This window comes from Haliotis cracherodii, unplaced genomic scaffold (genome assembly GCF_022045235.1).
Source record: "Haliotis cracherodii isolate W230 unplaced genomic scaffold, xgHalCrac1.p SCAF_5, whole genome shotgun sequence".
In the NCBI taxonomy this organism is placed as follows: Eukaryota; Metazoa; Mollusca; class Gastropoda; order Lepetellida; family Haliotidae; genus Haliotis; species Haliotis cracherodii.
In genome coordinates, this window is record NW_027266308.1 from 13,026,479 (window position 1) to 13,082,843 (window position 56,365).

Sequence of the window (56,365 nt, forward strand, 5' to 3'; positions counted from 1 at the left end):
GATTCAAAAACACATGCCCATGATATGAGTGAGTGAGTGAGTATGGTTTTACGCTGCTTTTAGCAATGTTCCAGCAATATCACGGAGGGGGACAACAGATATGTACCCATGTCGGACACACACACACACACACACACACACACACACACACACACACACACACACACACACACACATACATGATATGACCGGAATGTGGTAAGGGTTTGTCACTTTTATCTTACGTGTTCAGAAGAAGCCCAAACCAGACTCACGTGGAGACAAGATCACGGCTCTCGACACAGAAACATCCAACACTTTGGTCTCGCAGAGGCGTTTACTCAAATAACGCATAACGCATGTAGTTTGATTGCGACCTGTACCGATGACGTTAGGCGTTAACATTTGGCTATTTTCTAGTTATGTATTAATTTTAGGTGAGAGGTGAATAGTTTTGATAAATAATGTCATACAACGGCTTGTTGTTACCAGCTGTTTTGTTAACAAAATGAATAAAAGATTTGAAATCATGCACGTATTTGTTTGAAATCATGTCTACGTCACAACTAGCCACATGAGCAATCGGTTCGGTACCCTGTCCCCAAGGTCGTTTGTCCAGAACACCTCAGAAGGCACATTTGTTCGTTTTTCGTCCGCCGGACGAAGCAGACGACCATTCGGGTTACAATCTGCGCATGCGTCAAACCAAAATCCGCTTTCGTATTGGATGGCACAGCTTCCGGCATCATTGTCGTTGTCTCGGTCGTACGTGCTGAATGCTGATCCGTTGAGCGGAGTTAAACAATCTCCTAGGGTGGCACCGCTTTTACCACGTGTTTTCGCAAAATGCATACGGTAGTCATCTCCCTCGTTTGAAAGAAAAAAGTTCTCGTAGTACTGTTGCTTATAAGAATCGTCGACAAATCTCAGTTCAATTTTCAGTGAACATGTCCCCGTTTTACAAATGTGGTATATCTTCTCCAGCCCCAGCCAGTGATCGTTGTTGGTCAGCCCGAAGCCGTCGCGATAATCTGCCCAACTCCGGTTGAAATCTAACGTGGCAGTTTGTGTTTCCATGCGATAGTGGACAATCGTTCTTCCTCCAACCTTCATGACACATCTCACCGCAAACCCCGTCGATGAAGACGTTGGCTGGATGTTGTAGTAGCCGTCGGGATACCCAGCAGCATAACCCTCACTGCAATCTGAAATAACATTGGTCACATCTTATGCACAGGGCAAGGCGTGGAACATATTCTATCTAAAGTCACGAAACATAGGACACAAAACAGTCACATTGTCTGCAAGACAACATCATTGCGTTATACATACACATTAAACAATACGATCTCCGTAACAGAGGGCAATTAGCACTCCGGGCGTCTTTAATCGGTAAGAATAAGATTTATGGATGAACAACCTACAATTAATAAAGAAGTTGTTCATCCATAAATCTTATCCTTACTTAGTAGTCCGACTTCTAAATGCCTATCAAAGAAGACTTTAATCGGTTCCCATCCACATCACCATTAGAGAAATCAAAGCTCACATCACCTAAAATCTGGCATTGATTTACACTGTACGTGCTGTGTTCTAATAATGAACTCTAGACGCGTCCACATGTCCTGCCACAGAATACGAATGTTCTAATTCGGGCAGCACGTGTTCTATTGCTGAACGCCCGTGATCTGTTGTAGAACACGCGTGCTCTCTCCTGGGCCAATGGACAATAGCAGATATAATAAGCTGAATACTGATAGATAAATTTATATTCGATCATATATTTCTGTTTTCGGAATTGATCTCGAGGTTGATAGATTGATAAGTCAAACAGTTGGTTGGTTTGTTGTTTAACGCCACGCAGCAATATTCCAGCTATATGATGGCGGTCTGTAAATAATCGAGTCTGGACTAGACAATCCAGTGATTGATATCATGCGCATCGACCGACGCAATTGGGACCAATGACATGCATCAACCAAGTCAGCGAGCCTGACCACCCGATCCCGTTAGTCGCCTTTCACGACAAGCATAGTTGTTCTTGAAATTGATAGGATGTATAGATGCATAACAGAATTCATGCTTGATTCGTCGGGTTTGCAACATCCCACATTAAATCATTTTTACGTTTTTTATACCAGCCGAGTTGCAGCGGGGGAGAAAACTTTACAGAAATGTAGTTGCTTTTTCCCAGTCTACCAAAACATAAGAAATATGTGAAAATATTAAAAAAGAGTGCAGCTTTTTACGAGGGCAAGGTTTTATGCACTCTCCTTATGGCCTTGGTATCGAACCGTACACCGTCACAATTAATACTGTATTCTCTGAGGGATATGCCAACAAAGAATTTATCTTAGCGTCATGTTTATTATTTGTCAGAATTTTAAAACAAAGGAAGTTTGTTTGTCGCCATATTGCCAAGTTAGCTCCAGGCGACACGCACTCCGCAATCAGTGTTACTGTACTTTACATTAGAGCGAGTGTGTTATCATTTAAAATCAGCATTATATTACATAAGAAACAAAGACAGCTAAACCAGTCATTGATGAAACGATAAATCACCATAGCTACGATTATACACAGTTCATTGACCACTGAAACAAGATTCAACATAAAAATTCACAGAAACTGCCTATCTAAAAAGTGTTATGAGTCCAACATAATACAAATTCTTGTAAAAAAATATTTAAAAAATAGTTCCCTTTTATAGATGTCATAATTTACAATACACTGTAAACATAAAATGTCAATGTTAGAAAATATCCAGCCTCGGTTATCCGTCCAAATAGTTTCCTTTGGACGTAAAGGCAAAGTAGCGGTGAAACATATGAATGGATCACTGAAAATATATCATTAAATAATTTCATGTCACTGATGATTAATACATTCTTGCATACACAAACTTTGCTTAACATATCATTTCTGTATATTCACATCAAAGCAATATTTAGTTTGATAATGTGTTTATTGAACGTATCAATATTTGGCCAGATACCTTGACAACATAGATTTATTGGTTCGAATCCTTCTTTGAGTAATGACTATTGAAAGACCCCTGAAAGACATATTTTGTCCGCTAAACGGTTTCAAATCACAAATGGCATCCCTTATTGACTGAGTCCATATGTAACAATCGTCCAAAAATCGATTTACAGTTTCCTAAAAATTGTCATTAATGAGGAGGGAATTTTTCTATGAACCCGAATGGCTAAAGTGAAATGTTACACAATGTATTTAAGTGATAGAATGTTCATCATCCACGATAACCTGGAGACGACTGAATAACAATAAAAAAAACAGCAAGTGAAAGTAGCTTCAAAAAATCCTTTTTCAAAAGCTTATATCGAAATATCTGACTTTTGCTAGTGTTTTCCTCCAGCAAAAGGATTCGTGCTCTAACCAATGTTTAAAGCTACAGAGGGTGAAATTGTGGCATGGCGGCATTTATCTAAATTTCCAAAGCACGACTTCAAAGTCTCCCCCCGGCCCGCTGTCCAGAAGACACCAATGGCCCAACTGGTAGCGAGTCATACCATGAAAATAGAGAGTGGAGCGAAGTTTTAAGTGTAAGTAATGACAGATTACAAAATTGGCGAAGGGGCTGTTAAAGAAACCAGCTTGTATTCGGTTTCAAATAGGCTACTTCGGAGGAGGCATAGTCTTCCTCCTCTCTATGCCTACAGCTCAGCCTCACCCTGTGAGGGTAGCGTAGAAAAATCAACACGTCCACGCCAGGGAATAATATGTCTCGAAAATCCTCCGAATTGGGCGTTAAAGGAAACAAAGGTGATGAAAACTTAAACGAATGGATCACTGAGCATCAGTGATGAAAATCGTGAAAAGGGAAGGCACCGCGTGTATGGAAATCTCCATGCAAAGGTCATAGCACCCACCCATCTATAACCTCCCAAGTCGTGAAACATTTTTGTTGTTGTATAACACCGCACTCAGCAATATTCCAGGTATATGACGGCGATCTGTAAATAATCGAGTCTGGGCCAGATAATCCACTGATTGACATCATGAGCATCGCTCCACGCAATTTGGATACGATGACTTGCATCCCGTAAGTCGCTTCTTACGACAAGCATAGTCGCCTTTTACGGCAAGCATGGGTTGCTGAATACTTAAAGTATTGAACCCCGGATGTTCACGGGAAGTCGTGAAACAACGAGAGTTCTTCACGCATTTTGTTACAGTGTGTTTATGTGGGGAGCAATAGAGGTTAGGAATTGTACAAATACAAAGGTTTATGAAATTATCATTTATTCACGAGAACACGTCGTGTTTATTAGTTGACATGATATAATCCTTTGACAGAGTATTTCTATAATTCATTGCATGAAATGCATATGCTGTAACACGTTTTTAATATTTTCAGCAGACATCAGACATCATCGAGACATTTATAAATATTTAGCGTTCTGTACATATGGGGCACAAGTGGTCTTTACGAAAATGTTCTGGACATACAACGAAAATATGATATTCATTTTCAATGTCGTGTGTGGCAAAGTTGAAACACTCCCAATTCTGTAGGTACTTTTCTGCATCTTCCTAGTTCAAACTGAAGGCTATGAGAAGAACATCTTATTCGTGAAAAATATTTTCTAAATTTATGAAGTTATTTCAAAAGATACTGTTCAGTTTTAAACTGGGACTTGAACATTACTTAGTATTCGGATTAGAACTATCTCATTTCATTGCATCAAACCATTGCATTTGGAGTGTTTATTTTACATGCATATGTATGTACTCTCTCCATGATTACTAACATAATCATGCCCAATATCTCAGCATCATGTAACAGAATCGGGTGTATTTTTGTATCAAATACTTTAAACACATTGAAGTTGATATCACCAATAGTGTTCAGATATCTTAAAATACAGAAGAAGATAATTTTAGCTTGCGCTGCAGCATGTGTTAACTGAAAATTTCAAGATTCATATTTAGAGAAATAGATACCTAAATAGTTGTATTTCGTAGCTACGTCTGGAGCCTTGCCTCTATAAAACTATTACCTTTGTTTTTTCCATGTTGAAAGTTAAACATGATATGTCCCAAAACACTTCTAATACATTAATTTGACGCTGTAAACCATTACAGTACTAGAAATCATTACAATGTCATCATAAAAGAAAAAAGAAAGGGACTTAGAATACTACCCCGCCTAACTCCAATATTACATTGAAATTCATTGCTATAAATACCGCTACTTCGTACCACAGCTTTTACTGGTTCATATGTGGATGGTAGTAATTTAGACATTTCTGCATGGATTCCACGTTACCTTGGTTTAGACCACAATCTATCATGCCGTACTGTGTGGAAAGCATTGCAAAAATCAACAAAAATCGAGTACAGCTTTCCTCTCTTCCTAGATAGATACCTCTGAATTGATGAATACAATATGAAAACTTTGTCTCTCGTAGTATAACTCTCTCTCTCTCTAAAGCCAGCTTACGATTCTGTTGTTTTAGCAAACGAATCAGCACCAAAACACGAGGTTTTTTATTGATAATAAAAATCCAAATATTAATGTGACTCCTTTATCATTATCAGCATCATTTACCGGTCCATGTTTATGTACTGGCATGATTACACCAACTGACAAAACTTTGGGGAAAATTGCATTTTCAAAAATTGAATTCAATAAAATTTCTATATATGGTGCTGGAAATAAAGAAATTCCAAAAAGCTGGAATATTGCTGAGTGCGGCGTTAAACAACAAAAACAACAACAAACAAACAAATATTTGGAAGGAATATATAAAAAATCATAGAATGTTCCTTAATCTATATTTTTACCAACATTCTTACTTCCAAGAAGCGCTCTGCGTCGGAAATACAATTTCGTGTTTATTCCGATCCTTGTTATTGTACCTCTTACACTCGTTATTATACACATTCCTTGCACGAAATTATTTTTTTAATGAATTCGAACTTTTGGTTTGACGAAATATATTCAGACATATATATCTTTCCTTTTTGAGAAACTCACATTCAGAATCAAGCCATTTCTTGTCCAATAAGACTTCCTCTATGTTTTATCTTCATACACATATCAGCTAGAAAACTGCTAACATTCTCATCCATATCAGTAAGGACCGTTTCCGCAATTTTTGTTATTAAATTCTGAACCTGTTCACAGAAGAGAGCGTCCTGAAATTGTGCCAATATGTTATGATCCCACCCAATTTGAAGGTCTGACAACTTGGTATAAAATCGTGGTTATTTGTATTTGCTGCACACAAAGTGACAGTAATAGTTAAGTGTGAAGATTCTGCTCTACTGACAATAGTAACATTTCTACATTGGTGAAACAATGAAGACCAACAAATAACATAACCTATAAGACTTGCCACGCCCGAATCGGAACCATATCTACCACTCATAACATGAATGTTGAAAACCTGAGTGAGTGAGTGAGTTGGGTTTAACGCCGTTTTTGACACTGTTCCAGTCATATCGCGCTTAATGTGGGAGGAAAGCCCGAAGTGATGCAGGTCTCAGACGTTTACCACTTCGGTGAAACCCAAGAGCACGGGTATGGTGCTGACAAACCTAGAAACATAATCGGGGCGAACCAGGCTTCGAACCCAGAATCAGAGGTTTCTGGCGTGCCCAAGGGACGCAACTCTGCACAGACGACCGGGCCCCCCGTGCCCCCTGAAAACCTGAACATAGGAATAATAGTGAGTGAGTTAAAAGTTAACGTCACATGGGCAATATTTCAGCCATACCGTGTCGAGAAAAAGTACTATATTCAAAATAAATATATTTAGACTTTATAAAATGAAACCTTTTATAGATGAAACCTTAAAATATGTATCCCCTGTGATGGAAAAATCAACACAGTCAAGCTGGATATGCCTTGACGGTGATTCTCTCATCACAAGGGATGCAGAACGGGGGATCCTCACCTTGCAATAAATAACGATGTAACGATAAAGGCCAATACGACATCGTCTTAAAATGACCTCTTCAAATCTGGACTGACAGCCCAAGTAGGCCTAGGTGTACCCGATAGTTGGTTTAGTTTTTTTATAATTTATTGATACCTACTTGAGTGTCACATTTCTTTTACATAAGATCTCTGATGTAAAATCGAACGACAGGTTTGTAAGGAATGAGAAGTGGTGTCAGGGATTTTGCTTTAGCATCAACATCAGCATCAGCCATTGTGTTACCAATGATTCCAACATGGCTCGGTAACAAAAACACACAAGATGTCATACTGGCCAGGAGCAGGTTTATTATAAAATGATATAAACTACTTATGCTTAGATTGTTTACCAATATATTTTAGAGCAGTTAAAACGGCATGGGATTCGGCTGTAAAAATGGAACTATTATCTGGTAGTCGTGAAGACATAGTCCTGGATTCAGTGACCGTGGCGCTATAATGGAAGTGGGAAGTAGGGTAGTGGGGAGAAAAAGTGAAAAGGTAAGTATTAGTTTGTGTGATTGTTCCATCTTTTTCCCTGTAAAACGTTCAACGTCAGTAACTATTTGGCTTTTCAACTCAGTAGCATTTTTCTCTTCGCTCATGTCAGCCAGACAACTAGCGCGGTCCCTGATGATGCTTTTTTGAGGAATTCAGTGTCTTGTGCACTCCAACAATAACCTGAGTGTTAAGAAACTGTTGTAAAGACAACAGATTAACAGATCGTTATTTCCGTGCACATTCGACTAATAGCGAACCTGTGCGAAGACGTGTGACATTCTACTTCTCCACTTGCACCTTTCATGCCAAGGGAGATAGCAAAAGGATTGAGTCGCAATGGATTTCCGTCTGCAGAAGCAATGACGATTAACCTCGGCCAAGAATTTTCAGATGTGTCAGGAGATGTGTACTTCTTCATTAGAGGTATTAGAATCTACATGTCTACGTTTATTGTTCTTGGATGAACCAGCTTGTTTGTGAGACATATTGGAAGTAATAGTATTCAGCACCCCTGTTCCCCACCCGCCATCGAGTGTCGACAATTCAAGGACGGTTTTGCAGTGCAAGCCAGCCTGCAACACCAGGGCTACATGGGTATTATACTCCAGCAAATGTAGACTTGGATAGCTATGAGAACTAAATGAACAAGTGCCAGGATTCAGAGGTCCATATCACCAGATCTGCTGACCCCAAACCTGAGATCGAACACCTCCTTCAAGTCTTCACTCATCTCCTCTGTACTCAATCCCAGATCTGCAACCCTTAAACCCGAATCAGCGCCCTTCCGCATCGCCATCCCATTCATAGGAAAAACCTCCCACATTATCAGCCGCCTCCTCAAACAGCAAGCCAATATGGACACCTACTTCATCAGTTCAACATCCCCCAATACTCTACTAAGAGCCAACGGCAGGAACACCGCCAAACCCCTAAAGGTGTAATTTATAAAATTGACTTCACCTGTGGACAATCTTACGTAGGTGAAACATCCCGCTCCATCAAAACAAGAATCAAAGAGCACAAAACCTCAACCATCAAATCTGACAACAAATCAGCCGTCTCCGACCATATCAGCATCTGTCCTAATCACAACATAACAACAACGTCCAAATCCTCTCCAACAACCTCCATGATTTCACTAAAAGGAAACTAACAGAAGCAGTCCACATTCGGCGCCACAAGCCATCAATCAACAGATAGCAAAGCTATTTCATCCCATCCGCCTACTATGAACTCCTTAAGCAGTGATCAATACACCTATGCAAATATATCCTGTTTTATTGGCTTCATGTCCCATTGGCACCCCATGTGTTCTCTGTCCATCATGTTGTAACAGTATTATCCTTCTGTTGTCATTACTAACTCATGCTATCCCACTCATGTATGCAATTGTTGTTACTGTTAATCCTCAACCTACTATATATATTCTGTACAATTTTCCTCATTCATCAAATACTTAAAAGCTCCAACGACCTAACTAAGGCAGGCAAACAAATAACCTTCTTATGGATACCCGCCCACGTAGGAATATACGGTAATGAAAACGCCGATAAAGCAGCTAAATTATCCCTCAAAATCCCAGAAATAAGCTTAGACTTACCAATCTCAAAATCAGAAATTAAAAGCGTAAACAAGCAAAAAAACACCAAAAAATGGCATAACCTTTATCTAAACTCAAATAGCCAAATCAAAAATGTACTCAGCAAACCACTAACCAAACCAAAAATTCTCCATCCATCAAAAGAAATCGACAGAGTAATCACTAAACTCCAAACAGGACACACCAACCTAAATAACCATCTAAAATTTAAAAAAAAAAATACTACAGGTAACTGCCCACACTGCAAACAACTAGAAACCCCAGAACAGGCACTCATCCACTGCACACACTACCTAACACATCGAACCGCATTACAAACCACCCTCAATCTAAACAAGGCTCTCACTCTAGAAGCAATACTAAACCCACAAAATAAACTAGAAAACTTCAAGGCCTTAGGCGTATTCTTAATAAAAACGGAACTAATAAAACGCATCTAAAAACACTATAATCTACCAAATCAAAATTACATAAACAAACAAACATCCACCATACCCAGCTCCCCTAGTTCTCCTCCCCAATCCCATCGGCATCTATTCCAAATCTCAAAATTCCCAAATTCTATATAAGCAACCCCTAAAGCCCCCTCTTGGGTTGCACACACCACTTTCGCCCCTTTCGGAAACACATTAAATGGCCTGGCCGGGCCCGTGTGCGAAATATGCATCAGTCGGAAAGCGCACGTTAAATCTCCAAAGTAAGTAAGTAAGTAAGACCTCATTCAGTCCTGTTTGACAACGGTATAAGGATCTATACCGAAATGTTGGCTTTACAGTATTAACGAAGTTGTTATCCATAGGGAGGATCCATTTGATTTGTATGGGGTTGGTAGAAAGATTTTTTAAATTAACTTTGTTTTCAGAATTATGCCCCAAAAGAAAATGTTTTGTGGCAGTGGTGGAAAAATGAATAGCTTGTTTGAATGTTCAGTGTCAGTTGGTAGTTACTGCATTTTACTGGAGTTAAATTATTGATAACATAATACCAAAACGTAAAAAAATGTTGTGTTAATAGTGAAAATGAATAGACAAAAAAGGTTCTCCATCCCCCATCTAAACATACACACCAAAGACTCTTTGCTGAAATGACTTATTTAGAATTAGGAGTGAGTGAGTGAGTATGGTTTTACGCCGCTTTTAGCAATATTCCAGCAATATCACGGCGGGGGACACCAGAAATGGGCTTCACACATTGTACCCATGTCGGGAATCGAACCCGGGTCTTCGGCGTGACGAGCTAACGCTTTAACCATTAGGCTACCCGACCGCCCCTTAGAATTAGGAACACGAAGAGAAACGTCCTGGCCTCTTTCAGTGACTGTAACACCCACCTGTCATTAAACGTTCACACCATGTACCCACGTAGCCATTGACACACTGGCAGCTCGAGTCGAGTTGTAGAATACCGCCATTTGCACATTGTCCAGCCTGAAAAGTTAACCAAATGCAATATTTTACTGAATATACTGCCTGAACATGACACTTATCAATATAAATATTTATCATTTAGTATATACTTCAGTGTGAAAGAGTTTTGTGAAGTTTTGTGAAGTTGCGAAAAGTGATATTTTCATTGCAGTGAACATAACACATTAACGGAACGATTGCCATACAAGAGTGACCTCCCCTGAAACTGTCTCCCTTTATCGTAAGTGTTCACAAACTGTTGACTTCCTTCTAACGTCAGTTCCACACGGACAAGGCAAAATAACGACAGATGGTCATTTATAGAGTTAATATCGCTTCATGCCGTTTGTTATTCTCTTGAAAATGTTTCGTTATAAACTATAAATGTCTCATTTAACTAGTCAATTCGAGGCTGTTTGTTTCGCAAAACGCCATTTTTATCACTTGACCAACATGTATTCTTTCGCTTCCAACAGCGGAGAGAAATATTCAAGAATATTTTTAGTAAAAGTTGATTTTCTTTATAATCATATCTATATGCATTATATAGAATTTTCGGGACCCTATTTTTTTCTTTTGTTACTTTGGTTCATATTTTTCAAGATTTTGCAAACACGAAACTACTTTTTTATTCACAAATAAAGGGATGTTGAACCGTCTCTGTGTATTAGGTAGGGATAATTTACGTTTCAAGCTTTGACATTTGTAATTAAATAATTAAATTTTCCGGTAGAAAACTACACAAAACGTATATAATAACTGGGATATTTCATGTGTCTCGTGATAAATCATTTTTCTCTCATCTCGTGAAGGGGGTTAAGGAGATATTTTCACTCGTGGCTACGGTTATTTCACTCGACACATGAAATATCCTCTTTTTATTATGCCTCCAAGTAAGAATGACAAGTCAGAGAGCAGAACTACTAACACCACATGAGCCCGTATATTGTCATTATAAACCCAAGATGCTTGTTACTGGCCTAATATGAGACGGTATAGCGTTAGTAACAGCCATTTTGGATTTTCCAACACCCACCTCACATATATCGTATGGAAATTCAGGTACAGAAATTCGTTATTCGACATATTTTTGTGGTTTAATACGATTAATTTTGAAGTGCAAAGACATTTTTCTTTAAACCACGATCGTGACTTTATTAATAAAAATGATAGAGAAAACAAAGCTTACAACGGAGGTCACTGATTTACAAATAGCAACGTCATAGAACCTCAACTAGGATGACATCACAAACAAGAATCGTGACGCCAATGACGTCACATAGGAATAGAACTGAGAGCAGCCTGTCGTTAGGGAAAGGTGGACTGCTATCAAATTACATTGGCCTGGAGATTTCTGATAACATGCGGACATTTTTATGATAATGATAAGTGACCCCACGTGAATACGTATCAGAACATGATGCTCAGGTTATAGGATTGCTTTTTCGCATCTGTAATACCACATATCAAAGTAGAAGTATTGGGTCGACAAGAATCAATGTTGTTCTTCAAAGGGAAATGAGTCATATATACCTTTAATTAGTTATTAGGAATGGCATAGGTATTGACTGGACTATCGACACATCGCATTTGTCGATAATCTGATGGCGACATATATCGATCATGAATAAAATTTGCAATAGTTATATTCCATGACACGCATTACATTATCGATGAAAATAACACAATACTATTAGTTATTAACTTTTCCATTCATCTTATCCATGATACAGGCAAAATGAATGAATGTCATACATTTATACAATTTCAATCATAATTACTTTATTCCTACTTTTTCTCTCGAGAACATAATAATTCGATAGCTCTTCCGCACGTTTCAGGAATCAAAGTATTGATCGATAGAAACCTCAGATTTGTTTGACAATTCCATGCAAAATGATTTGGCTAAATTCGTCCTATGTATGACATGGATTCCTCATCCATTTTACCATGCCAACTATCTGATAACAATAAATATTATCTTATAATCACCTGGAAGATATATGGTGCCCGTTCATGAGATGAAACAGAATATATTTTCCCTTGAATCATGGTTAAGCTAGGTCTCTATATTAATGAAGGGTCTATTAGTGTTAAAATGCTACAACGCTGCCAAAGACAATGGATCACAGAGGTTCTAAATACATCAGCTCCAAGGTACACATATATATTCAACATTAAAGAAAGAAAATTCGATCATCATTTTTTCTCACAGAAATACGAATTTTATCTTAACACATTATGTTTATGTTCATTTGTTTTGACAATACAAGTTCATAACTAGAAAGTTACTGGGCTTGCAAGAACAAGTCTGATGAATTGAAAATATATGTGTAGTCACTTTTTTCAGGCCAAAAATAGTCATTTTGAAAGAAATATGGCGTCCATCTTTTAAGGTAATTATAAAACCCAAGCCCCACCCTCCATATTATAAACCAATAAGGAAACATAAACGCCTAACAATAAATTGCATGCCTAGCCATTCAAATGCCATGCAATCACTTACAATGTCCTTGGTACACGTAAGGAAACATGGCATATTAGATGTTGATTGGTTATGGTAACAAACAATGAAACCCACTAAACCCGAAACAGCTAAGAAAGTAGAGGAAACATGTATTGAAAACAAATACAGACTCCGAACTGTTGGCTGTCGAGCCTACTGCTCTGCTAAACGTGTCACGTGTAATGTGCACCATGGAACCAGACACTAACATGAATATCTCGGATCTAGATTGAGAAAATATTTTACTTTGGCTTTGAACAATGTATGCTGAGACATTTGTGGAATTATGAAATTGTAATCAGAATGGCTATCAGAATGACTAAGTTTTTAAGAAGTATGTCAGTGCATGTTTTCGAACAATGCTTTTTTCATGTTATATACATAAGAATATATAGACCATCTCTAAAGCTAATGAATCGCAAGTAAAGCACACACGCTGTGATACTTCTATAATGTTACACAACACAGAAATGCAGCAAGCTTGACGTCATTATCCGCCGGCAGCCCTAATTCTTCTTTTATCCATGTAAAGGCAGCATCTCCATTGTCTTGCTACCCGTACTCGGATTAACGCCAATTCACAGGCTTCTATTCACGACTATTTGAAGGTACATTAAGTTGTCAGATGTCGACATGGTGCAACACATTTCTAATGTTTACATTTCATTTTACAATCAAATAAATACATTTTAACGAAACTCTTCCAAATAATTGTTTTGGAAAACTAGAAGACTGACCCTGCCACACATATTCAAGACTTTTACGAAAGCCCAAAGCAACGCTGCTGAAGATGCTGTTAGAGTGAGTGAGTGAGTGAGGTTTAACGCCGCTTTAAACAGCATTCCAGTTATATTGTGGTGTGTCAGCTTAATGTAGGAGGAAAGCCCGAAGTGATGCAGGTCTCAGACGTTCACCACCTTAGGAAAACCAACGAGCGCGGGTATTGTGCTGACGAACCTAGAAACTTAATCGGAGCGAACCGGGATTCGAACCCACAATCATAGGTTTCTGGCGTGCCAAAGGGACGCAACTCTGCACAGCGAATCGCGGCGCCTTAGACAACTGGGCCATCCGTGCCCCAAGTTGCTGTTAGAGTTCAAGCGGGTTCTCCTATGGGTATGATATATCACAGATATTACAGTTTCTTGAGCTGGTAACATGAAAGAAATTTCCATGATCAATTTATTTTTGAACATAACACATGAGTTATACAATGGATCATATCTAAATCCACTTAAGTGAAACGGGTTTGAAGACAGGTGAGAATAATAACAACATTTTTGCTTGCTTAACGGCTTTTCTATGGGCTTTTGGCCACCCTGGCATCTTGTGCACACACACTTCATTCATTCCAGTTCAGTCACTTATGGAATATCTCAATACACATGAATGACTCAAGGTTATATAACGCCGCTGCCGACATTATCCCAGCTATATCATGGTGGAAAATATATAAACCAATGGTCTGGAGCCGATAAACCGATAGTTTAAGCCACGCCATGAGCCAAGTGTGCTGACTACCCGATAAGGACGTGATTACGGTACTGAGGACCTATTCTGACCTGGAATTCCCCCATGAAGAATAACAAAATCTACAATAAGAATATTGGGTCCGTTATACAAGTATAAGGACATTTACGTAGTCTTTGACTTGATTGACTTTCGACCTTAAATGTACTCATACCTTAACGTAGTAAACCATTTCCGAAGTAATGTCCATCTTCGAGCAATCCCCTTGATCAAAGTCTGTGTTGAGATGGCACATCCTGGAGAGGGAACCGTAATGAAAGGACTTGCAGGAATCACTCTCAGAACATTTTCTTCCGCAGTCCAACTTCGTCACATCACGAATAATCAAGGATATGAACCCACTCTTCATGATCTGTCCAGGACATGAGGTCAGAACCTGGTAATTGTCTGTTTTTATCGCACACATTGCGTGTGTCAGAAGAACGGCCAGAAAATGGCCCACGATAATCATTGTATGTAGAACATCCATTGTGCGTCTCCCTATCTGCCAATACCTCTTGCATAGACACGTATGTTTATCAACTGACGAGATCTGCAGCACCGACTGTCTTGTACGCGGCACAGTTTGGCTAAAACAATGTCTCTGGAATATAAACAATGTCTCAGTGTCCTGTTTTTTTCCATTGATTAACGTTACAGAGGCAGATAGGCATACAGTCCACATTTTGGTTGGAGGCGTGTCTCAACGCTCAGTAGTTTTCTATTTCTATTTATCATTTTTTATGTATCTTTGACAAGGCAAAGATATCGACCAAGCTACACCATCAATCTTGTAATTACTGATAACTTTCTGAAGAGACGAACTTTCTCTGCAGTGGATAACGAACTATTATTATAAATATTTTATGTAACTGTCTGAGTTTGTCATCTTAATACAATGCAGATGTCTTACATTAAGTCGACATTAACCCCATCAAGTTTTCACTTGTTAAACAGACTGAAAAACATTTTTTTTGTTTTCAATAAAAACGAAAAACTAAAGTTCGATGAGGTGAACCTCATCTCACCGAACCCTCTGACAGCCGAATACAATCCTTAATAATCACCGGGAGGAGAGATGTTATTGTGTTGCTTGTATTGAGGTATCGTACGTCCTTGGAAATCAATGAGAAAAGGTCGATATCTGCCATAACACAATTCCCTTGATACTGAGTTAAGAACAAACTTATCACAGTGAACAAACCCGCTCATCATGTTTACCTGAAATTTTCGATTATTTGGCAACGGTTGTGCACTTAAGATTCAAAGTTAATGTTTTTGACTGATGTTTCAATAAGACAGAGTTATATATTCTACTTGAATAATTTGAATAAGACCTTTCCAACATTGGATCAGTAAATGACATGGACAATGTTGACAAATTGTCTTCACAACCTGACTTACCAATTTTGTTTATAGCCAAATCTGAAATCTCTAATGTATATTTTATAAGTCAGGTTAATGGCACAATAGGAAAAACACAAGTTAACACATTATGGTGTCTGTTTCGTCATTTGGTCAGTCTTGTTGTTCCCTGGCGTACTTGAACTGGTCAATGTTTCTGCTGGTGGACTGAAGTCCCCGAGTTTCGTCATATGCATAGCAGCATTCATTATTTATGCTGAGTCAACTACAAAAGAAATGTTTGGGCAAAGACATTACAACTGCCCGCCACCCACTGTTGAAAACATAAACGTTGTTTCTTTACTCATAAGCAACATAATCTGCACGTGTACACAGCAGATGTGATTAAATATTAAGGTATCGTTTTTTGTTTCAACACAATCAGTGAATTATCTTGATTGTTAGGTTTGTTTACATGCCAGCGTAGCGTGGCAGGACTGTTGCTGTGCAGCTTCAGACAACACACACATACTTTTTTAAGCAAATTGTGTAAATGGTTGGTGATACAGGTAGGTCAGGGGGTGCTTATTCCTTTGGCGAAGACCTAATGTCATCACTGATATTCAGTGGTCCATTCGGACACCAGCACCGACCCCCAACTCTCACACTCAGTATCAAATGGTCAGTTCTTGACTTCTTTGCAGTGAGTGTCCAATGTGTGTATAACCTTCAACATCTAGATTAAAAAAAAGCCTGTCGAGAAATTGATATATTGATGTGGAAGCTTTTTATGAATACTTTTTTTCTTTTATCACACTGCAAATTCGAAAGCTCTTCCGCACGTCTCAGGAATCAACGTATTGATCAATAGAAACCTCGGATTTGTTTAACAATGTCATGCAAAGTGATTTTGCTAAATTCATATATTTGTCCTAGATTCCTCATCCATTTTACCATGCCAACTATCTGATAATAATACATATTACCTTTTAATAACCTGGAGGATGAGGATGGAGGTCCTCCTAAAATTAAATGATTGAACGTACAACAAACCAATCCACCCCCCCACCCCACTCCCCATTTGTAGTAATAGTCGGCTGCACATGTAAAGGAAACTCTACGTGTTATCTTTGAAGGTTTAAATACTTTAGGGTGTACTTAATCAGAAATGCTTGACCAAAATCGAATTTGATGAACGGAATAAGCATAAAACGGACGATAATTAATAACAGGCAAAATTGTCCCCGTAACGAAAGAATCCGCCAATTGGGTTAAAACTGGTTCTCCACCAATGGGATAAAAGTGATTCACTGCCGCTGGGGTTAAAACGTTCCCGGTGACTTGGTTCGCAATATTTAAATGTTCTAACGGCACCCAGTCTGTACATGTCTGCTTCATCCTCGGACTTCTTAATTGCATTACGTTATTATCTGTCTGCTTATCAAAAGAAAATAGTAAAAGAAAATTGAAATATCTGGTGATGATATGGAAACAGAAAAAGGGTGGGTGGGGGTGTATCTTTGAGCAGATGTCAGGTGGCAGCAGGTGGGCTAGTCTTGTTGGAGGATTGGCTGTTGGATTGGAGGACATTTTATGTGCTGGGACAGTTGCTTTTTTCTGTCTGGAATTGACTTGATGTTGACAAAATCGCAATCATTTTTTTTCAACTTCCTTGCACTTTAGTTATAGGTCTTGGCCAAACTTCCCGTTTTTGATTATGGCAATTCGAGAAGATTCTGAGTCGTATGAAAAATGTGTTGTGAAACTAAATTGAATTGCTCAGCAGAAAACAAATGTACATTTTGAAGACGCCCCTTCGTTTTAAAGAGTGGATCCCTTCTGAAAAAAGTGTAACTATATAGTTTCCTTGACACACAATATATTTAAACAGGAATATTAAAGTCAATTCTTATAAATAAATGTGTCAGCAGCTTCAGACACGCCACTGACACACAAAAACCTGCAGACAATACGACATCAGTGACATCGTTAAGCGGAATAATAAAACCTAAGCCCCGCCCACCATATTATAAACGAATCAGGAAACAGTTGTCTGTATTTCCTTTTGCTTGAAACTCAAACGCCAAAAATTAAACTGCATGCTTAGCTATTCAAATGCCATGGAATCGCTTACAATGTATTACTTGGTACATGTAAGGAAACATGGCATATTAGATTTTTAGTTTTTATGGTGACAAATAATAATACCCACTAAACCCGAATCAGCTAAGAAAGTGTTGGCTGTCGAGCCTATTGCTCTGCTAAACGCGTCACGTGTAATGTGCACCACGGAACCAGACACTAACATGATCTCGATTCTACTTTGAGAATAAATTTTACTTTGGCTTTGAGAATGTATGCTGTGACATTTGTTTAATTATGAAATTGTAACAGAATGGCTATCAGAATGGCTATCAGAATGACTCAGTTTTTAAGAAGGTGAGGTGAAATTGGGTTTAACGTCGCGTCCAAGATTATTGCACTTATATAGCGACGTGCATGCACATGTGTATGTTTGTGTGGCTGCTTGTACTAGTCCGGACTGATGCTGATTTATGGTGCTAGGCCACTGAGATACCATGCCGCAGTTTAACATGAATACCCCACTCAGACACAGTATACTGACTCCGAGCCGACCAGTCCTTGTTTTAGCCCCTTAATGCCGAGCGCCAGACAGGGTAACAGCAAGTACCATCTTTTAAAGTCTTTTGGTATGACGCGGTCGGGGATCGAACCCCGGACCTTCCGCTCTCCGGGCGGACGCTCTACCACTAGACCATGGAGGCGGTAATGCAGAGTAATGCAGCAAACATAACGTCATTATCCGCCGGCCCCCCTAATTCTTCTTTTATCCATGTTAAGGCAGCGTGTCCATTGTCTGGTTATACTTTCTACCCGTACTCGGATTAACGCCTATTCACGACTATTTGAAGGTACATTCAGTTGTTATATGTCGACATGGTTCAACATGATTCTAATATTTACATTTCATTTCACAATCAAATAAATACCTTTGAGTGAGTGAGTGAGTTGGGTTTAACGCCGCTTTCAGTTATTCCAGTTATATCGCAGTGTGTAAGCTAATGTAGGAGGAAAGCCCGAAGTGATGCAGGTCTCAGACGTTCACCACTTTGGGAAAACCAACGAGCACAGGTATGGTGCTGACAAACCTAGACACATAATCGTGTCGAACCGGGATTCGAACCCACAATCATAGGTTTCTGGCGTGCCCAAGAGACGCAACTCTGCACAGCGAATTGCGGCGCCTTAGACGACTGGGCCACCTGTGCCCCCGATACTATTAGAGTTGAAGAGGGTCCTCCTATGGTTATGATATATAACAGATATTACAGTTTCTTGAGCTGGTAATCGTCACGATGTGGCTGAAATATTGCCGATGTGACGTAAAGCATAAAGTCACACACTCACTTGAGCTGGTAACATGAAAAACAATTCCCTGAACAATTTATTTTTGAACATATCATATGAATTATACAATGGATATACAATATATAATCCATTTAAGTAAAACGGGTTTGAAGACAGGTGACAATATTAAAAACATTTGTGCATGCTTAACAGCTTTTCTATTGGCTCTTGGCCACCCTGGCATCTTGTGCGCCCACACACTTCATTCATTCCAGTTCAGTCACTTATGGAATATCTCAATACACATGAATGACTGAAGGTTATTTAACACTGCTGTCGACATTATTCCAGCTATATCATGGTGGAAAATATATAAACCAAGCCATGCCATGAGCCAAGTGTGCTGACTACCCGATAAGGACGTGATTACGGTACTGAGGACCCTTTTCTGACTTGGAATTCCCCCATGAAGAATAACAAAATCTACAATAAGAATATTGGGTCCGTTATACAAGTATAAGGACATTTACGTAGTCTTTGACTTGATTGACTTTCGACCTTAAATGTACTCATACCTTAACGTAGTAAACCATTTCCGAAGTAATGTCCATCTTCGAGCAATCCCCTTGATCAAAGTCTGTGTTGAGATGGCACATCCTGGAGAGGGAACCGTAATGAAAAGACTTGCATGAATCACTCTCAGAACATTTTCTTCCGCAGTCCAACTTCGTCACATCACGAATTATCAAGGCTATGTACCCGCTCTTCATGATGTGTCCAGGACATGAGGTCAGAACCTGGTAATTGTCTGTTTTTATCGCACACATTGCGTGTGTCAGAAGAACGGCCAGAAAATGGCCCACGATAAGCATTGTATGTATAACATCCATAGTGCGTCTCCCTATCTGCCAACACCTCTTGCATAGACACGTATGTTTATCAACTGACGAGGTCTGCAGCACCGATTGCCGTGTACGCGGCACAGTTTGGCTTAAGCAATGTCTCTGGTATATAAACAATGTCTCAGTGTCCTGTTTTTCTTGGAGGTTGGAGGCGTTTCTTAACGCTCAGTAGTTTTCTATTTCAACTACAGGATATTATCATTTTTAGGCAATTATCGTTTACTATGTATCTTTAACGAGGCAAAGATATCGACCAAGCTACACTAACAATCTTGTAATTACTGATGAATTTATGGACAGAAGAACTTTCTCTGCAGTCGATAACAAACTATCATTTGATCATTGACGCCCGGTTCAATGTATGTCACATTGATTGTCACTGGGTAGACACAATTGTATGGATAACAACTTCTTTAATACTGTAAAAAGCGACGTTTCGGTATAGATGCCCTTGTCAAGCAAGACTGAATTAGGGACATAGTACAGAATATATATATAGTAGGTGGAGGATTAACAGTAACAACAATTGCATACATGAGTGGGATAACATCGGTAGGTGTTGACAACGTGTTGTGACACTATTATCCCTTTGTTGTCAACACCTACCTATGTTATCCCACTCATGTATGCAATTGTTGTTACTGTTAATCCTCCACCTACTATATATATTCTGTACTATATCCCTCATTCATCAATATTCACGGCAGAACTAATGGGCATGGCCTCAGCCCTCCATAATCGAGAATTAAAAAAACACGAAAAAATCCTAATGCTTACCGACTCCCTCAGTGGACTGCAAGCCCTCCAAAACAAAAATACCAAAAACCGACCTAAATTAATAAATCAAATACTTAAAAGCTCCAACGACCTAACTAAGGCAGGCAAACAAATAACCTTCTTGTGATGAAAACGCCGATAAAGCAGCTAAACTATCCCTCAAAATCCCAGAAATAAGCTTAAACTTACCAATCTCAAAATCAGAAATTAAAAGCGTAAACAAGCAAAATATCACCAAAAAATGGCATAACCTTTGTCTAAACTCAAATAGCCAAATCAAAAAAGTACTCAGCAAACCACTAACCAAACCAAAAATTCTCCATCCATCAAAAATAATCGACAGAGTAATCACTAAACTCCAAACAGGACACACCAACCTAAATAACCATCTAAAAAAAATTAAAAAACATACTACAGGTAACTGCCCACACTGCAAACAACCAGAAACCCCAGAACAGGCACTCATCTACTGCACACACTACCCAACACATCGAACCTCATTACAAACCACCCTCTATCTAAACAAGGCTCTCACTCTAGAAGCAATACTACAACCACAAAATAAACTAGAAAACTTCAAGGCCTTAGGCGTATTCTTAATCAAAACGGAACTAATAAAACGCATCTAAAAACACTATAATCTACCAAATCAAAATTACATAAACAAACAAACATTCACCATACCCAGCTCCCCTAGTTCTCCTTCCCAACCCCATCGGCATCTATTCCAAATCTCAAAATTCCCAAATTCTATATAAGCAACCCCTAAAGCCCCCTCTCCGGTTGCACACACCACTTTCGCCCCTTTCGGAAACACATTAAATGGCCTGGCCGGGCCCTTGTGCGAAATACGCATCAGTCGGAAAGCGCACGTTAAATCTCCAAAGTAAGTAAGTACCCTCATTCAGTCTTGCTTGAAAACGGAATAAGCAGCTGTCCGAAACTTCTAAGTAATTCCTACCAAACAATTTAGATTGAACTAGCGTGAAATATTGCGTCGTCAGAACATATCGATATGTTTATTTCCCATATTATTCATATTTTTTATTTACTTTGAATCTGAATAACTCGTTGATATATAGGTATTCAACGGGAAAGAAGGTATCGATCCGATTTGTTGGAGGATTCCTTCAGTTCCACCTTGAATAAACAACATATTTCACTACTCACAACAAAATATAATTGATGCAACTGTTTTAGTTTGTCACCTTAATACAATGAAATGTCTGACATCGACATTAACCCCATCAAGTTCTCACTTGTGAAACAGACAAAACAATCTTTAATAAAAACGAAAAACTAAAGTTCGATCGAATAAACCCGATACACTTTCGACCATGAAACATCTCGCCGAACCCTCTGACGGCCGTATATATTCCTTATTGATCACCGGGAGGAGAGACTTTATTGTGTTGTTTGTATTGAGGTGCCGTGCGTCCTTGGAAATCAATGAGAAAGGTTCGATATCTGCCATAACACAATTCCCTGATACCGAGATAAGTACAAACTACTCACGGTGAACAATTCCGCCCATCCTGTTTACATGAAATTTCTGATTATTTAGTGTGTAACGGTTGCGCACTTATGATTCAAAATCAATGTTTGAACTGATGTGGAGGCAAAGGTGGCCCAGTCGTCTAAGGCGACGCGATTCGCTGTGCAGAGTTGCGTCCCTTGGGCACGCCAGAAACCTATGATTGTGGGTTCGAATCCCGGTTCGCCCCGAGTATGTTTCTAGGTTTTCAGCACCATACCCGTGCTGGTGGGTTTCACCGAAGTGGTAAACGTCTGAGACCTGCATCACTTCGGACTTTCCTCCCACATTAAGCTGACACACCGCGATATAACTGGAATACTGTTAACAGCGGCGTTAAACCCAACTCACTCACTCATTTCAACTGATGTTTCAAGAAGACAGAGGAATATATTCTACTTGAATAATTTGAATAAGACCTTTCCAACGTTGGATCAGTAAATGTTGACAAATTGTTTTTAAAATAGGACTTCCCAATTTTGTTCATAGCCAAATCTGAAATCTCTCCAATGTATATTTTATAAGTCAGGGTTATTCACTAAAGGCCTTTGGCACAATACGAAAAACACAAGTTAACACATTATGGTGTCTGTTTCGTCATTTGGTCGGACTTGTTGTTCTCTGACGTTTTACATGTACTTGAACTGGTCAATGTTTCTGCTGGTGGACTGAAGTCCCCGAGTTTCGTCACAATCGTAGTCACTTTCATCATTTATGCTGAGTCAGCTACAAAAGAAATGTTTGGGCAAAGACATTAAAACTACCCGCCACCCACTGTTGAAAACATAAACGTTGTTTCTTTACTCATAAGCAACATAATCTGCACGTGTACACAGCAGATGTGACAATTCACGTATCGTTTTTTTTATGCAACACAATCAGTGAATTATCTTGTTTGTTTGGTTTGTTTACATGCCAGCGTCGCATGGCAGGACTGTTGATGTGCAACTTCAGACAACACACACATACTTTTTTAAGCAAATTGTGTAAATGGATGGTGATACAGGTAGGAGAAGACCTGTAGTCATCACTGATTATCAGTGGTCCATTCGTGTAGTTTTCATCGTTATCTAATTTTTGCATCCAATGGTGTCTGTTTCGTCGGATCGTCAGAGGTGTTTTTTTCTCTGGCGTTTACGTTTTATGTGTACAGTTTCTGGTATCCATGTTACGGGTTACAATTGTTTTTCATCAACCCATTCTTTTTATAAGAGGCGGAACCGTGAAGATCCGGGTTAGAATAGATTTTCTGCAGCCCATGCTTGGTGTAAAATGCAACTAAAGGGATCAGGTGGTCAGCCTCGTTGACTTGGTTGATGCATGTCATCCTATCCCATTTGCGTTGATCGATGGTCATGACTTCAATCACTGGATTGTCTGGTCCAGACCCGATTAATTAACAGCTCTAATATTGCTGAGTGAGTCTTCGTCAAGCAAATAATAAACAGTTTCTGATTTTCAGAACTACACCGAAGAACTCTACTAGACGCCTGAACTGATCTACAAAATAATGTATCTGGTATATGTGTCAGTCCGATGTTGTATCTTGAGGAGCAAATAAACACGACAGGGCAGGAGTCTGGTGGTTGAGGGCAGGAGTCTGGTGGTTGAGGGCAGGAGTCTGGTGGTTGAGGGCAGGAGTCTGGTGGTTGAGGGCAGGAGTCAGGTGGTTGAGGGCAGAAGTCTGGTGGTTGAGGGCAGGAGTCAGGTGGTTGAGGGCAGAAGTCTGGTGGTTGAGGGCAGGAGTCTGGTGGTTGAGGGCAGGAGTCTGGTGGTTGAGGGCCGGAGTCTGGTGGTTGAGGGCAGGAGTCTGCTGGTTGAGGGCAGGAGTCAGGTGGTTGAGGGCAGGAGTCAGGTGGTTGAGGGCACTGGTCGAGGAAAAAACATTCCTTGACACAACAATCACTTCGACACTGATTTCAAGTGGACGGGTGGTAGAATGGGCCCAGTTCTGTCAATCGGCTGTTCACGCCAATTTGTTTCTTAACCTATCGTTTTTGGATATTGGTCAAATTACTTAACTGAACTGAACATGTTGACTTTGAACATTCAAAGGTTTAGTTTGCCTAGAGTCGTATGCCCAGAAGGCGGTGGCTCATGGGCCAATCTGGTGGATTACTTAATTTTCACTTAATCTTCTGCTTGAGTATACCATCTCATTTTCCTTGGTGCTTCTGGTTGCAGATCCACTGGCATTATACATCGTCTTTCTGACACTCTGTGGTAGGTGGGGAGCTTGGGATGTGAACCATATATGCAATAACCATGGCACAACCGAAAAAAGCAAACGTGCATTGGATGATAGTTCATCTTCTGAAGAGGAATATTCTTTTTCATCTTCAGACAGTTGAAGTGTTTTAGTTGTACGTTCTCCTGGTGGTTATCCCTTGAAGCTCAAACCTTTAGCTTCTGTAAAATCACTTCATGGTATCGCTGGCAAATTTAAGATGGTTTCCTCTTGATTGAGTTTAAAACTCGAAAACAATCTCACACTCTACAATCTTTGAACATTTTGGTCAATACCCAGAGGCAAAGGTCGCCCCATAGCACTCTTCAACTGATGTAAAAGTATTGTAAGAGACACAGAGATAAACCTTTCTCACATGACAGAAGGAGAACTAAGGAGAGCTGAAACATCAAGGGGAAACTAATGTCTTAGCGACAGACCCTAGAGCCATGACATCTTTATGCCTTGAAACACTTATTTATAAGATGCTAATCCTAATTGTTAATTGTTGTATTGTACATTGCCATCATGAACGAGATGTGCAAGAATTACTGTTGTGTATATTTATGACTTACTAAATGTGAACGCCGTGATATAACTGGAATAATGTTAAAAGCGGCGTTAAACCCAACTCACTCACTCACTTCTAAATGTGAGGTGACCTTCGCTATATAAGCCTTGGTCTAGAGAGGAAGAAAAAAAGAGAGAGAGAAAGAGAGAAAATCTTTGAGGCATATTCAAAAGATGAAACTTGGCGAAACTGATCTTCAAGGTTGAAATTAAAATGTCAAATGTTCATAAAGTGAAACACAACACAAGTCTCTGAGAAAATGGCATAACAAGTCAGTATCGCGTGTGTCCGCCATGTGCGTTGATGACTGCCGTTCAACGTCGATACAGGGAATGAGTGAGTTAATATTTAACGTCACATCGGCAATATTTCAGCAATACCGTGACGAGAAGTTATACATTAAATATACATATATTTAGACTTTATAAAAAAATGTCATCGAAGGACAGTATGATAACTAGAATATCACAGATAAGATTTAAAACAAGTTGAGGAACATCTAAAAGCAGAAAAAAATGTGAACAACACAATATTATAATGGGCTAGAGATCGCCAGTAACTAAAGGGAGATCACCATACCAGGGACCATGGGGACTTACAGTACCTTTGCTTCCTGCATAGACCCTGGCAGGATTTATATCAACCCTTCAGTCACTTGCGATAGTTTACAAGTTAAGCCTTATATTAAAATGACAAAAATATTACGTTTTAAAATTCTGACATGCATAAAAATACTTTGAATGATGTGGGACTTATATATCCTCTTAGGGGGACAATAATTATACGCTACTTCAACCCCGCCTCGAGGGTACAGCCACTAACCATCTAAGTTATGAATTTGCACCACAAATTTAAAAAAAAAATACATTAAGCACATCAAAATTTATGAACAAGTTCGATTTCTTTTTAAAAAACATAATATTAAACGAGAATTAACATCATTAAAAAGGTCCTTAATTGTTTTAACCTTGTGGTGGAAAAATCAATGCAGTTAAGCAGGACATGCTTGACCGTGATTCTTTCATCACAAGGGATACAAAATGGAGGATCCTCACCTTTCAACAAATACTCATGTGTATATCTCGAATGGCCAATACTGCATCGTCGCATAATGACCTCTTCAAATCTGGACTGACAGCCCAAGTAGGCGTAACCAATATTTGGTTTAATTTCATGTAATTTATTGTTACCTACTTGAATGTCCCACTTCTTTTGCAGCAGATCATGAATGTAATATCTAATTATAGGTTTATAATCAGTGTAGGGGATGAGAAGTTGTGTCACAGATTTGTTGAGTGCTACTTTTGCAGCAGCATCAGCCATTGTGTTACCAATGATACCAACATGGCTTGGTAACCAACAAAAGACGATGTCTTATTGGGCAGTAGCAAAATCATTAATTAATTCGAGAATTTGGTTAAAAGTGGATGTTTGGGTGACATGTTTTTAATCGCCTGAAGGCACGAAAGAGAATCTGAATTTTTTTTGAATTGTTTATGTTTAGATTGGTTACTGATATATTTTAGTGCTGCAAAAATTGCGTTTGCTTCTGCAGTGAATATGGAACTGTTATCAGGTAACCGTGAAGATATTGTTTTCTGGATGCAATGACAGTGGCACTAGCAACTGTGCAACCATCCTTGGATCCATCTGTAAATATAGATTTATAAGTGTCATAATTGTTTCATAATTGATTATATTCTTGTTGGTAAATAAATTGGTTAGTATCTGATTTCTTTAGTTTTGTTAATGTAAGGTCTACCTCTGGCTTTACCATTTGCCAGGGAGGAGATGAAAAAAATTTGAGTGGGAGCTATATCTTGGAGTTTATATAAACTGACGTCCAAAAGAAACTTTACCAGAGTTTGAAATCACTCTTGCTAAAAAACAACAAAACATACATGCATGAAGTAAAGTGTATTGAGAAGATCAATATATCAACATAATCAACACTGAAAATGACAATCATACCGCGACCGATAATTACGTCAGAGCCCCCCAAAGATGGGTGTGGTACATAAACAATCGCTCACGTTCAATAACAAGTCATTTGTAGCATGTGTGACCACCAAATGCCTCAATGCACGCAAAAACTCTTCGACGCACAGAAAAAATCACTCGTCTGATGAGGTCACGTGGGATTTGACGCCATTCTTCTTGAAGGGCCAAGATCAGTTCTTGCCGGTTGGCTGGAGAGTGTGATCCATCAAGTCCCAGAGGTGTTCTATTGAGGACATGTCGGGTGAGCGTGCAGGCCACGGCAGGACGTTGACGTTGTTGGCGAAGTTAGTGACAATTCTGGCTGTATGGGCTCTGGCGTTGCCATGCTGATAAATGACACCACGTGGCTACTGTTGGAGAAATGGTAGGACAACTGGACGAAGAATGTTATCCATGTAACACTGAGCATCGTCAACGTTGGCCAGCGGTGTCCTCTCCTGCCCACAGATCCCTCCCCACACCATGACACTCCCTCCACCATATGGTACGACCTCCTGCACGCCACACGCCGCCGTTCGTACACCCCTTCGGTGGTAAACACGTTGTCTTCCATCAGCACTAAACATACAGAATCGACTTTCGTCAGTGAAGACATCCCTCTGCCAGTCACGTCGTTGCCAATGTCGTACAGTCCAGGCCCATCTCAATCAGAGACGAAGATGTTGCGCTGTCAATAGCTGTCCTCTGTATGGTCTAAAAGCCCTGATTCTATGAGCCCTGAGTCTCCTGGCCACTGTCTGTCGACTAGCCCTGTGACCTAAAATTTTGTCGCCGATGACGTCACTGTCAGGAAGCGATTTCGGAGGTGCAAGGTACGCAAGTACCGGTCATCATGGGGCGTGGTCACCCTGGGTATGCCTGTTCTTGGCCTGTCAGCAGTCCGCCCTTTCTGTCTGTAACGTTGCATCAAGTTGGTAACGGCAACACGGGAGCGACCGAAGGTTCGTACAATATGGGCGTGGATGGCTCCCATCTGTACCATACCCAAGGCTCGTTCACGTTGTTCGACTGTGAGTCGTGGCATTTCTTCTGTGTGTTTTTTATCACTGTGTATGTCTGGCTTGCCGTTGCAATCGTTTTATACCCTTACCCACACGTGCATTTGCAGTTGTCCGTGGTGCACGTGTTTTTCGCGTGTTATCTCGCAAACATGTAACAGACGATTAACATTTTCTGCATACACTATTGTTGTATTTAGGTTATGTGTTTTAGAAAGACTTCATTGGGAAAAATTATACTTTGTCTGAAATTTATATTTTCAGTTGGTAAAGTTTCTTTTGGACATCAGTTTATTAGAAGCTGCTATGGCAGATTTTATTCTAATTCCGAGCGGTGGAGTGAGTGTTGATTTATTACTGTAAAGATCTTCGTAGAGAGGATTGAATATGCATTCAAAGGCTGGATTTGACTGATTCGAAAATAATTTAGTGATGTTTTGTAAAGATAATTTTAGATGGCGTTGTTTAAGAGAAGGCTCATCTGCTTCTATATATAGACTATAAATGGGAGACGTTCTAAAGGCTCCAAGGCAAAGCCACAGGCCTTGATGATGGATAATATCTAGTTTTTGTAAATAACTTTTGCAGGCTCCACCACAGACGATGGAGGCATAAGTGGAGGATGGAGGATCAGTGATCTATACAAGTGTAAGAGGGTTGTTTGATCCCCTCCCCACTTTGAATTAGAAACTACTTTCAACAGATCGAGTGCCTTTAGACATTTAGCTTTAAGGTATTTAATACGGGGAAGGAAAGTTAAGTGGTTATCAAAAATAAGTCCCAAGAACTTGGCCTTCTTACCAACTTTTATAGGGGTTACCATTTATAAATAGTTCAGGGTCTTTATGTGGCTTATTTTTTCTGCAGAAATATATGCAATTAGTTTTTGATTTGGAAAATTTAAACCCGTTTCTTGGACACCACTTGTGAATTTTATTTAGACATAATTGTAATTGCCTTTCTATTGTGTGCATATTTTTACCACGACAAGATATGTTAAAATCATCCACAAAAAGTGATCCATCTACTGAATCAGTTAAAACTTTTGACAAACTGTTAATTTTAATACTGACTCAAGTGGCAGACATAATACTGCCTTGTGGGACGCCCTGACCCTGATTATAATGATCAGACCCTGTTGTACCCACTCGGACTTGAAATTGCCTGCCTGTTAAAAACTGAGACATAAAATGAGACAGACGGCCCCTTAATCCAAAACCATAAAGATCTTTCAAAATGCCATATTTCCATGTTGTATCGTAAGCTTTTTCTAAATCGAAAAAGATCGATAAAGCATGTTGTCTATCTACAATGGAATTTTTAATGAACGATTCTAAACGCACTAAATGATCGATAGTACTTCTGCTTTCCAGAAACCACATTGTATATTGGTAAGAAGATAATTTGTTTCCAATTACCACACTAATCGATTATTTTCCATGCGTTCCATAGTTTTACAAACACAGCTACTGAGAGATATGGGTCGGTAATTTGATGAATCAGAATGATCCCGGCCAGGTTTTGGTATGGGGATAACAATGGCATTATGCCATGAAGGTGGAAAGGTCCCTGATGTCCAAATAACATCGAATACATTCAACATAGTTTCAAGACATGATTCTGGCAAGTGTTTAAGTAGCTGATAATGAATATTATCAGCGCCTGCTGCTGTATCACGAGCTTGCCCTAAGGCAGTATGTAGCTCATGTAGTGAAAATACCTCATTGTAATCTTCACCATTATCAGATGTAAAAAAAATATTTTTCTCTTCCTGTTGGAGCTGAAATCTTTGAAATTCAGGAACGTAATTTGATGAAGACGAATGTTGAGATAAAGTTTTCACAAGTCTATTGGCAATATCAGATTAATCAGTTAGCAAAGTATCGCCAGCTGTAGAATTTGATCCCTTGCCTTTGATCTTTTTTATCATGTTCCATACATTGGACATAGGGGTACGAGAGATTATTTTTGAGACATAATTCTTCCATGATTGACGTTTATTTTTATGAATGGACGTCTTGCCTTAGCATTTGAAATTTTGACAGTGTTCAAGTAATGGACAGTAGGATGTTTACGGAAGTATTTCTCCGCCTTCTTACGACATTTCCTAGCTTGTTTGCAAGTGTCATCAAACCATGGTTTACGAAACACGTGGGTTGACAGAGGACTTCGGAATTGATTCATCAGCAACTGAATTGGGTCAAAAACATTCTGAAAAGACGTAGGTTGCAATTTATCTTTGCATAATGATTGAAATAAAAGCCAATCAGCCTTCACAAAATTCCATCGAGGTGAAGGTGGATCATCAGTGGGATTAATGGGTTTAAGCACGGTGGGGGAAATGGTCACTTTCACATAGGTCATCGTGGACTGACCAGGAGAATTCGTTTAGCACAACTGAATCCGTCAGAGACAGATCAGTGGGTGAGTGAGTGAGTATTGTTTTACGCCGCTTTTAGCAATATTCCAGCAATATCACGGCGGGGGACACCAGAAATGGGCTTCACACATTGTACCCATGTCGGGAATCGAACCCGGGTGTTCGGCGTGACGAGCGAACGCTTTAACCACTAGGCTACCCTTTTGAGACAGATCAAATGACGAATATGTACCAGTAGCAGGGTGTAAGTAAGTGTCTGAGTCATCATTAAAGATGCATAGCTCATTATCAGAAACAAAATCACTTTTCCCTTTTGATTAATGATAGAACTTCCCCATAAAGAATTATGCCCATTTAGATCACCCATGATGATATAGGGCTTTGGGAGTTGGTCGTATAGTTTTTGAAGGTCATTCCGCTGAAGACTCGAGGAAGGAGGAAGATATATATAAGGAGCCAAGTGTGAAGGCAATATGCAGTGTAAGTCTATTTGCAACTGCTTGCAGATTCGTGTCAAGCGGAACAGGAGTGTGAACAACGCCCCGCTGCACCAAAATAGAAGCTCCTCCAGTAGCTTTATCTCCCTATCTAGCCTTAAATCCAATTTATCTGTATTTTTTAGGTACGTCTCTTGTAAACAAAATGTTGATGGACAAATATCCGTTGTCAATAACTGCAGTTCATTAAAATTGTGCCTAAGTCCTCGGCAATTCCATTTAATTAGATTCGAATGAATCATGGTGGTTCTACGGGAGAGCGTTCACGTAAACGTGAAGAGGAGTCACCACTATTGTTGTGTTGTGAAGATGGGGGTGACATCCATCTCAAGAGGTTCAAAGAAATTATGAACATTTATAAAAGTGTCAGTGAGAGTTTGGATCTTAGTTGTGATTTTTCTGTGTTTTTTTGTTGTTGTTGTTGTTTTTTGTTTTGCTATTTCAGTTCATGGTTTGTTGGTAGCTGACATAACAGTATCTGGTATTTCAGGAGTGGGTGTAGATGGGGACACAGCCTGAGTCACAATTATAGATCCTGAAGACATTTCACCTGGACTGACGGAATGAGTTGTGTGACTGTCACATGTTGTAGTCATAGGCAGCGGGTGTTCAGGATGTGTCCACGTCAAGTCAGGTCTGACATTCTATAGATCTACTGGTTGAAGGGCGAGAGACAGTAGCAGCAGCAGCAGCAGCAGCAGCAGCATAGGATTGTTTGGATGAAGGTGTTCTGCTATCATATAGTTTTTTTTGCTCCAAAGTAACTTATGTTGTTTTGACATTTGATTGTCAAAACGTCTTTTTCACGTGCCCAAAAAGGACAGGATTTAGATGAAGCTACATGTTGACCCATACAATTAGTACATTTCAGGTCTGCTGTACAGTCTGAACCATAATGATTTCTACCACAACGGTGGCAAACAGTCAGACGATCGCATGATTTGGAGCCGTGGCCAAATATCTGACATTTGTAACATCGGAGTGGATTGGGGACATATACATCCTCTCCGATGTTAAAATAGCCTGCCTTTATAGATTGGGGAATTGTTGAATGACAAAAGGAGAACAAATAAGTATTGGTGGTAACAATATTCTCTCCATCTTTTCTAGTGAAACGTTTCACTGATGTGACACTTTGTCCTTTTAGTTCTTCCAGAATGTCTTCTTCTTACATTTCTGCCAGGCAACGAGCTCTGTCGCGGATGATGCCCTGAATCGAATTTAACGTTCTGTTTTCGGAAACAACAACTTCAGTGTTTGCAAAGCTCGTACATTTTAAAAGACTGATAGCCAGCTGTCTCTGTGCACACTCCACCAAAAGAGAGCCGCTCCGGAGCCGTGAAACATTCTTCACCTCACCACAAATACCTAGGGGTTGATTTTCAAAGGTAGTTCATTTCGTGATTCCACTACGAGAAACTGAGCCCAAGAATTTGAATTTTGTGAAATAGAAACATCGTCGTCAGATGAGAAAATCTCAGCTTCCAGACGTCTCTTCTTGTCATTGCGGATTGAACTAGATATATAATAAGCCGTGATGAAATTAATTTATTCAGCACCCCTGCTCCCCACCCACCATGGAGTGCCACAAAGAGCGATGTATTCCTGCACCGGATCTCCAACATGCAAACACCAGAGGTGGTATACTCCAGTGAAAACAACATGAATAGCTATATTTGTAATAAATTTGAAATAATTTGAAATAAAATGCCAGGCTGTTCGGCCCATGACAAGAAATTGAAGACATACAGAACACAGAGGTCAAAAGTACCAGATTGGCCCATGAGCCCCAGAATCTACCCCCCTTTCCCAGAATCAAACCCCGGGGTATCTACTGCAGCCCAGTTTGATTTAAACATTTTTATTTCATGAATGTACATGAAGTTTTCTTTTGGGGTGTGCATCTAACTCAGTCTTGATCTCTCCTGGTCAATTGCTGTAACAACATTGTCATTTGATGAAGTTTACATAAATGCCTTTTTAGTACACATCAAATTAGTTTAAAAACATGCATATCCTGTTATTTAAATTGAGAAGACAAAGGTAGGAGCACCAGTTTTTCCAAACAGTAATCATAATTAAAGAAATCTCACATGTGAGATGAGAATGTGACTCATTTGAATAGGTTATACACATGAATATATAAATGCAAAGGTACAGATTTTATCCACTTTGAATTATGAATGATCAAGTTTATGACGACGTCTTGAGGTACTTGACCAAATCTGACCACAGCTATCCAGAGGAGGTCTACAAGCTCAAGGGTGATCTTCGTACCAATGCGAAGGCCAAGTTCAGACAAGTTGCCAAGCCTTAAACTGCACAGAATGGAACCTTGTTCCACTACGCCAAGGAAGTGTTGCCACAGCAAAGACTTAAGGGAGTACTGGAGGCCTGTCATGACAACCCAACCACCTGTGGTCACTTTGCTACAGAGAGGACCTATCAGAAAATTGCATCAAAGTTTTACTGGAAAGGTAATTACTTTCAGAAATGTGTCAGACCTATTTTTCAATATTTTTAAATGCATCGGAATTCCATATATCCTAAATATGATTAAGTATGATCTAAATATGATTAAGTATGATCTAAATATGATCTAGAGCTCCACCTATAATGTACCCTGAATTATGTATCAGAGAATAAAATATGTGTGCCTTTTTCAGGAATGAAGAAAGACATCGAGTCCTATTGCAAGGCCTGTGAGACATGTGTGAAGTTAAATCCTAAAATAACAACGGATGCCCCACCACTCCACTCCATGCCTGTGCCAGAAGAAAGTTTGGAGCCAGATCAGTATAGACTTGATGGGACCATTTCAGATGACACAACGAGGGAATCGCTACATTGTTGCTGTCACCGATCACTTCTCCAAATGGACTGAAGCAGATGCGTATCCTGATAAGTCTGCAGATTCTGTGGCTGACTTCCTGTACAAGACCGTGTGCAGACTTGGCTGCTTTGACATTTTGATGTGTGATCAAGGTGGAGAATTCATCGACACTATAATTGTCAATCTTATGACCAAGCTGGGAACTGAGTCAGTTCACCATACCATCCTCAGACCTATGGACAACGAGAGCGAGACAACAGGACCCTTAAGAATGTCCTCTCAAAGCTTGTCAACGACCGTGGAGACAACTGGGATGTTTTTATACCTGGAGGTCTGTTTGCCCACCATACATCTGGACATGCATCAACCAAGATGACACCATTTGAATGCATGGACATCAAAAAGGCAAAACTACCGATGGACATTAAGGACTCTCCAAAGCCAAAAGAAAATGTGATCAGTGACGATTTTCTCCAAGCCATGCAGAACCTGCGACAAAACATCACATCAAAAGTCAACAACAATATTACAAAGGCCAAGAAGATTCAGAAGGAACAACATGACAAGCTACACAACAGTCATCATGAGTTGGAGCTAGGGACAAGAGTCTACCTGAAGAATTCACGTTGAATCAACAGAATTGGAGCTAAGCTTGATCCAAGGTTCCTTGGACCATATGAAGTTCATCAAGTGCTTGGCAAGGGACGTGTTAAGTTGAAGAGTTTGAAGAGTGGCCAAGTGCTTCGCAACGCATACCATGGATCAAATTTGAAAAGACACACTCCACATGACGTCTTCCCCCACCAACCATACCAGTCCTGCTAGTCGCTCCACCTACACCAGGCCTACCACCAGATCTACCAAGACTACCAGTTCAACCAGTCCTAGCTGTTGCACCGGCCACACCAGTTCAAAACGCTCTGTCAGCCCTACTGTACCATACCACACCAGGTTTATGAGTTCTACCAGCCGTACCAGTCCCATCAAGTCCAAGAATCCCAGCACCACAACCAGCAATACCCCCATGAGGCCACATTACAGCTTCCAGTCAATGACCATTCAAAGAAGAAGAGAACTTTCCAAACAGTTACATTTACCTCCATTTAAGTCTGTTTATTTTGGAAGAGAGAAAGAATTTGAGACACCAAAACGACAACACAAGACCAAGGGTGATGGCAACTGCTTCTTCCGTGCCATTAGTTATTTCCTAACTGGCCAGGAGACGTCCCCCTTACGCCTGAGAGATGCTGTTGTACAACACATGAGTGAGAAAGGGGAAAAGCTGGAACACTACCTTCAGCAGAATGTGACGAAATACTTAAATTCGTCAAGAATGGCCAAAAATGGTGTCTGGGCAACGGATGCAGAGATTATGGCCACTGCTTCTCTTCTGCAAACTGACATTGTTGTCTATACGCATCAAGGAAAGGAGCTGAAATGGCTATGCTACCCAGCATCATTCACACTTGAGAAACTGCCCATTGGTGGACCAACCTCGATGAGCACTTTGACGTTGTAATAAATGTCCAGTGACATTGAAATAATTCAAGGAATCAATGGATACTGGTTTTCAGAATAAATTGCTCTCATATTTTATGTTAGTTTTCTCTATTTGTTATTGATAATAATATACTCTTCAAAAAAGAAACTTGACACTGACTTTCAAAATGTAATATAATGCGATTGTTGCAAAATAGGACACAGAAACCATAATTGAAACACTGTTTGAAGATCAATGTACACAATGTTCAAAACATTAATCGTGTCACCTAGACAGACACACGTACACGATACAGTTAATGTCACAGGGGTACAGAAAATGTCAGTATCGGTTGTGCTCACCACGTGCATCAATCACCGCTTGACACCGACGACCCATAGATGCAATCAAGTTGTCAATAACACGCTGTTGGATGTGTTGCCATTCATGCTGAAGTACATCAAGAAGCGCCGGAAGTGTTTGGGGCGGTGGATTCCTTCTGCGAACGCGTCGATCCAACTCGTCCCACAGATACTCCATCGGGGACAAATCTGGTGACCGGGCTGGCCAAGGTAATGTCTGGATGTAATTGTGCTGTAAGAAGTCCTGACAAACACGTGCAACATGCGGTCGAGCGTTGTCCTGCTGGAACTGTCCGCCATGAACGTTGACGTGAGGAAGAACGTAAGGCTGTAGGATCAAGTCTCTGTAACGCGCACGTGTCTACAGACGTCGGGGTGAACGTTACGCCCCCAACTGTGTGCAGCAGGTTGTCCCATTTGGCGGCGGGAGTGTCATGGTATGGGCCGGAATTCATCACGCTGGTAGGACGCCTCTCGTGCATGTGGCAGGTGCATTGACAGGTGTGTGTTACAGAGACTTGATCCTACAGCCTTACGGTCTTCCTCACGTCAACGTTCATGGCGGACAGTTCCAGCACGTGTAAGTAGGAAACAGGACTCGTCAGTAAACAGTACATTTCTCCACCTTGCACGTGCCCATCTAACCCTCTGTTGGCACCAAAGCAGACGGTCCGCCAGATGACGTGGGGTCAATACATGACGTCGAACAGGTCTTCGTGCATAAAGTCCAGCCTCCCTCAGTCTGTTGCGTACCGTTTGATCTGATATTCTGCGTACCCCAGGGATCTGTGTGGTTGTAGACGTGGCTGTGGTAGTGCGGTCTCGGAGGTGTCGCAGCCAGATGTATCGATCTTGTGCTTGGGTTGTCACCCTTGGTCTTCCTGACCTTGGTCTGTCGTCAACTCTGTTGGTCGGGTCCACAGTGCGGAGATTGTCTGTCTGGATACGCCAAAGTGCCTGGCCAATTCTTGCTGAGTTGCTCCGGCTTGTAATCTCCCAATGGCGTTGTTCCGTTGAGCTGCATTCAGTCTTGGCATTCTGTCACCGCCTATACTGCCGTTATAAGGACTGTATGAACAGCCGTTGATGTGGATTTTTATACCCATTCAGCAGGGGGGGCATGCATGCCTAAATGCAGGATCCTGTGCTGCACGTTTTTTACAGGCGGTTGCGGGGGCACGGGTGGCACAGTCGTCTAAGGCGCTGCGATTCCCTGTGCAGAGTTGCGTCCCTTGGGCACGCCAGAAACCTATGATTGTGGGTTCGAATCCCGGTTCGCCCCGAGTATGTTTCTAGGTTTGTCAGCACCATACCCGTGCTCGTGGGTTTCATCGAAGTGGTAAACGTCTGAGACCTGCATCACTTGGGGCTTTCCTCCCACACTAAGCTGACACGCCGTGATATAACTGGAATACTGTTAAAAGCGGCGTTAAACCCAACTCACTCACTACAGGCGGTTGCGTTTGGATGAAGCTGTAAAATTGATCCCCAAACGCGACGTTTATGTGCTTTGCATGTGTTTTCGCAAATTATGGACACATCATCTTTCTGTTTGACTTGTTTGGTTCTCCTTTAATGTACTGTAAACATCTTTATTTCTGCGCCGTTAAAATATTGCGAATAGCACACCAAAGACAATACTGCGACGAGATATTTTTGCGTTTTGCGAGTTGCCGTGTTGAGATGACCTCTCGATTACCAAACAATAGACAGCTTCTCTCCGAAGCTAGTTAATCTGAGTTGGCCGGAAAGTTGACTGGAAGGGATTGCGACCAATTATCAAATACGATAATTGACTAAACTCAGTGTCATGACTGTGAGTTTGAATGCAAACAAAATTGTGGACAAAATTGCAAAGGACACTGACGCAATCAAGCGAGGATTACTGTGAGGTAACAGTGACACTGATTGGTCTGTTTACACTGTCATTTGTGATGTATTGTGTGACCATTCTGCATTCGTTTGTGTTTTTAACTTATTGAGTAACTTGTGGTTCTGGTTGATGATTTCAACATTTGATGACGTGTTGCAATGAATAAAGTATGTATGTATTATTTATACTTATTTTTGCGTTTTTAATTTTTGCGATTGAGTCTCGTTCGCAAAACTCGCAATAATTAAACGGTCGCAAAAAATTCCCTGTTTACAGTAATTAGTTTAGATATTTGTCAAAAAGTGGTTTTACATCTATGCCAAGTTTCTTTTTTGAAGAGTATATAAAAACTCTGACTAAGACAATAACAATTTCTTCGTGAAATTTATTACACCCATCTGACTATATTTAGAAGAATGGACAAATAATTAGATAGTTTTAATCATGTGACGTCTTCTATGGTCAGAATATATTCTTTATACTGTGATACATGCCTCCCCAAACAAAGGTACTTACAGACACAAGTGCATACTTATAATTGGTTTCAAAATGATTTTATATGCAATCAAAAGTAGGTAGGTCTATTCACAAAGCATATTAAAGCTAAGTGTAAGACATTTCCTCACACAATTCTCACAATTTCGAACTTACAAATTGATGATGACTACATTGAGTTAAAGTCAATGTGATTTGTAAGATATTTTTATATTAGTTTAAACAATATTTATTTCTTCTTTGCATGTATAAAACAACATTTTGAATTTTTGGATTCGATAACAATTTACTACCGGTATTATCTACACCAGGTTACATTTTGGGAACTCCCAGATTTTACCCGCTGGGGGTAGATTCTGGGAAAGGGGGTTAGATTCTGGGATATGAATGTTTTAAAACTAATTAGATGTGTACTGAATAGGCATTTATGTAAACTTAATCAGATGACAATGTTGTTACAGCAATTGACCAGCAGAGATCAAGACTGAGTTAGATGCATCCATAAAAATGTTTAAATCAAACAGGGCTGCAGTAGATTCTTGGAGCTCCTAGATTATAGCTATAACCCGGGGTAGATTCTGGGAGGAGCTCCCAGATTATACCCCGTGGTAGATTCTGGGAACTCCCAGATTATACCCCCTGGGGGTAGATTCTGGGAAGTCCCCAAAATCTACCCCGGGGTAGATTCTGGGAGCTCCCAGAATCTACCCGGGTATACTCTGAAGGGGGGGAGATTTTGGCACCCTACACCGGGTCCACACAGGGGAAGAGCTATTAGCGTTACCCAGCACTCACCACGAGGTGTTTTTTCTTCACGAGTGCCGATACAGGGAATGGATGAGGCGGTTGATGAAGGTCATAGGATCTTGAGCCCACACTCTGAGGAACGCCTGACGCAGTTCAGCTGCAGTTGTCGGTCTTGGTCGGACGTCATTTAACCGCCTTTGAATCTCGTCCCACGGGTGCTCAATTGAATTCAAATCCACTCCATGGTTCTGATGCCATTGTGCTGGATAAAGTCTCTTGTTGCTATCACAGTGTAGGCACGGGCGTTATCATGCTGAAACTCGTGGTTGCGGCGACGTGCCAAATGAGGTATGGCGTGTGGTCTCAAGACTTGATCAATGTACCGAACTGCTGTGACACCATTGCCTCTCCCTGGACCGATATTCTGGAAGACCACGGGGCCGACCCTCTGTGCAAGACCAATTCCACCCCACACCATGATGCTCGGACCACCCCACGAGTCTCTCTCAACAACACAAGTATCCCAATGACGTTCTCTACGGCGTCGGCAGACTCTCTCTCTGCCTTCTGCTGTTGAGATACAGTAACGGCTCTCGTCTGAGAAGAGGACTCTTCTCCGCTGCTGGTGGCGCCAATGTTGGTGCTGTGTTACCCACTGAAAACGGTCCCGGCGATGACGTGTGTTAGAATGGGTCCTCGGTGTGGCCTGTGACAGTGGAGGTGTCTGCTCGTCAATCGTCGACGCACGGTGTCCGCACTAGTGTGTCGCTGGTGTGTCCCCATGTTCTGTCGAGCAGTTTCCGCAGCAGTAACAAAGATGCTGTCGCACAATCCGACGATCCTGACGTCGGGTGGTGACCCTTGGTCTTCCACTACGGGGTCGGTCATCTGTAGTGTTGGTGGTCTGGTACCGTTGCTGGAGCCTGTATATGGGGCCTTACGTGGACTTGAAATGCATTGACTACTTGCCGGGCGGATTGTCCAGCTTGCAATCGTCCAAGGTCTTGGTGTCGGTGATTCTTGTCAGTCTTGGCATGTGGTAGCAATTCAAAAACGGATGAATGTTATCCGATCTGGGTGGATTTTTTTAGGGCAAGAAATGGGGGAACGCATGTATATTTCAATTTGCACTCACGTGCATCGGGTTACCATGGCCGTTGCCGTGATGCGTTTCGGCGATCGTTTTTATTGTCATCTGCTTTGTTTTTGTTATCATCAAATTTCATTTTTCGGACAAGGTAAGGGTTAAATTTTCGAAACTTTGACAAAAATTACCCAGATGTTTAAATGACAAGTTTTCATGCAATGTTACTTGGGGTGACGTTTCTTTTGCGGTTCAGTATATATCTTGGTTTCAACTCACAAGACCTAATCTATTGTATGTATATGTGTTTTTAATTTTGAAGTTTTTTTATTCTAAAACTTTGATATACCTCACTGTTTAACTGTCCTTTGTTGACAGGTATTTTAAAGTAAATACCTTCTTTCCATCACTATTTGGCTGCAATATTGCCGATGCGATGTACAATTTTAACACACTTAAGTGTTATTTTAGAAACATAAGTATCAATGAAGATTTATGCTTCCAATGCGAAGTTTGTTACAGGTGCTTGTACCTTTATGAAGCCAGTGATCAACGACTGGCTAGGTGAGTGAGTGAGTTGGGTTTAACGCCGCTTTTAACAGTATTACAGTTAAATCGCGGTGTGTCAGCTAAATGTGGGAGGATAGACCGAAGTGATGCAAGTCTCAGACGTTTACCACTTCGGTGAAACCCACAAGCACGGGTATGGTGCTGACAAACCGAGAACCATATTCGGGGCGAACCGGGATTTGAGCCCACGATCATAGGTTTCTTGCGTGTCCAAGGGACGCAACTCTGCACAGCGAATCGCGGCGCCGTCGACGACTGGGCCACCCGTGCCCCCCAACTGGCTAGTACAAGAATATACTGCTACAGTTGCATGTACACAGATTACCAATGCCAACAAGCTCGGTGATAAATGATGACAGAGGAAGCCTGAAACAATAAGTTTTGTTGATGCAATAATGAATCTAGCTGAAAAAGAAGTCGGAAGCGATGGCGTGAACCAAATCAGTGAGCCTTACCACCCGATCCCGTCAGTCGCCTCTTGTGACAATTCTAACCTTGGTCGCCACCACAAGAGAACCACTCTGTTATAGAATTGTTATTACTAATAATCAATTGAGCATGAATCATACACGCTTTTAGATTAAAGACAAAGCAAACAGCATGTGAAAGGAAAGAAACAATAGCTTAATCAATTCTCGTACAAACAATGAAAATAGATAAATGCACCCATGTCACACACACACGAGTCCAAAAGAGGGGCGGGTCAGCCGAAGATGTCTGGACAAAGGACGACCTCTTTAACACTACAGAGAAGAAGAAAATACCTAGATCGTTCGTATTAGGAACTCATGTTGTAGAATGGCACTATTCCAACTTGTCTAAAACGGAGACTGAGTTTGGTGCATCGCGAGAAATAGTAATACAATGTTGCAAACGAAGGCGCGGGCGATTACAAGTAGGATGAGGGTGGACGACTTTAATGTTTCACACACTCACATATATATATTGTTTTATTTCACGATTTAACATTGTTCTATCATGACGCTATTATTGCTGGAGATTCGAACATGCACTCGCAGCTTAATGACGTTGTTTTGAGAGGGGAGTGTCTTGTGAGTCGTTGCCCATAGATGTAGCTGTGCAACGAAGTTAAACGCGATGGCCGAACGATAGCTTCAAAAAGCGGGATAGACATGACAATCAGTAATGCAGATTTCACTTCATTTATCTATCTTTTTCGGTTTTTAAACTAGAGTGACCTATGGTGAATGGCCCTCAGTTTATTAGATACGTTAAATGTCAGAAATGAGTGAGTGAGTGAGTTGGTTTTAACGCCGCTTTTAACAGTATTCCAGTTACATCGCGACGTGTCAGCTTCATGTGGGAGAAAAACCCGAAGTCTCAGACGTTTACCACTTCGGTGAAACCCACGAGCACGGGCATGGTGCTGACAAACCTAGAAACATAATCGGGGCGAACCGGGATTCGAATCCACAATCATAGATTTCTGGCGTGCCCAAGGGACGCAACTCTGCATGGCGAATCGCTGCGCCTATGACGCCTAGGCCACCCGTGCCCCCTTGTCAGAAATGAAAAAAAGGACTGCATTTTTGACAAATCGAAAGGTTTCTGAACTTCTGCGAAAACAAGGATTGACTTGGTCAATTCAACAGAACCTATTGCTCATATCGGTACAGCCTTAAAGATTCATTAGTCAGTGTAATGGACTCCTTCGTATTGAGTTATTGACAGGACAGTTGGTCAAGACATACTCAACCATATATCTTTGTCTCTTTGCTGCGGTATTAAAAGGTCATGGGTGGCATGACATTGATTAAGTCTATGTTAAGAATTCAGATACAATCGACTGTCACTTTGCTTGTCGCTGTCTTGTTTTTCAATGAGCAATAGTTTCCTGGCATGCACTTAAATACAGACTAGCGCAGTTTGCTAAGTAAACATTAAAGAGTTTGTCAAATGAAATAGAGCAGTGAGTTTTTTTCTTATTCACTTCTAATTGACCAATCGGAATCGAGCATGTTCAAAACTTATAAGTGGTATGACATTGATTCAGTGTTCAGAATTAAGATGAAAATCGACTGTCACTTTGCTTCTCGCTGTCCTGTTTTTGAATGAGCAATAGTTTCCTTGCATGCATCCTCTTGTTCACTTCTAATTGACCAATCGGAATCGAGCATGTTTAAAACGTATGGTGGCATTGCGTAACAAACCAAGTCCACACTGGGGTAGCACATCTTAGAGACAGAATGTAATGCAAGAACTTGCAGGACTCATTCTTAGATTCTGTTTATCCACAGTCCAATTTACTTACAACAGGAATTATCAAGGCTATGAACTGGCTCTTAATGATCTGACCAGAACATGAGGTCAGAACTTTGAGGTTCCTGAAGCATGATCTTGATCACATCAACTGCACACGGGGGGCACGGGGGGCCCAGTCGTCTAAAGCGCCGCGATTCGATGTGCAGAGTTGCGTCCCTTGGACACGCCAGAAACCTATGATTGTGGGTTCGAATTCCGGTTCGCCCCGATTTTGTTTCTAGGTTTGTCAGCACCATACCCGTGCTGGTGGATTTCACCGAAGTGGTAAACGTCTGAGACCTGCATCACTTCGGGCTTTCCTCCCACATTAAGCTGACACGCCGTGATATAACTGGAATACTGTTAAAAGCGGCGTTAAACCCAACCCAATCACTCACTCAGCTGCACACGTTGTTCTCCATATGTCTGCGCACTCTTTCTTTCTGCACAGCGCTTGTTCCATAAAATAGTGCGAACACTAGTGGTTCATAACATAAACACATGTTTATGAAATAGTCGGAATCGCACAATTAACTGCTTTTGGCTGAGTCTTCAAATGAAAATAGAGAGGGTTTTGTCACCTTACTTTAGGTCTTGAAAGGTCATGACATATGGGTTTGGTCTTCTTGAAAATTTACCTGTGATATTTTATTAAATGTACCTGTAATCTGAGAGTAATCATTGACAACTCATTGTTAGTAATTCTAATCAGAAGAGATCAGGTTAAATAGGAGATTGAGTGGCGTGGCACTTATGACTTAGCTTGCTGTGTTATCGCTCACCCCGACGCCTTTACTTTGTTTGTTTGTGTGTTTGTTTGTTGTTTAACGCCGCACTCAGCAATATTCCAGCTATATGACTGCGGTCTGTAAATAATCGAGTCTGGACCAGACAATCCAGTGATTGACATTATGAGCATTGATCCACGCAATTGGGATACGATAACATGCATCAACCAAGTCAGCGAGCCTGACCACCCGATCCCGTTAGTCGCCTTTTACGACAAGCATAGACGTCTGTTACGGCAAGCATGGGTTGCTGAAGACCTATTCTACCCCGGATCTTCACGGGTCCGACGCCGTTACTCAATGCTAGAGAAGAGACCTACAGACAGACCGGATGAGGTGATGGATTGTTGATTAAAAAAAGAAAACGTAACCTCCAGAGAATAATCAGTCCCGAGTGTCTGGCGAAACTGAATCTATTTAGCGGAAAATGAAAATAAGGTGAACTTTTAATGAATGGACCACTGCAAATCCGCGATGACACCAGGTCACCAAGCTCCTTCCCAGCGCGTGACACCTTCGTTACACTCTCGGTAACATCGCTGCCACCAGTGTGGGCGCGGCCATTACAAGAATCTTGAAATTTGCCCTCTAATCCCATATGTAGTAACGTTTATACTTTTGTTTTTGTCTTTGGGAATGCCATCATATTTCATTTTGAAAACGTTTACGACTGACCATGTTTTTCAGATGAATTTACTTTGTTGTTTTAATGATCAGATTGGTTCGAGATTGCAGACTGACCAACCAATCTACTTCTCCAACCAACTTCTCCCTTACATTCTTACTATTATAATATCAATTAAAGCTGATTGTCAATTTGAATTTCTATTTCATTAAAACTAACAAAGAAAGTTATTTATCAGTGGTAAGTGTATTCGGCGTCACGACAGTCGTCACTTGTTTGTAAACATAACGGTCATTCGGTTGCGAGTTCAACTTCAAGCATGGTTGTGGCCACCTATCACAGCGGGGAGTTATGACTGGTGGCAGCGATTGTATGGAGAGCTCCGCGAACGGCCTATCGCTGTGAGGAGCTTGCGGTAACACCAGACGATCACAAAGCCTCAATGTCTCGGCCCAAAGTCATTCCTATAATATGTTGTGGATACGTATTGATGTTTACGGTTATATTTCTTATTCATTCTTCCTCATTGATAACATTTATGTAACATTTGGGTGTAAGACATTAGGCACAAAGTAGGCATCCCCATGTAGGCAATAATTGTGCTCCCTATCTCGATGATCTCTTTCTTTTTGCATATGATCGGAATTTCTGCTCAGATTGGCAAGTCAAAACAAAGTTTAACTTAGCTTCAAGTATGTCAAAGTCTGATATCGTTCAATAACCATAAAATAACTCATTTCCCTTTTTTCAGATTTATTTATTTTAGAAATAAAGGAAACCAGCGAGACCTCATCTGTTTCATATTTAGATCTTTGTTTATAGATTCAGAGTGACAAAACATTATCCACAAGACCGTATAACAAGAGTGATGACTTTCTATTAGTTAATTTTCCCGTTATTCCGAGCAATATTCCTGCAGATCCAGTCCTTGGTGTCTACATTTAACAACGTTTGAGGTACACTCGAACATGCTCCTTCTACGAAGACTTCTAAGAGAGTCATATGTCTCATGTTCAGAAGTTGTTTGATAAAGGTCTCAGTAAAGCTTTCAAAAAGTTTGTTTGGTAGACATGTGGAGGACATTTCCAAACTTGAGTCACCAGAGACCAAAATGAAAACCAGATGCAATGACCTATTTAGATATTTTACCATATCTTCCTGTCTTCTCAGGTGAACAATTGACCTGCCTTTGCATGTGTTTATGGCTTGTGCGGGATACACTCACCTCTTCACGAACACCTGGTATCGCTGTTTGACACAGGCTCACGATACAGTCAGAATCGCACAATCGACTCTGCCTTCAGTAGATATTTCTTGTCTAAGGGTTTTGTCGCATTGATTTACCTACGACATTGAACAAACACTAGCTCCGAGGCCACGGGAATAATAATTGATCTGAGGTTTAGAATAACAATCGTTTTAGTGTTAGAATCTTGTGTCAAAAGATTTGATCTTTATGCGTGTAGTCATTTCTGCTAAAACGAATGCTGGATGTTCAAATAGGAAACAATGTCGCCATCGAAACGGGAAAGGAAGTTCATTTGCTGGGAAACTAAGAAAGAAAGAAAGTGGCACCATCATGAAAAAGATGGGAGTTGAACAAGCAAAGCGTTGAGATGATTGTCTTCTCCCGCCCAAAATAGTGGTTCGATTCCCACATTGGTAAATTGTGATAAGCGCATCCTGGTTTACTCTGTCTTAATATAGCTGAAATGTTACTAAAACTGGTTTGAAAACATACAATCTCACTCAAAACACAAAAAAAGGCTACTGCCGCCGAAGTCGCATGGACTTGGAACCTTTCTTTCTTTTAAAATGTCAACATTAGTGCTTAATCATCTTTGTTACAGTCGTACATAGATAGGCCTTATCGATCTCTTGAGGGTAGATTTGTGTTTTAATTAAACTGAGATGTATTTACTTTGGAAACATGGACAAGATTCTTATCTGATGTTATGTAACGTGCCATTGAGGTCATTGATTGGTAAACAGTTCAAGTAACCATTAAGATAAAAAAAAGGCTGATAAGAAATATACTGAACAGTGTCGTTGTGTCCACATGAGATTAAGACTGATTAACCGACCCAAGTAACCTTACTATTTATATATAAAGTTGTTTGATGATTATTATGGCATTATTCTGCAATATTCCAGCACATGACGGCGACTTGTCAAGATCAGAAAATCCAGTGACTGATATCATAAGCATGCATCTACGCAATTGGGATACCATGACACGCAATCACCCACATCAATGAATCTGACTAGCCGATCCATTATGTCGACCCATATGACCAGCATAGGTTGCTAGGGGCCTTTTTTAACCACCGCCCCACCCCCCACCCCCAACCCTCCTCGGGGGGTAAAGGCAGAGGATTTGTTTCTCCTTGTCCTTGCCACTAAACTCCGTTGTATGACAATTTTAACTATCTAACCATTTCAATGATACACAACTAAATATTTCAAAACTTGCAAAGGCCAAGTAGATGATCATGTATTTATTAGAACAGGTATCTAAATGTATTTTGGTATCATATGATGCTACCCTATGTGCTACAAAGGTGTTTGTTTAGTCAATTAAAAACTGTACATTATCTCCGTGCGGTATCTCATGTGTACGGTGGCCCATGGAGTCTGCTTTTCAATATTTTGATATTTCACTTACTTTTATCATATCCTTTTGCAAATTAACACAATTTGTCATGCAAATATGTGATAAATCATGTATAAAAACAAGCAAAAACATGGAAAATGTACTTTCAAGTAACTATTGAATCGCTGATATGTGAAGCGAAAATGTCAAAAACTAAAATGGAAATGTTTAAAACAAAAACGAAAAGGTCAAAAAATAAAATGAAAATGTTAAAAACAAAAACAAGGTCAAAAACTAAAATGTAAATGTCAAAACCAAAAAGGAAAATGTCATAAACAAAAGCGAAAATGTCAAAAACGAAAATGGAAATGTCAAAAACGAAAAGGTCAAAAAGTAAAATTAAAATGTCAAAAACAAAAACGACTAGGTCAAAAACTAAAATTAAAATGTCAAAACCAAAAAGGAAAATTTCAAAAACAAAAACGAAAATGTCAAAAACAAAAACGAAAATGTCAAAAACAAAAGCGAAAATGTCAAAAACGAAAATGAAAATACAGAATACTATTTCCACCGCGGTGATAATATTCCCCCCGCGGTGGAAATAATTTCCCACAATCAAGGGACGCAACTCTGCACAGCGAATCGCGGCGCTTTAGACGACTGGGCCACCCGTGCCCCACCAAACCATCTCACAGCATCTCTCACCTATATATCACAATTCCACATAAGGAGGGGTACATTGCATGAATCCCAAAGTGTTTGTCTCAAACTACAACAATTTCTACTGCCAAAGGATTTCAGAAAAAGGGGCATAAAAACACTTGGCCATCTAGCAAATAGCACATAGGCATTTGAGTTGAATGTTGGGTGTAGTGAATTCTGTATCCATCACGTAAAAAGAGAGTGGTTGTCAACTGGCTGTGAAATCTTGTTTGTTTGGTGTGAGAGGACAATGTATCACATCAATGTAATATTCCTTAAAATTTAACAAACATCGCTATGCTATAAATCATTCATGAAGTTTCTGATATGTAAGATATTTCATTTTTGAAACCTCATCAACTATGGCCAAAGTAGGAGGTTTAACAGAATATTTAATCAGTGTCATCTACACAAAGCTTCAACTGGTTCTCCTACCACAATATCAGTTCTCTTAGCCTTCGTAGTCGAAGAAGAAGACGTTTAAACATCCCTTCCCTCGGAACGGGGAAAGTTGGGAGGAGGAAAGAGATACAGTTTCACAGAGTTTAGCTTTGAACAGAAAACACTAAGCTTTCTTATATTCTGGCCTTTCTACTGTTAAACAGCCTATTCAATTTATAAATGTTTGGCTTCTTGCGATACTGACTTGATATATACATTAGCCTCATTAGCCTTACTTTACTTAATGTCAAATTTATTATTTTAGTTTGTGCACAAACAACTAGTACCTTAGCCGCAGCTTCTTGTGCTTTATGTATCCTACAACATCGTATATTTTTATAATGAACTGTCACCACTTGTACATCGTACTCCATTTTTCTTCTATGGATCAGGTTACACTTTACCTATCCCACAATTCAATACTTTGTCGGCAACGCATGCGCAAACCCATGCTTCTGACGTCACTCACTAAAGCCTATTTAACCCTTCACTTACCATCCGCTCATTCTCGTTTCTCTCAAAGCCATCTTGTTTATGCTTCTCCCACCATCCATCCCCTTCATACCACCTTGTGAGGCTGCCTTGGTTGCTCCATCAGGCAGGGCGTCTGTAGCCCCCAACTCATACCATATACCTCTCCCTAACCTAACACCCGGGGCTTCACGACATCCAAGGGTACATCTCTACTAATACTGGGATCCTAGATCCCAGATTAATCCACAACAATACTCGGGTTGACGACCCACTAACAAGCTATCAACCCAGGATCCACGATCCTCGGGGTACTCTTTCTCTATTCCTATCACTCGGGTTTACGACCCACTAGCACCAGCAACCGAGGTAGCCCCCTTTTGTCGCCAATGTAAATCAATTATGATATTATATTCCATTGTTTGTTGTTGTTTGCTGCACAAAACTTGTATATGCAAATGATATGATGGCGGGTGCTACCAACAGGACATGGTTACCGTTTCGCGAACACCTGGTGTCATCATCGAGGTTCAGAGGTCCATTCATATAATTTCCACAGTTATTTGCCCTTTAAGCCAAGTGGAATCTGTTTCGGGCAGAAAATCTAGTGTTCGTTATGCTCTTCCATTGACAATTTATATATATTTTGGTAATTGAAATTGATACAATGCATGGTATTCATTCATCGAGGTGGCATAAATTGCATTTTCTTTTGCGTGTTGGGAGCACAGTTCCACCGTTCAACCTCAGTAGGGAGGTGATGAGTGAGTGAGTAATTTCTGCTTAACGCTGCATCAGCAGCTATTCGCTTCGAAGGGAGGTGATGAACCGCGTTCTAAAATGTAATCCATTTATCTATCTATCTCATAGTAAACTATGAAAGTAAGGTTCCAGTAAGGTACCATGTCTCAGACATGGTACCCTTTGAAGATGCATCAGTGTCAGACATCCATGATTGAGAAATCTGATCATCTACACTATTATTTACCATATTTAGGACCGAATTTACCAAAGGACAAAACTCAATCAGCAAACAATAGTTGTAACCTGGGCAACTAAAAAATACACGCGTATGACTTTATGTTTATGCATATTTACATGTTCAAAGTTTTGTAATTTGTACATATTACAAGAATGTTTCGTGCTCTCGCTAGATTCTAAAAGGGCCCATACGTAACCATACGTTTATAAATAGTGACGCTAAGGGGTGTCCTTTCTAGTTTCCCTTGTAACATGCATTTTAGTTCAAAGACTTTTACATATAGATAATTTCTTTAAAAAAATCATTTATGTTTATATATTATCAAAACCTCATGCAATCATTATAAATATTTTTAATTTACAGGCTATTGATAAATTAAACAATCTGCTATTTTGCAGTACAAAAGACAATGCTTAGTCTACATTGCGTTTCAGGGCATATCTAATTGTGTTTTATCTATTAAATATAACACAAAGATACTTATATACATAAAAAAAATCATTAATTTTAAGCTAACAATGCATATCTTTTTTACTTCACCAAAAGGCAATACTTTGTTCTTTAATATATTAACTATGAATTTTCATATCCTATAAAAAAAGAGGCAACATTATCAAGAGTGACATGTAAATTTTTCTTATTTTTACCAAAAGGTACTATATCATCATCATTTAGCAGGACAACCATTCGAATAGCTAGATCTATATATTCAGCAGGTAATTTGATTCCTTCAAAATTGAGGTACAGTTCCTGGTCATTAACAAATAAGCTAAACAATAATGGCGAAGGATGTTCTCCCCGTCTGACCCCTATTTTAAATGGCAAATAATCTGATAGGGAAGCATAAACTCTCCCAGATGATTGTATGCTTTGGTCAAGAATTTTGAAGAATTTTCCTTTTACTCCAACATTCACTATTTTTGTGGAATCAGCTCACTTGGACCTTCCGTCTTTACGGGATATACAGATGAAAAGGGGTGGCTTCAAGTTTGAAAATAACGAATTGGAAACGACAAATTCGATAACCTACATGCTAATTAATCAATTAATAGATTACAGTGATAACACAGGGTGTTCTCGAAACTGTCTGAGAGAAAGGTCTGTCTCAAGGATGCTTCAAATATGTACCTATACTGTACAACAAACACGATATTAATACACGCAATTTTGTAAATACCAATTATTAAGATTATCGACGAACTCTTCTACGAAAGACTGTACCTGTGTGATTAAGCTTTGCATAACTGTGTTTACCATGACATAAACATCGATAGGTTCTATATGTCAAACGTAATTAGAGATATTTCTTTATGCCAGTTTTAAATATGAAGTTTTGATATTGACAACTATGGACTTCTTTACACTGTTCAATAATTCAAAATTATTGAAAACCGATTGGAAGTAATCAAGGACTTTCGCAGAATACATCGAACGCCCTATATACACAACAATAAAAAAGAAACGAGAATGTGATTTAAAGTGCATATGTTTTATATCATATAAATAATCAACAAAATGGTAATCGATTGTTCAAGATTGGCAGGCATCATTGTCTTGTCTAGACTCGATTATTTACAGACCGCCGTCATATAGCTGGAATATTGCAAAACAACAAACAAACAAACAAACAATATTTTGTATGGTCGCCATTGGAGTCCAAAACTGATTGGCATCGTCGTCCCATGGAAGCAAGCAGGTCCCGAATTGTGGAACGGGGAATGTTCACCCACTCTGTCTGCAGTGCTTGTGCTAAATGTCGGAGGTTCTGTGGTTGTCCCTTACGTGCTCGTAGTCGTTGATCCAATATTCCATAAATGTTCGATTGGGTTCTGATCTGGAAAGCTGGAGGGCCATGGTAGGACCTGGATGTTGTGATTCTTGAAAAATGCTGTTGTTAGTCTTGCCGTATGAGGTCCGGTGTTGTCTTGTAGGAAAATCACGAAATCTCATGTGTGTAACTTTGTGCCGTTAAATTCCCCAAGACTTGCACCATGTCTGTTCTTCCAGTGTAGGATATTTCCGCCCACATCATCTCACTACCACCACCAAATCTGTCCACTTCCTGTTTTCAGTTTCGTGCATAACGTTCCCCGCCTGTAAACACGACGTCTCTCATCCGCACGGCAAAGAATAAAACATTACTAGTCTTAAAACCAAACTTGTCTCCATCGCAGTTGTGGCCATTCTCTGTGACCTTGACACCATTAACGTCGCAGTTTATATAAGCGATGGATATATTTGCAACACATCACTGGGTGAAGGTTTCAGGAATATCCATATGGGGTTGAAAAAATTGCACTGAAGCGGTAATGCTATTTTGTAAGGCACTCAAGCGTGTCACCGCTTCTAAATGTGCAATTAAGATTGCATGTACTTCCTTGCAGATATTGATAAATACATAATACCGATGTACTCGTCGCTTTTAGCGCAAATCAATGCCTCAAAACTGAAGTTCTTATCATATTCTTAAGAGTCCGATGAAACCTCTCTAAATCTCCTTGAGATTCAGGATGCTATGCACTAGACTTGATTTATGCCTCACTGATGCAGAGCCTGTTGGGGAACACCTGATATGAAATTAGAGCCCTGGTCTGACTGAATAACCCTAGGAAAACCAACCATGAAGTCTTTGTGAGGCATTTAGAAGTTGGGAGAACATGAATACATGACCCTTCACCTGACGAAGGAGCAGGAAGTAGCTCTGAAACGACGTACAGAGAATAAAAGAAGTTGCTATCCATAAAAAAGTGGCATGTATTCAAACCAACCATGGTGAAGCAGTTTACCAAAGCCTTGACAATAACCTCAGCTGTACTTTTCCGTAAAGGGCAGCCTTCGTAGACATTGTGGAAGCATACATGATACTAAGCATGTACTGATTTTCTGACTAAGTTTTAGGCAAAGGACCAACACAATTAATGATGACCAAGCTGAAAAGTTCTTCCAAAGCTGGAATGGGTTTCAAAGGTGAGGCTGGAATTTTCTGATTAGGTTTACCAACTATTTGACATGGCATGTTTTGCATGGCATGTTTTGCTAAATTCAGCCACATCATGCCAAAACTTAGGTCAAAAGAAATGTTACAGAATTCGGATTCAATATGTTTACCCAGAAATCTGTACCTAACAGAACTTAGTGTGTAACCAACAAACAAACAACAAATGGTATACAATCAACAATTGTATTACACAGTTAACTAGGTTTACAAATGAATACAAATAAATGCACAGTAATTACAATGGCAGTACACAATAGAGTGGTAGTTCAATATTCAATGGCAGTATAACATGTGAGAGCAGTCGAAATGACAGTGACAAGAAAAGTAATCACCTCGTCGCAACAGTGGTCAAACTGTGATAAGTGATCTTCCAACGAAAGTTGGTCTTGGTGTGATGTCAGATGAAATGTGAGAGGACAGGAACGTGCCAGTTCCACTTTCCACTCATTGCTTGACCAGTCAAGTGTCACTAGAACATCACAGAATATTCAACATGTTTCTATAACGATTGACATCCATCCATGCTATTCCGGAAGTTTACAGATAATTCGAGGATCTAAATATAATCACTTCCTCGCCACTGCTTACTTAAAATAGCACTACATTCCTGACAAATAACCATTGTCCAAATGCTCGTCACGATATGGCTGAAATATTGCCGATGTGACGTTAAATTTTAACTCACTCACTCATTGTCCAGACTCAATGCAATGAACTTCTACTGAATCTCAACAGGAACAATGTAATACAGTTACAATCAGTGTTTAACAACCAATTACACAGCCATATAACAACAGTCTCAAACTGTTCTTGTGCAAGTGAAGTGAAAACGTCTTTTAAATAATCTTCAGAATTCATCCCTGTCCTTTTAGGTCTTTGCAGGTTCATTTTTGCCGCCCCAGAGTAGTGCAGAATCTCTGGGCGAGTATTTGTACATGTAGAGAGTGTTTCTTAATCACATTTATTGCCAGAATGTAGTTTGCGAAACTTTGAAACTGATGGTGGACAGGTTTAAGGGTGTCCCACAGGGCAATATTTTATCGGTTACATTGTTCAGCATAAAGATAAATAGTCTTTCCAAAGTTTTAAATGATTCAATTGAAGGATCACTTTTTTTGGGATGATTTTAACATATCATGTCGTGGTAAAACATGCATACTATCGAAAGACAATTACAACTGTAATTGATAAGATAAATAAATGGTCGATGGAAAATGCTTTTAAATTTTCAAAATCAAAAACAAATTGTATACATTTTTGTAGAACAAAAAGCTCATAAAGACCTTGATTTGGTTTTAGAAAACACTCCGATTAAAGTTTTGAAAGAGGCCAAGTTCTTGGGTATAATTTTTATCACCATTTAACCTTCTTACCACACATTAAATATTTGAAAAATAAATGCCCGAAGGCCCCTGACCTTCTGAAAGTCGTTTCAAATTCAAAGTGGGGAGGGGATCAGAAAACCCTCCTCCAACTGTACAGGTAATCTCATTAAATTCAGATCTTAGTTCTCGCTACCGCTAAACAAAGATCTGAGGACATCCCATTAGGGGTCACGTCAGAACGGCCTTTCATCCGACCAATCAGAGTGACGCTTACAAGATAATGAAAGTGAGAGTCGGAATGTGATTTCTAATCATGCAGCCTCGAAAACTTTAAAACGGGGTATTCCGAACGATAGTTACGGGCTTAACGACTGAATCTATACAATCTAGACCATATATTAGCCATTCGAGAATGTTCTTTTGTTCAGGTTTCAAACTTTTAAGCGAGAATTTGTAAAAATATGTTTCGAAGCGTAGTCGCCAATTTAAAATTAGTGCCGTAAAGCACGTGAAAGCTGCCTTCTGACTGGCTAATGTCGACTTCTTGTCAGAAATTCCATTGGTCGGTCAGAGTTCGCGAATGGTCGGTCTGACGTGACCCTTAATGGGATGTCCCCAAGATCTGATTTTGATGAGATTGACTGTACAGGGCACTTTTCCGCTCTAAACTGGTCTCTGGCTCCATCATCTATGTTGGAGCCTGCAAAAGTAATCTTAAAGTATTAGATAGTATTCATCATCATAGCCTGGGACTTTGCCTTGGGGCCTTCAGAACCTCCCAAATCAATAGTCTGTATGTGGAGGCTGATGAGTCATCACTAAAACAACGTCGGATAAAACTGTCATTGCCATATCTCTGAAAACGCTTTTCTAATTCAACTAATCCTGCGTATGATTGCGTTTTTAATCCTCTTTATGAAGACATGTGTATCATAAAAAGTCATCCTTTATTCCGTCAATTGGAATAAGAATTAAACCTGCCATTTCTGCTGCCAATATCAATCTTCCAAATATAGCTCCAACTCAGCTGTTGTCTTCTCCCCCATGTGAGTTGGTACAGCCAGAGGTTGACCTGTCTTTAAATAAACTTAAGAAATCTGAAACAAATCAACTTATTTATCAACAATTCTCTATCGGGGCACGGGTGGCCCAGTCGTCTAAGGCGCTGCGATTCAGTGTGCTGAATTGCGTCCCTTGGGCACGCCAGAAACCTATGATTGTGGTTCCGAATCCTGGTTCGCCACGATTATGTTTATAGGTTTGTCAGCACCATACCTGTGCTCGTGGGTTTCACCGAAGTGGTAAACGTCTGAGACCTGCATCACTTGGGGCTTTCCTCCCACATTAAGCTGACACGCCGTGATATAACTGGAATATTGTTAAAAGCGACGTTAAACCCAACCCACTCACTCACTCACTCCGACTCTCTATCCTTTTTTCGGGCAATTAAAAATCAAGCTTGCAAACATCCACTATTACTCAAAATTATTGAATTATATAATGATCTTGCCACTGGCCAATACGACATCGTCTTTTGTTGGTTACCCAGTCATGATGGAATCATTGGTACCACAATGGCCAATGCTCCTGCAGAAGCAGCACTCAACAAATCTGTGACATCACTTCTGATCCCATACACTGATTATAAACCCGTGATAAGATCTTACATCCGAGATCTAATGCAAAAGAAGTGGGACACCCAGGTAGGTATAAATAAATTACATGAAATATCGGTTACTTTCTTTCATAATGTCTCAGCCATGTTCTAATCACTGGTAACACAATGACTGATGCTGCAGCTAAAGCAGCACTCAACAAATCAGTGACATCACTTCTGATCCCATACATTGATTATAAACCCGTGATAAGATCTTACATCCGAGATCTAATGCAAAAGTGGGACATCCAAGTAGTTATCAATATAAATTCCATGAAATTAAAATATCGGTTACACCTACTTGGGTTGTCAGTCCAGATTTGAAGAGGTCATTATGCGACGATCTCGAATTGGCAATTCAAGATATACACACGAGTATTTATTACAAGGTAAAGATCATCCGTTCTGTATCCCCTGTGATGAAAGAATCACATTCAAGCATGTTTTGCTTGACTGTATTGATTTTGACATCGTAAGGAATACCCATTTGAAAGTTTCATCTATAAAGGATCTTTTTAATATCAGATTATGTTTCTAGGTTTGTCAGCACCATACCCGTGCTCATGGGTTTCACCGAAGTGGTAAACGTCTGAGACCTGCATGATGCCATCACTTCGGGCTTCCCTCCCACATTAAGCTGACACGCCGTGATATAACTGTAATACTGTTAAAAGCGGCGTAAAACCCAACTCACTCACTCACCTTCTGTAGTCTGTTTACTGTAAAGGAGATTGTTACTGATGGAGAGAGCATCCCACTGCCTGAGGATCTGAAGCTGTGTCCCGATCAAATGACCTAAGAGACTCCTTTGAAGGGCTCTGATCTTTGCGGAGAAGGTCCACAATCGAGGAGATTGAGGGGTCCGCCTGCTGACAAGAAAGCATCTGCTGATCAGTCCCAACATTGGTAGACTCAAAATCATCAACCGCTAATCCGCACAGTTCAATACCTCATGACAAAGTGAGAGCGTCTCTACAGCACTAGATGACTGTTGAACAGAGGCCGCAGACACTGACTGGATATGTAT

At 40.2% G+C, this 56,365-nt stretch overlaps 2 protein-coding genes across 2 annotated transcripts; one reads left to right on the plus strand and one right to left on the minus strand.

The window, feature by feature from the left end:
• Window positions 1–534: 534 nt before the first annotated feature.
• LOC139444175 (fibrinogen-like protein 1) lies at window positions 535–14,940 on the minus strand. Its single transcript, XM_071225073.1, has 3 exons — window positions 14,626–14,940; window positions 10,360–10,456; window positions 535–1,184 (listed from the first exon to the last, which is right to left on the minus strand). Exons 1-3 carry the CDS (start codon window positions 14,938–14,940, stop codon window positions 535–537), a joined length of 1,062 nt encoding a protein of 353 aa, XP_071081174.1.
• A 19,730-nt stretch (window positions 14,941–34,670) lies between these two features.
• LOC139443535 (uncharacterized) lies at window positions 34,671–35,402 on the plus strand. The gene has a single exon (XM_071224519.1). The coding sequence runs from the start codon at window positions 34,671–34,673 to the stop codon at window positions 35,400–35,402; it is 732 nt and encodes a 243-aa protein (XP_071080620.1).
• The last annotated feature ends 20,963 nt before the right edge of the window (window positions 35,403–56,365 follow it).

Coding starts and splice junctions, on each gene's coding strand:
- LOC139443535 (XM_071224519.1), top strand. CDS start 34,671: ATGACGTCTTCCCCCACCAACCATACCAGTCCTGCTAGTCGCTCCACC.
- LOC139444175 (XM_071225073.1), bottom strand. CDS start 14,940: ATGGATGTTCTACATACAATGATTATCGTGGGCCATTTTCTGGCCGTT. Junction 10,457..14,625: donor AAATGGTTTACTACGTTAAG/GTATGAGTACAT, acceptor TTAACTTTTCAG/GCTGGACAATGTGCAAATGG. Junction 1,185..10,359: donor GTGTGAACGTTTAATGACAG/GTGGGTGTTACA, acceptor ATGTTATTTCAG/ATTGCAGTGAGGGTTATGCT.